The sequence below is a fragment of the Triticum urartu genome, chromosome 3A (assembly GCF_056163025.1).
Source record: "Triticum urartu cultivar PI428250 chromosome 3A, HENAU_Tu73, whole genome shotgun sequence".
In the NCBI taxonomy this organism is placed as follows: domain Eukaryota; kingdom Viridiplantae; phylum Streptophyta; class Magnoliopsida; order Poales; family Poaceae; genus Triticum; species Triticum urartu.
In genome coordinates, this window is record NC_141875.1 from 629,302,315 (window position 1) to 629,373,404 (window position 71,090).

Here is a 71,090-nt window from a genome sequence, read left to right on the forward strand (position 1 = left end):
GACCGAATTTGGTAATCAGCTAACCAGAGAGTTGGTCAGGCAAACTCGGTGGGACCGATTTGCTCTTTCGGTGAGACCGAAAAGTTACAAAGGGGAAACACTGAATTTACATTGCAATCTCAGTGGGACCGATTCGCTCTTCGGTGAGACCGAAAAGTTACGAAAGGGAAACAGAGAGTTTGCAATCCCATCTCGGTGAGACCGAGATCCCTATCGGTAGAACCGAATTGCTAGGGTTTGGCAGTGGCTAATGACAAGTGAAACTCGGTGGCGCCGGATAGGAAAAATCGGTAGGACCGAGTTTGGCTTAGGGTTTAGGTCATATGTGGATATGGGAAAGTAGTTGAGGGTTTTTGGAGCATATCACTAAGCACATGAAGCAAGAGGCTCATTAAGCAACACCTCATCCCTCCTTGATAGTATTGGCTTTTCCTAAGGACTCAATGTGATCTTGGATCACTAAAATATAAAATGAAGAGTCTTGAGCTTTTGAGCTTGAGCCAATCCTTTTTCCTTAGCATTTTGAGGGTTCCACTTTCACATCCATGCCATGCCAATCATTGAGCTTTCCTAAAATAATTATCTTGGAATAGCATTAGCTCAATGAGCTATATGTTGTTATGAATTACCAAAACCACCTAGGGATAGTTGCACTTTCAATGTCAAAACATTGTTTCCTCGACGATTTTCTTAAGGAAAGGTTTTATGTGATACAACCAGAAGGTTTTGTCAATCCTGAAAGATGCTAACAAGTATGCAAAGCTCCAGCAATCCTTCTAAGGACTGGAGTAAGCATCTCGGAGTTGGAATGTACGCTTTGATGAGATGATAAAAGATTTTGGGTTTATACAAAGTTTATGAGAAACTTGTATTTCCAAAGAAGTGAGTGGGAGTACTATAGAATTTTTGATGAGTATATGTTGTTAACATATTGTTGATCAGAAATGATGTAGAATTTCTGGAAAGCATACAGGGTTATTTGAAAAGTGTTTTTCAATGGAAAACTTGGATTAAGCTACTTGAACATTGAGCATCAAGATCTATAAGGATAGATCAAAACGCTTAATAGTACTTTCAAATGAATACATACCGTGACAAGATTTTGAAGGAGTTCAAAATAGATCAGCAAAGAAGGAGTTCTTGGCTGTGTTACAATGTATGAGCATTGAGTAAGACTCAAGACCTGACCACGGCAGAAGAGAGAGAAAGGATGAAGGTCGTCCCCTATGCTTTAGACGTAGGCTCTACAGTATACTATGCTGTGTACCGCACCTGAAGTGTGCCTTGCCATGAGTCAGTCAAGAGGTACAGGAGTGATCCAGGAATGGATCACATGACAGCGGTCGAACTTATCCTTAGTAACTAGTGGACTAAGGAATTTTCTTGATTATGGAGGTGGTAAAAGAGTTCGTCGTAAAGGGTTACGTCGATGCAAATTATGACACTAATCTGGATGACTCTGAGTAGTAAACCGGATTCGTATAGTAGAGCAGTTATTTGGAATAGCTCAAAGTAGCGCGTGGTAGCTGCATCTACAAGATGACATAGATATTTGCATCTGAAAGGTTCAGACCCATTGACTAATAAACCTCTCTCACAAGCAAGATATGAACAAACCCCATGGGTGTTGGATTCATTACAATCACATAGTGATGTGAACTAGATTATTGACTCTAGTGCAAGTGGGAGACTATTGGAAATATGCCTTAGAGGTAATAATAAAATGGTTATTATTGCATTTCCTTGTTCATGATAATTGTCTATTGTTCATGCTATAGTTGTATTAACCGGAAACCGTAATACATGTGTGAATACATAGACCACAACATGTCCCTAGTAAGCCTCTAGTTGACTAGCTCGTTGATCAATAGATGGTCATGGTTTCCTGACCATGGACATTGGATGTCATTGATAACGGGATCACATCATTAGGAGAATGATGTGATGGACAAGACCCAATCTTAAGCATAGCACAAGATCAGGTAGTTCGCTAAAGCTTTTCTAATGTCAAGTATCATTTCCTTAGACCATGAGATTGTGCAACTCCTGGATACCGTAGGAATGCTTTGGGTGCACCAAACATCACAACGTAACTGGGTGGCTATAAAGGTGCACTACAGGTATCTCCGAAAGTGTATGTTGGGTTGGCACGAATCGAGACTGGGATTTGTCACTCCGTATGACGGAGAGGTATCTCTGGGCCCACTCGGTAATGCATCATCATAATGAGCTCATTGTGACTAAGTAGTTGGTCACGGGATCATGCATTATGGAACGAGTAAAGTGACTTGCTGGTAACGAGATTGAACAAGGTATTGGGATACCGACGATAGAATCTCGGGCAAGTAACGTACCGATTGACAAAGGGAATTGTATACGGGATTGCTTGAATCCTCGACATCGTGGTTCATCTGATGAGATCATCGTGGAACATGTGGGAGCCAACGTGGGTATCCAGATCCCGCTGTTGGTTATTGGTCGGAGAGTTGTCTCGGTCATGTCTGCATGATTCCCGAACCCGTAGGGTCTACACACTTAAGGTCCGATGACGCTAGGGTTATAGGGAAAGTTTGTACATGGTTACCGAATGTTGTTCAGAGTCCCGGATGAGATCCTGGACGTCACGAGGAGTTCCGGAATGGTCCAGAGGTAAAGAATAATATATAGGAAGTGAGGTTTTGACCACCGGAAGTGTTTCGGGCGTCACCGGTAATGTACCGGGACCACAAGAGGGTTCCGAGGGTCCACCGGGAGGGGCCACCAGCCCCGGAGGCTTGCATGGGCCAAGAGTGGGAAAGGACCAGCCCCTGAGTGGGCTGGTGCGCCTCCCACCAGGGCCCAAGGCGCAGCTAGGAGGAGAAGGGGGAAACCCTAGGTGCGTATGGGCCTAAGGCCCACCCTAGGGCGCCCCCCCCTCTCCCCCTCTTGGCCGCCCCCCTCCATCCCATCTAGGGCTGCCGCCCCCCTAGGGGTGGGAACCCTAGAGGGGGCGCACCCTCCTCCCCTCCTCCTATAAATAGTGGGGGTTTTGGGGCTGCCCAACACACGAGTCTCTCTCCCTCTTGGCGCAGCCCTACCCCTTTCTCTCCTCGTCTCTTGCAGTGCTTGGCGAAGCCCTGCTGGCGTGCCACGCTCCTCCACCATCACCACACCGTCGTGTTGCTGCTGGACGGAGTCTTCCCCGACCTCTCCCCCTCTCCTTGCTGGATCAAGGCGCCGGAGACGTCACCGGGCTGTACGTGTGTTGAACGCGGAGGCGCCGTTGTTCGGCGCTTAGATCGGAATCGCCCGCGATCTGAATCGCTGCGTGTACGACTCCACCAACCGCGTTCTTGTAACGCTTCCGCTTAGCGATCTTCAAGGGTATGAAGATGCACTTCCTCTCTCTCGTTGCTAGTATCTCCTAGATTGATCTTGGTGAAACGTAGGAAATTTTTGAATTATTGCTACGTTCCCCAACAGTTACTGTCTAGTCACTTTCATCATGTTGAGTTGATTCACATTCGCTACTTTGATAATTTGATATGTGGGAGCACCAGTGCTAGGGTGCCGTTCTTACTTGAACAAGCATCCATACCCCTTCTCGCAACCATCAACAACTATGAAATAAGAATTAAAATAAATCTAACCATAGCATGAAACATATGGATCTAAATCAGCCCCTTACGAAAATAACGCATAAAGTAGGCTTTAAGCTTTTGTCACTCCCGCAACCCATCATCTACTTATTACTCCACAATGTCCCTTAGGCCCAATTATGGTGAAGTGCCATGTAGTTGACGTTCACATGACACCACTAAAGGAGGAACAACATACATATCATCAAAATATCGAACGAATACCAAATTCACATGATTACTTTTTTGCGAAATTCACATGATTACTTATGACAAGACTTCTCCCATGTCCTCATGAACAAAAGTAACTACTCACAAATTCTATTCATGTCCAAGATCAGAGTGGTATTGAATATCATGAAGGATCTTAACATATAATCTTCCACCAAATAAACCCACTAGCATCAACTACGAGATGTAATCAACACTACTAGCAACCCACGGGTACCAATCTGAGGTTTTGAGACAAAGCTTGAATACAAGAGATGGACTAGGGTTTGAGAGGAGATGGTGCTGGTGAAGATGTTGATGAAGATTGGTCCTCCCACGATGAGAGGATCGTTGGTGATGTTGATGGCTTCGAGTTCCCCCTCCCGGAGGGAAGTATCCCCGATGGAATCGCTCCGCCGGAGGGCAAAAGTGATCTTGCTCAAGTTCCGCCTCGAGACGGCAACACTTTGTCCTAAAAGTCCTCTCCTTAATGTTTTTAGGGCAAATGACTTCATATAGCAGAAGGAGGGGGCCAAAGGCTAGCTATGGGCCCCACAAGGCATTAGGGCATGCCCAGGGGGGTGGTCGCGCCCTGTTGCCTTGTGGGGAGCAGGTGGCCCCCCTCTGGTATTTCTTTGCTCCATTATTTTTCATATATTCAATAAAAAATATCCATGAAGTTTCAGGTCAATCGGAGCTCCGTAAAATAGCTATCTCTGCTGTAGCTTTTTTAGGTCCAGAATTTCAGCTGCTGGTAATTTCCCTCTCCATGTAAATCTTGCAAACTAAGAGAGAAAGGGCATTAGAATTGCATCATAAAGTGAAATAATGACCAAAAACATTATAATAACAGTAGGAAAACATGATGTAAAATGGATGTATCAACTGGCATGTGAATCATCTGTTCGGTTCACTTGGCTTCCTTTTGTTCCTATGGTTTCGGGTGGGGGTGCGCAGTTCCAACGATTCAGGTCATTTGTCATGGATGCGGTCGGGATTTCTATCGATCCGGTTGTTGAGTTTCCCTAGCCGGCCAACGAACTACATGGGCAACAATCGTCGTTGTCTGTCATTGGTAAATATACAAGGAAAGTAGGAACAAACATAATACAAATCTAATTACTTGTAGGCAATTCATCGGAAAAATCCTTCAAATGGTTCACATCTAATTTATAAGGAAAATCATTAACCCTCTCACCTAAGAGCATGGTTAATAATACAACCAGCAAGATAAAGAACTAATCGTGACGCCTTAAGCTAAGAAAAGTCTTGTAATCCATTCACCTGCTCGAGCAAATGACTTATGTGCTGACGAATAAAGCTAGGGGAATGATCATATTCAAGGCAAATACCAACACAGTACAAATATAATATTTGTAGACAGTTCAGCAAGAAAATCCTTCAAATATTTCACTTACCTTTCGGGCTGCAGTTGGCCTCTGCGCCAATGACGCAACAGGTCATCTAGTAGACTAGACATAAGTTGTAGGCTAAGACAAAGATCATGAGACAGACTTGTCCGCCCCCCCGTGGCAGGGTACCCAGACTGGCCATGGGGCAGTGGTCGGAGTGCTGTATGGCGATCTCAGAGGGCTTATCATCGACTGTATCATGTGATTTGATACATGCGGAGAGCGTCCATAGTCGTTTATTCGACAAAGGGTGGATTTTATTTGCTCAGAGAAGCAACAAAATGAGCACACACTCAGGCTCTGCATAACTAAGATGCATATAGGCAACACTAATACACACACAAAACATCAACAAAGAGCAAAGTTATATAAGACCAAAGCTAAGCATAGCGCGAGGGAAAAAAGAAGAAAAAACCCAAAGTGTTAGATCCGTGATCGGCAAACTATAACAATGAACATATCTGCACCAACCATCTCATGACACCACATGTACAACAAGAGGTTCTTCAGCAGCAATGCCTTCAGAAAGGGGGCGACACTCAAGCGTCGCTGTCACCGGATCCAACCAACAAAGCCACAATCTAGGTTTTCATCCTGAAGAATCAGTCCGAGCAGATCCGAGCAATGGCTTCAACATTGTAACAACCTAAAAACATCGCCATTGCAGGTATAACCAACTCGCGTCTGACCTAGGCTTTCTCTCCGGAGCTCAAGACCAGGTGCTCGAGTAGCACCACCATCGAAGTCAGTCATGTGTTGTCGCCATCACTTTTTCATGATCCCAACAGCTAAATGCGATGGTTGTTGCAGTACAGTCTGCAGTCACCACCATCCGGCCAATCAGATCTGTATCACCACCACCAAGCCGTCGACTGTAGCACCGCCGGTCGGCCGCCACATGCTCAAAAGTCTAGCACCTTGGCTTCGCGGTCCACTTATAGCATAGAGCCACGACGAGTCATGCCCATGGACGGCCTCGATACCGAGCCAGGCATGGAGAAGCCAGCAGTCATGCACAACGTTAGATCTGGCCTCAAGTGCGTCGTACCACTCAATCAAGCGCCGCGACAGCGATATTGTGCATCCACGCCGCCCACTCCATGCCACCTGGTCTACGCCTTATGCCCGCACCGTCATGCGCCTAACCGCATTGCAAAACCATGGACAAATGTGCTGCCATGCCAAGACGCCGCGCCGACGCTGGCGCTGCACGGGTTTTGCCCGATGACGCGCCCTAGTGGCGGCGAGGGAGGAGAAGAGGTGGCAATGGCGGTTTTCTCGGTTGAAATAGGGTTCCGCCCCTGCCGCACCATGGGAGGGACGCAGGGCGTTTTTAGTTTCTTTTTTATCCCTCCCCGCCCGCAGTCATGCCTCATAATGTAGATATGTTGATGAACTTTGTTAATAAATTTTGGTGCCGTGCTTGTGTTTGTGTGATTGCTTGAATCGTGCTCCTCCAATTATTCTCACAAGCCGCACATCACTCGTATTTGACAGACTGATATACAAACGCTGCAAGACCATCTCTGCCTCTCCGCTCTGTTCACCGTCATGCTTCCGCCGAAAAGAAATTTTGCTCCGACGTGTTGCTTCCGCTCGACCTGCGGCGAGAATCATACGTGCCATGTGCCCCACGTCCTTGGTGGTGGTAGTAGTACCATTTTGTACTGTACTTGAGAACGTGGACGGTTTCTTCGACCAAGCAACACACTGCTCCACCACTGCTCCAGAGCGTGCGTGCTCGTTTCCGGAAACAGAAAAGCGCGGCGTCCTTGCGATTCTCCCTGCCGATGCCCCGCGAACAGCGGGACAGGAGCGAGCGCGACGGCGCCAGTGAACCCGAACTTTCCCTGAGGCGGAGGTAGGCCAGCCAGCGCCCAACCGAACTGTCCCATCGGCTCCTTCCATCGTGCTCCATGGCCAAGCGAATGCAGCTCTTCTCGCATGCTATGAATACGCAGTTCTCTGAATCTCTGATATCCTATAAGAAGAGGAGGAAATTCAGGGACATCATGAACTGCCATCTTTGTACATGGGGAGGACAGCGTGATATCTTGCTACTTCTTGGGGTTTTGGAAGAAGTAGGAGAGGCTGCCAGTCTGCCATGGCCGATCCTACCTTACCTGCTTCGGGCTGTGGTTGGTTTGGTCGCTCGCGCGCACCTCAAAGCGTCCTTTGGTTGGTAGGTTCCTTTGTTGCTCCCCACCAGTGATCACGAATTTGTCGAGGCCGGGGCATGTGCCGCGGCTATGCAATTAGAACCTCAGTCATCTGCAGTGTGGTGTTCTTACAACAGATTAACTAGTCGAATACCTTGTTGAAAAAAAACTAGTCACATACAAAATACTCCCTTCGTCCCAAAATTCTTGTCTTAGATTTGTCTAAATACAGATGTATCAAGTCATGTTTTAATATTAGATACATCCGTATCTAGACGGATTTAAGACAAGAATTTTGGGACGAAGGGAATATACAATATTTTTCTTTTGCGAAGAATAAACTATGCTACTATGCTGTTGTCTTCTTCAATTTTCGCATGCGTTCTCTTGGATCGAGTTTTAATAAATGATACTTTAGTATTTTTTGCGACATTGACCATACTTTTTTAGTCATGCTATGGTAGCAATGTCATGGACCTTCCCGCAAAAAAAAAGACAATGTCATAGACCTAATAAGAACTTATGCAAAGTTACAAGAACTCATCACCAAAAAAAAGTGACAAGACAAATGAAAGGACATAATTCCACATCAGAAACATACAAATATTCACGTGGCCACAACCTAACTTAGAACCGAAGGAGGAGCGCGGTAGCAACGCCATCGAAGAGGACACGGCCATTATTGCCGTCGCATTGTGAAATGGGGGGGGAGGGGGGGTAAGGATAAGAGCTGTAAACAGATCCGAAGGGTAAGCGTGGACGTCAGAGAGTCGAGTGACGTAAGTCTAATATAATTAGATTAGAATTTACAATGTTTTAACTAGATGGTGGAAGAATGAGACATTTGTTTGTGTGATTTATGCCCGTCATGCCATTATAAACCGGCGTATGACATGTTGATAGAATTATGTCAAGATAAACACGTGAACTACTTAATATCGAGCTCTTTTCAATCCCTTCCTCCTTCTTAGGGTTTCGCGGAATGTGAGGCGAGGAAGAAGTCAGCCACACCCACCTTGATGGTAAGATTAGGGTTTACAGCGAAACTGTTAGCACAACGGTTAACCAGAGCCTCCATCGTTGCAGAAGCAACGATGACAAGGAAGATGGGATACGAAACCTCGCTGACGAGATCAGGCTCGGCAAAAGATGGAAAGGAATGGAAAGAATCAACAACGTCATAAACCCTTGCCGAACCGGAAGGAAGAACCGAGCGCGACATCTAGATTTAGGTTAAAGAAAAGAAGATAAATCCAGAGACTTGATCTAGGGATGGAGATCCAATGGTTCGCAATCGATGGCCAAATTTGGAGTCACGTTTTGTAGCACTCACCTCTTGGAAAACCATGCTCCCGCGCAACGGACGGCCGAGATTTTGCCCTAGGGCCGAACGCACGATCGGGACGGATCGGCCAAAGCCGGGGCGCAAATACTCGCGGAAGCACCCACGGGATTCCCCGGAAATAAAACCCACTCCTCCTCCATCTCCACCTCCACCTTCCAGGCTGCCTGCCCCTCCTCTTTCTCTCCCCCCCTGCGCTCCCACCACCGCCTCCTCCCCGTCGCCGCGCCCCGCCGCCGCGCTCGCCCGCCCGCCGGGAGCCCCGGACGCCATTGCCCACGCCCCCATGGACGGCGCCGGCGCAGGAGGGGCGTACGTCGCGCGCACGGCGGAGGAGGTCTTCCGCGACCTCCGCGGCCGCCGCGCCGGCATGATCAAGGCCCTCACCGAAGGTGCGCGCGCTCGCCCGCCCCCGCCCCCCTCCCGAATCGGCCCTCCCGGTTCTCGCTTCTTTTCCCCTGGATTCGCGTCGCTGAGCTGTTTGTTTCCCCTTGCTGTCGTTGCAGATGTGGACAAGTTCTTCAAGCTCTGCGACCCTGGTGAGCGCCTCCGATCTCCTCGGGTTTCTCGCCCGCGCCGGGGATTCTCGAATGAGGGGGCCTTTTCGTGTTCGGCTGTTTGAGTTCGGTTGCTTTAGTGTTAGATTGGAAGCTGAAATTGGAGAATTTTCGGTTCCGTTTCCTCCCTCACGTGCTGCTTCGAGTTGGAATTATCGGTGTTTTTCGGGTGCCTTCCATCAATGCTGTGCTGGGTTCCTGGTGCTAGGTTTTGTTCAAAGATTGGGACTCTGGGTCGTAGTTCTTCTACAGAGAAAAGTATTCCGGGGGTTGATTGGAACTGGGGAATCAGGGCTAGGTCTTCCTTTCCTGTGGAATTGTAGCACTCGGTTGTTGCCATCAGACTGAGATTGGTAGCTTCACCGGTCAATTTTACTGAAAATGCATAATATATTAGGCAAGTTGCTGCTGACTAGTTGACTTCCGGTGTGTTTTTGGTGTCTTTGCAGCTCTGCGTATGCGTTTGTTTGTTAGGTTCATCGCTGTTGCCTTAGCCAATTTAGTGGAGTCGTGGGCATTAGTGACATGACGACGGGGCTGAGTAGTAGTGAAACTGACTTTAGCAGTGTTCTTTCGTTGCATTGATAGCACAGGGCATCGATATCAGTGCATCTGGTTGTAATAAGTGATTGCTTACCCTATTCATGTACTCCTAATTACTGTGAAGTTTTCGTTGCTTATCATCATTGAACATTATATTACGATTTGGTCCACATCGCTATATGCATGACAATTCCACTCTAGTGAGCACTGTAGTTCTGGGCATGATTACTCAGACTGATGCTGTACAGGGTATTATTGCTACTGCTGCTAATCCCATGTTATTGAACAGAAAAGGAGAACTTGTGCCTTTATGGATATCCCAATGAGACATGGGAAGTGACCTTGCCAGCTGAGGAAGTGCCCCCAGAGATCCCTGAACCAGCATTAGGAATCAACTTCGCTAGGGATGGAATGAATGAGAAGGATTGGTTGGCGCTAGTTGCAGTTCACAGTGATTCCTGGTTGCTGTCCGTTGCATTCTACTTTGGAGCCCGCTTTGGCTTCGACAAAGAAAATAGGTAATTATTCTATTGTTGAACTATGCGGGGTTCTTTTCCCCTCTCATGTGCACTCCTTTTTTTCATCTTGATTTCATTTCATTGTGAACACTAAATTGGTATGGTTCATGTGTTAGGAACTTAGGATTCCTGTTAATGGCTGTTAACTGTTGCTCACACACAATCGTTTATTGTCGGGATTGTCAAATGGAATGTGTTCTGTGCATATTTCTTACTGTGGACCATGTAAAAAAATGATATTACACTGGCAAGTTAAACTAGTGAGAAATATCAAAACCTAAATTGGTTATAGCATATGTTTATAAACTTTATAGCTTTGTCATATTTGAAATTTATATTTTAGCTTGAAAGTTATGAATTTCCAGGTCCTGTTGTGAGTTGTGACATGAACAGGAAGGGTTGGGGATTCTGGAAATGTGTTTTACTTGATTATGTTCTCAGGGTTTCTGTTGGCAGTTTTAATTTCACATCTTTTTGTCAGTGGTGATTGGACACTAGAACCATGTTTTAGCATGATTTTAATAGGTTATTTTACCATCATGATTCATAGAGATTACATAATGTAGTTTACCTTCCAGTATCTTGTTCTGTCTTTTCATGTATAATATGAGTCATTCTGTATCTGAAATGCTAAATGCATGTATTGGTGAGAGCTGCGGCATGACATGATTTGCAGTTTTGCACATCATTGTCCTGTCTACTTTACTGTCACAAATATGACACGTTTGAAGTTTAGGGCATTGCGTATTACTTTATTAGTGCATCAAGTGTCTACCTTTTGTGGATGTCAGTTGTGCTGCATAGAGAGAAACGATGATGATGTTGATTCACATACTATTACCTGCTGCAAATACTTTTGAATTGCTACTTGGAATATAGGCTTTATGTGATGCTTCATGGTTACTCCATTAATTCTCATCTTTCCTTGCTATATCATACTAGACTTAAATATGTTTTTTGACAGTTGATTCATTATTCATGTTTGTGTGGTTCAAAAGATGGTTTTACTTGAGAAAATGGATCTTTTACTATTTGGAGTAGGCGCTGCCTTACTGCAGTTAGTTATGTTTGTTTTGTAGCAGCGTAATGTACTTGTTGGCACAGCATGGTGTATATCCACTGCTCCTCACATTTCACAGATATTGGAAAATGTTGCCAGGCACTTTAGAAAATGTGCACAATGGTTGAAGAGGGTTTGTATCCTACAAAATAAACATAGTTTACCATATGAACCACTAGTTATCTTGTTTTAGACAATGTGATTGCAACCATGATTTCTACAGTTGAAGTAAGAACTACAATAAGTCGTTTGCAATTTTGTGGCGATCTTTCATCAAGAAAGCAATGACATTGAAGTCTTAAGATGTTTCTGTTCTCTTGGCGTAAGCACGTGCACACCTCTAGCCACTCTCACAGTCACACACAAACTGTTTGCTCTATTCCATGTACAGTCTACTGATCAGTAGAATGAATCTTGGCTGTGAAACAGAATGTTTTGTTGTTTGCTGTGTTAGGCTGAGTCCATTTTTGCAGAGTTTCTTTGTTTAAGGTGTTAAATGCCATTGGCTGTTTGTCTGTTTGAACAACTCATGCTTAAAAGACATTGTAGTTGAGATATAGAGCTATGTCCACCATGGATTTCTTTTTTGGTCTGAAAGACATTGCAGTAGAGATATAGAGCTATGTCCACCTCCTTAAAAGTTATAGCTTCACTATCAGTAAACACTTTTGTTTTTTCCCTCTCCTGTTTCTGTATCCTTTCTCCTTTTGCACCGAGTTGTTTCTGATATACTGTAAAAATTTACCGACTCAATATTAGAAGCATGAAGACCTCCTTCTGGACATTAGAGTCGTCATATCATACTAGTGTTCTGTAGTTCTCAGTGCAGATGATTTGATAGAATGCCCAGGGCTTAAGAATGGGGTATCGGGATGAATCAAATCATACTAGTGTTCTCTGGTCTTCTTTTACAAAGGACTTTTGCTATTTTTCTGTTCTGCACATCTTGCTGTTCTCTTGTACTTTGTTTCTCCTGGGTGTTCCATAAGAACCTAGGATGCCAGCCTGTATCCACTTCTTTCCAAGTAAGAAACAGTGTCTTGACTAATGTGGGGATAATAGTATTGATAGTTGTAGCCAGAGTAAAAACAACCTCACAACCATTAAGAAAAACAGGAGAGGGGTTTCCTGCGTAGTTGTTCAAAATGGCTTGAAGCTTGCGGGGAGGAATAGCCATGTTTACATGAACATTCGGCTTACATGAACATTGGGCGTGCATGAAAACTTGGTTGGCTGTGCTGGAAATACAAACCCACTAGACTGAGAAAAGAATAGACAGATTTACAGTGTGATAAAAGAACATGTGCCATGGATGGAAATTTGGTTGGGTGTGCTGGAAATACAGTTTTACATTTTGATGCTACTTCATTATTTTCCTGTGCAGGAGGCGACTGTTCAACATGATAAACAACTTGCCCACTATATACGAGGTAGTGACAGGAATTGCCAAGAAGCAGTCAAAGGAAAAGACTCCCAACAGCAGTAGCAAGAGCAGCAAGCCCAGTATGAAAGTGGTAAGTGCAACAGCCCCTGTTTTTTTTTTTTTTGCTGCCATGGATGATGGTGTTGTGGAATCGCCGCTGATCCACTCTTGCCTATGCTTGCTGGGTGCAGCTCTCGAGAGCCGAGCCCCGCGCAAAGGCCAAGGTGCCAGTCCCCAAGGACGAGGAGGAGAGCGGCGAGGACGAGGGCGATGACGAGGAGGAGGAGCATGACAACACCCTGTGCGGGACCTGCGGCACCAATGACGGCAAGGACGAGTTCTGGATCTGCTGCGACAACTGCGAGAAGTGGTACCACGGCAAGTGCGTCAAGATCACGCCCGCCCGGGCGGAGCACATCAAGCACTACCGGTGCCCGGAGTGCACCAACGGCGGCTCCAACAGCAACAAGAGGGTCAAGACATGAGCGCGCGGCGCCGGAGAAGGAAAAGCTGCGCCGCGCTTGCTGCGAGGAAAACCAAGCAATCTTCGCCCAGCCTCTAGATATCATTTATTCATGGCTTAGTTTCCTTCCTAGTCTGTAAGCGTGCTTCATCGTGTTTTAAAAAACTATGAGATTTTCGTGTGTTGACATCAACCAGCCTTTCTTTCTAGCATGTAAACTCTGTCGACTGCCAGCTGACCATTGCTTCATTATTCGTGGATCCTTTGTAGTTCGTGACTCTGTTGCCGTCATTCGTGTTGGCATTTGCACTGATCCTGGGTTGCTTGCTTGAAGCTGTCTTGCTCTGTTGATGGAACACATATTTGTCAGGATGTTTGGTTAATACTACAATTCCATCATTCGTAGTAGTATTGACCAAACATCCTTCCAAATATGGGGTACTACTTTGGTGGTTGGGTGGTTTTTTTTGTTTTGTTTGACACTGGAATAGTTGGGTGATTTTTCTCCCTGCTGTCTGTCTTGCTAAAGTTGTGTTGCAAAACAGCAATGACTTACAGGATACACTTTTTTTTTCTGAGAATCACTTGCAGGATACACGGGTCCCTCCCTCCTCACAGGTCTGGGCCTACGCGACGCAGGCGAGAACGGGCCGCACGGCGAAGCCCAGCCCACCAAGTAGCGAAAACCGGCCACTTTCGGAGCCCAAAACTAAACCCATCAAAAAATCTCGTCCGGCCGTAGACGACCAAAAATCCGCCGCGCCGCATCCAACCCCTTCCTTCCTTCCGTTCCTCCGCCGCTCCGGTGGCGCGATGGCCGCGCGGGCCCTCCTCCTCCGGGCAACCGCCCGCTGCTGCTCCCCTCTCCACTCCCCCACCGCCGCCCCGCGCCTCCACCCGCGGCTCCGCAGCCACGCCGCCGCCGCCGCTCCCCAGCTCCGCTTCCCCGCGCTTTCCTTCTCCGCCTCCGCCGCGTCCACCAGCTCGCACGGCCCCAGCGGCGGTGACGCCGGCGAGGGGGAGGATGACAAGGGAGCGTACGAGAACTACCTGGGGATGAGCGACGACGAGCTCATGGCGCAGTGCGACATGGGCACCTTCAAGTCCTCCGGGCCCGGCGGCCAGCACCGCAACAAGCGCGAGTCCGCCGTGCGCCTCCGCCACCACCCCACCGGCATCGTCGCCCAGGTCAGCTTCCATTCTCCAGTTGGGCTGCGAGTGCCCAAAACAGAGTGGTTGATTTAGCCGTGATGTCCAGCCCAGTGCTTGAGTGCTTGACGGATGTTGGTTCTAACGGTGAACTTGTAGCCTCTGGGAGATGGAGTACTTGGCACTTCCCAGAATATCCACACCATTGTCAGTTGAGCTTTAGAAGCGCATTGCCTAATTGAGAGATTTATGCTTCAAGTCAATTAACATAGCGATTATTAGTGTGTCCACAACATCAATCAACAATATATGCACCCATCATGGCGGACAGAATTTTTTATTGCTGTACCAACAAAGATCAATCTATCATTGTTTCAGTTAGTGCGCGACAACCTTCATCGATGTCTTTGAACCCAAACAACATCTTGCACTAACCCTCTTAAATGAACATTCTATGCAATGCTTGCCTTGTTCGTGTTTGATCAGTATGGAATGTTGCTTTCCCCACTGAATTCATACGGCCATCACACTGAACTTCAAAGTTCAAACCAACCAAATGTCTGATTCTTAATATATATTTTCCCTTCATGTCAGCCATCTTATGTGGTAGAACTAGCTCTTTCTCCACTCCTTTGCATGATAGTTTATCTCATTGTGCTTCCCCACAGGCTGTGGAGGATAGGTCACAACATAAGAATCGATCGTCTGCTTTATCTCGGCTTCGGACCCTGATTGCTCTTAAAGGTAAATCTGATGTGCTTCAAGTTATGCATGTTTTAGCTCAGTAAATGTTTAAATAATACTCCGTCTGTAACTTTCTAAAAGACGTTTTTAGAGTCCATGACAGTGTCAAAAAATGTCTTGTATTAAGTTACAGAGGGAGTATCATGCATACCCAATACCACAACTTTGTGACCTAAACAGCTCAGAACTTATTATGTTAGTTGCAAATAACCCCAAGGCAGCAACCTAATGTTTCAATAATTGTTTAATTGATCACCATGCACTTACTCATAATTTACAGCAGCAAAAATGTCGGGTTATGTTTACATCATTCGTTTTCAATTTCCATGGTAGTCATGTAACATCTTGGTCGTTCACATCTTATCAGTTAGGAGGCCGATAAACCTTGATAACTACACTCCTCCAGTTGAACTTCTTCAGATATTGCCACTGAAGTCTACCATTCGATCAAAGGATGTTGGCAGCCAAATTGGGCCAAATAACCCAAAATTTTCTCCAGTATGCTTCTCTTCTTACCTTAAATATGCCAAGTGTGTTTTTATCTCATGCTCAATGTTACCAATTTGAATGCTTCCGTTTCCAATGTTCTCTTCTGTTGGTGAGCAGGGAATGCAAGCTTTATTAGATCTTCTATTTGCTGTTGAAGGTTCTGTATCAGAGGCAGCGAAAATTCTAGGGTAATGCATGACTTTCTAGTCTTCTTGGCAAGTGTAACAAAACAATCTGTTATCAAAAATGGGTGCTAGTTTACAACATGTTCAATCCATTTGGTTTTATGAAACCATCTACTATACAATATGTTGAACTACTTGACATGATGCAGCCTAAGCACTGGTGCCCTGTCAAGGTTAATTCTATCAGATGATTCTCTCCGAGCGGCTGCAAATGAACTGCGAGCCTCCAAGGTATTCCTGCAAATCAGTGTCCAGCTGGTTGTACATGTCTGTTCGTTGAGAAAAGAACAATACAGATCGCATGCCAAAAATCTGCACTCCATAGTCGAGTTCCAGCAATAACTAGTTATGTCACCCAGTGTACCCAAGCTTAGGTGTACTATGACTTCAGTTTCCAGATCACCAGCCATGATATGATCTCCTATTTCATACTAGCATTTTTTTTAAATAAGATTATTTGGAAATTTATGCTAGCTAAATCATGGGTCAATTTGTGTTACTGAAACCGCATTGTCATATTCCCCATCACATCCAAGTTTGAGTCTTTGCTGAACTCTGAAGCCACATTTCAGTCCCAAATTCTGCAATTTTTGAGTAGCATGCTGGCTACTCAAATGAAGATCTTAACCACATATCTGTCTCCACAGGGACTGAAGCCATTAAGATGATGCCCCTTTACAATGTTATCATCTTCTGCTGCGCCACAGGTGCCAAGGTGTCTCATTGCTCATGATTTCATGGCATGCCATTGGAGCTTATGCCCAATTCCTTAGCGCAAGAAATGCAAAACGTACACAGGGTCTGTCTTATACAGGGCCATCATCATGCCTGCTTGTTTGTCTCACACCATTGTAACCTTGTTGTTGTACAGTGCAATTGTACTTTCACATGTCGCCATCGCTTGATGATGCCTTCAACAAATTGGATCTACTTTTAAGCCATATAGTGTCTTTTTATTACCAAACTACTCTTCACATTTGTGTGTCCATTTGCTGCATTGCTGTCAACTATGAACTCAAACAGAAAACCTTGCCATATATTCATTGCCACGGAAAGAATGTTACATACAGGTTATCTATCTCGTGTATGAGCTACATGTTTATTTTTCTAGTTCCCAAGAGGCCAAAACTGTGGAAAGGCAATGGAATGTCGTACTGACAAATTCATACAGGTGCCTCTCAAATCAAGTAAACATTGTTAATATTGGCCCTATTTATCGTTCATCAAACGCTCAGCTAAGAGCATGTCATCAGGAGTAGTCACCTGCACAAAGTTCACATGTCGAGGTTCAGTTAATTCAAACTTAAAAGTTCAGAATATACTCCCTCCGTTCCAAAATAGATGACTCAACTTTGTGCTAACTTTAGTACAAAGTTAGTATAAAGTTGGGTCATCTATTTTGGAACGGAGGGAGTACTAGTTTAAATAGCTAACATGATACCTTGATGTTTGTATAAGAGCCCTCAGTGATATAAACAGGATGTTTCAAGCATTCTACGATGGAAACATCATCAGTGACCTCAAGGCCATCCCTGTGAGTGCAAAGTTTAATCAGCAAGAAGAAAATGAAATGGGAATTAGCATATCAGTGGATTATATCTGCTGTGATCCAGCTAACCTCTTAACAAGCTCGAAACCATCTTTGAGCAAATTAGGCTTCATCACCTACAATCAGAATATATTTCTAAGTCATACTGTATCCCCCCACATAAAAATGAACATGGAGTCATGGGAAATACAAATCATGAAATGTTCTTATTAGAGGCAATACTATGATTACCTGTGGAGTTTGCATCTCCCAGAGGGTTTTCCTATCGAGGGTTTTTACGACGAAAGAATCGCTGTTGGCCTGGAGACAATTGAAGAGAGAGGATTAAAGTTGCACAGCAAGAATGCCATCGGAACATCAATCATGCAGTATGCTATTATTAGGTAATGACCGAGGATCTTTGCAAGCTCATCTTTTATTGATGAATATCTAGATGTATAAACAGTAACCTCCTTTATAGTAGCTTTGACAGGCACACCAAGAACAGCTGCTCCATGCACCGCAGCATCTTCTAAGACCTAGTCAGAAAAATCAAAACCAATATTGTTACTTGAGCGAACTGCAAGATTTTACAAATGTTACCTTTCCCCCTTTACAAAGTTACTATGAAATACCAAAGCACCAGGATTAAATAAGAAATTCTTCAATTTTTCTCAAGGCAGCATAAAGAAGTTCGAAGCCAGATATTTTATCATGCATGTAGTATAATTCACAAAAATATCAGTTGCGACTTCTAAGGGGAGAGTTTTCTGTTAGTTGATGACTGTGCAAGAAGTTCCCTTCATAGGAGAAGAAAGAAACAAATCCAGGAACATCTTACAAGGCACGCTATGATGGATAATTCATGCTGGATCATAGAAGGTAACCTTTTTTACATCTTCAGAGGATACCAAGGGTCTTGCAGAATCATGGACACAAACAAGTTCTGAATCTCCATCAATTTCCTATGGACAAAGTTTTTTGTTCACAAATTATACAAATGTTGAAGATATCTACAATATTGGTGTACAAAAGCAACATAACAAGCAGTATAGGTGGGCTACCACTAACCTGAAGTCCATTAAAAACAGAGTCTTGTCTCTCTTTTCCCGGGGTTGTAAATTTAATAGGTATTTGCAAGTTTTCAACAGAACCTGCGGAAACAGTTGACTGATGAACATCTTACTCCGAGGCTGTGCTGTATCATTCTTTAAATTTGGTCACAGGACTTAATTATAATAAGGCGTAGATGCTAGATTTATAAAAACATAGTGAAAGCAATGAGTATGGGATGAGTCCAGACGAACCTTCAAATAAATTTTTGTAGGATGGATCACACACCACCACGACTTCTTTCACTTCCTTCATTCCACAGAATGTCTTTAAACTGTGGGACAGAAATGTAAGTATTTCGTGTCTGCATGAAATTGCCAAATCAGGGAATTAATAGGTTCTACACCAAGGAAATGAACCTGTGCAGTGCAATTGGTACTCCCAGTAATGGTAGATACTGCTTAGGCATATTGGCCTGTTACAAAAGGTGGAGGGGAATTTAGGTACATTCATCATCCACTGAAATGATTCGCTAGTTCACTGCGAAATACTAAACTTATTTCGAAGCAGCACAATTCCCCACAGCAGATCTAAAATTGATGCCATCAAGCATTACACTGATGCCTGTTCATTTTGTTTAACACTACTCCTAATGTTCAAGAAAGATAGAAATCTCTTGTACGCTACATTTATCTTCACTTGTAGCACGAAAAAGTCGTATAGATACACCATCAGAGTGCATATCAGCAATAGAAGAACAGCTATGGCATTTCCCACCAGAATTGTCACACTAATGTAATGAACATAACCCGGAGCAATACACAGAACACTGTCAAGGACATAATACACTTGAGAACAACAGCCGCTCGTGGAAGCTAAGTTTGGAGCATGATGAGATAAGAGAAAATACCCCCATTCTCTTCCCTTGCCCTCCGGACAAGAGGACCACCGAGACGCTCCTCTCCTTGACAGCCTCCCCGCCCTGGCAAAACAGAGCCCTCGGTCAGTCAGCCAGAAGAGCTCACACCACATACGCGTGTCATCCAAAATCCACCGTACCTGCGCGCCGCCCGGTTCAGCAGCGCAGATGGCTGAATGCGAACGCCTCGTGCTCCGCCGCGGAGCAACCCCGCAGCTCCCACCTGACCACAGTTGACCCCGAAAAAAAGGAAGGCCTCAGTACAGCAGCAGCGGATAAGCTGTTACAGACAATCGGACTGGAACTCTAGCAAGTTCGCAGCCCCAGGGGCGCCGGGCCAAAACGAACGGATTAGAGGCGATTGGCCTGGAGCAACACGAGCGATCCTCACCAATCCGCAGGCGGCGGGACGCGGGAAGCAGCACGGCCGCGGGGCATGGAGGCGGCGTCGGGGCGGAAGGGGGCCGCGCGTGCGGGTGGAGGTGGAGGCAGAGGCGGAGCTCCATGCCGGAGGCGCTGGTGGGTGGCCCAGGGAGGGAGAGGGCGGGTGGTGCTGCTGGCGATGGGCGGCCGGAGCGGAGGCGACAAAAACAGTGGGAGGAGGCATCCGGGAACGGAGGTGAGTGTGGTGCGGATACATTCCGGTCAATCTCCGCCGTCCACGAGTTCTGTTTTCTCCGTCACGTGCTGGGGAGGTCTACCGTTTTACGTCAACGGGTCATAGGTTCCCTTTTCCAATTATTATCCATCGGCTCCTCACTTTGTTGTTGTTGTTGTTTACTGCTTTTTTTTGGCGAAATGTTTTTTTTGCGGGAATTGGCGAAATGTTGTTGTTTACTTGTTGTTTATGGAGCATATCTGAGTTTTCATTCTTCACAAAAGGACGTCAATCAAACCTTCATTATTTCTCACTAGGCTCACGGCCACATGGACAAGGCTAAACACCCAAAATGCAGAGACAAGCCTCCGCCACACTACAAACTATAACTCACCCACCAAAACGACCGACAGGAAAATACATCATCGAGTCATTGACGTCGCCGTTGGCAATATCGTCGAGATGGGAAGCCGAGATGGGCAGCCTCAAAACATGAAAAGTTGCAGTTCCATCCGGTAGATCGGGACCTCCACTCACTCCCACACCAATAGGGTCGACAGAGGAGGAGGGGGGTGACGATCTACCGAAAGAAGTTGGCGTGCAATGGACCTAGATCGATTCATAATGATTACGCTTATATTTTCAGTTTCATGATTTTTTTTCAAATGTATAAACAAATTTGGCATCGAGCAACCGAAGAAAGATTTGATTGACCATATGTGGGCGGTTAAAGGAACAACTAGTACATATGTAAATTACTTTGTTCGATCATAATATTTAAATTAAAACTACTACTATATTGCAACAATTTTTAGCTAAACTAAAGCTAGATATGCAGCTATTTTGAGCGAACCGGAAAAAAATGAGGTTGTGTGTATGCGGCTAGTTTTGGATGACTGGCTCGCACATCAATATTTACGGACTGATCCCTGGTACGCAGACGAATGCGGTGTCCGGTTTAGGGTTCCATGTTAGAGATGTTGTTGGGTTAGGCGCTATGCTATTGGAGTTGCTCACAGGTTAGGTGCAGTTTCATGCCACACCCCGATTGTATCCTACTCAGAATGGGAATGGGTCGGGTCGCTAACCTGACCTAAAAATTCGAGGTCAACGGGTCATGTGGGTGGGTCTCAAACGGGCTGGAACAGGGCCGGCATCAGGTGGCCCGCTGGATCAGCCGGGCCGGCCCATCTATAGTCTTATATCTCACACCAGTTACAATCTTCGTCGCGTCCGTGTTGCTGTAGGACCCGATTTTGCGACGTAGTCCGTGTTGCTGTTACACTAATCAGATTTCATTATAAATCATGCCTAATTTTAACATCTTGTTTATCCACAAGTCAATGGAATATAAAAAGTGTTGACTATTTTTTATATGGATCGACCCGCCTCTCAAATTGGCCTTGGGGCGGGGCCACAGGGGCCAAGTCCGGGTTGGCCCGTTCCCATCATGACATCCTTGCATATTGTGTCGGCTGAGATTTCGAAGTCCGAATGCTGTTTAAGAAAAGGATCCAGCTATAAACGGAACGAAACAGCTCGTTTCGCCCCATCGGCCGTACTAACCCAGATGCAGCAGAGTACCAGAATATGCTGTTGCAGCGGCAGAGAGAGGGGAAAACACTTTCAAGCTAGTCTGTCAGTGACGGCCACAGCCATGTCGCAGACCACACATCACACAAGATTTAACTCAGCAGCAAAACGCTTCCGATTATTACAACAACAAGCAGGTACTAGTATGTACAAGCATCGACATGAAAACACTCTCCATCCGAAAAACTGCAACTTACAACAAGCGGACCTACAAAGGCGCATGACGAACACCACATCTCAAAGCACAGCAAAAAAAGGAAACAGCTCTTCCTACATTCCGAAAACGACTCCGCAGCCGACGAACACCACTCACGAACAGGCTACATACAGTTAGCAAGTCCTCTCCATCACAGCGACGCTACTACCAGCAAGCTTAAATATACGTCCCTCTAGGGAACCTACTCCTATGCAGTTAGCAGTTGGAGGTCGCCCTCGGTCTTCTCATGGCTCGGCGCGAGCATATCTCCTCCCACGTTATTGTTTCGACGACCTGACAAGTCTCAAGCATCAAATGATTGGGCAACAACAGATTTCTGGTGTAAATGCAAGTCAAGGAGGGCAAGAACTTACGAGTTACAGCTTCTTGGTGTCCCCGGATTTCGGCAGCTGTAGTTGATACAGCGGTTAGGGGTTGCACGAGATGATAGACTCACTGGTTCACACCTAGGCCGGGCTCCAACACATGTTAGTTCAGCTACCAACAACTCATCAGCATCATGTCCCATCTTCGTCGAAAAAGCTAGAGTAACAGCTAGAGATGGTATCATCCCGTCGAAAAAGCTAGAGTAACAGCTAGAGATGGTATCATCCCGTCGATGGTAAACGGAAATAGTGAAGTCACTGCGGTCTCGTGACGCATAATCGAGCCTTCCCAGGGTTAAGAAGTGATTCCGACATTATCCAACCCTGACATACAACGAAAAGGAATGTGGTTAGTCATGTACCGAGGGTTTCAATCAACCGGCTTGTCACAATTATGTCTAGTAGTTGGGAGTGCTAGATAGTAGATAGCACACTTATCACAAAGAGAAGGAGCGTTACCTGTTCTTTTGCTTTCTTCCTGAATGTTCCGTAAGACGACGACACAATTTTGCAAGACTCTGCGATGTGTGCCAGGAAATCCATGTTCCGTGGGTGCGGGTTCCCATAGTGATCTGATCGATTGGAGCTCATCCTCTTCCGTTCATGTGATACATTGATGAAATGCAGCAACACATGGGCCTGTAAAGCAGTATCATTATCAGGACGTAGGACAATTAGGGACCACAAACACACCTAAAAGCCAAAATAATTGCAATGCAAACAGCTGCTTACATGGAAAGCAGCTTTGAGAATGTCATCTGGCTTTGCTTGGTCCTTGAGTAACGCGTATACTTTATCCTTCGTTGGGTTATATGTTACCATGTATCGCTCATCCTACAATTAAGATAGGAAGTATTAGCCATACCAAAAGAAGTAATGCAGGAAATATACTGGTAGTGGCCACTGGCCAGGGAGCTGGAGGATGTACCTCAAACAAAGGCCTTGTGGCAACAAATGAAACAGGTTCTTGAAATGCTTCTCCAAATCGTGATCCTGAAAGAAAGTATCAGACTGTAAAAAAAACATTCCATGTACAACGAAAGGACCAGAGTCAGAAGAAACCATAGTGCAAACCTATTGAAACTGGCTCATGCCGCCAAGGATGAATAAATATTGTCTCCTGCGAGTTTCCTTCCTTCAACGAAGGAACATACCCTGTACCATGAAAGGTTGGAGAATCAGGTACTACATAAAATTGCAATTAAGACAGAAGATGCATCTAAAAGAGACCACAATTAGAACTTCCAGAGACTCTAAAAGTCCCATATGGCAGTTTCGAGCTCAATACTGTGAGTGCAAGGATAGAAGAGAATATGTCCAACCTATTGTGCTGACACACACCAAAAGTTCATGTTTTCACCATGGTTATGGATTCATGAAAAGGATCTTGGTACCGGTCAAATCTTTTCTAAAGCCTTTTGAATTGTTACTTTGCTATGCCTAATACTGTATTTGGCTTCGCTTTAGTAAGCCTTCCACAAATATAAGTGCCGCTTTACTAGTCACATTAATATAACTGATAAAGATCAGTGGTTTGTCCATATAAACAATTCTAGAAGTATGTTTGCTTTTTCTGGAACAATTCAAAGCATAATATCTAAAACAATCAAAGCAGAAATCTGTGATTTACCTGTCTTAATAAAGGAATCCACTGCAACAGTAAACCTTGCCCTGTTTAGGGTATTCAGCACAACAGACCTCACCTGGTAAGAAACTCAGTATCAACATATGACTTGCAGAGGGAACAACAAGACCCAAGAAATAAAGTATTGAAGTGAACCTCATGATATGAACTCAGGAGATATCCACATGATAGCAGGGCAAATGAAGTCACCAACGATGGGTTCCGCTTTGTGATAAAGATGCTCAAACCAGTGCCCAGCTTCATGTGAAATCATCAACAAAATAATGTCAGAATTGCTGCTAAATTAAGTGAGCAGATGATATCATGTACTCATACAACCAAAAGCTCAGGTCACACCATCAAATTATGCGAGTAAATCAGCCAACTCAGTTGCATGCCTGATTAATGTGCCACTTGCCCAAAAAGTTCAAGGAAACATGTTAATAATTACCAGATCTGCAATGTTCCCGACGGATTCGCCTTTAGCGGTCACATCTCCAATATTTTCTCCTCTTGCATATGCCTTATAGATTGGGGTGCGAGTTGACGTCGACGTAACAGCAGCAACATTCTAAAAATGTTGCATGAAAAAACAGAAGTTCTTCATCAATACTTTCAAAACAGTGTCGAGTATATGTACTTCAAATCCAATTACTGCAACTTTGAACAACTAGCGAGGACAGACCTTTACAACATTTGCAACGCAAGCCATAGGTAAGAAAAACTGAGGGAAGGCTGCAGTAGCTAACTCTATCCCAGCACCTATCTCCAGCAAGAGATCACTAGAAAAGCGGAGCTACAGAAAATTTCAGTTTCAGTTAGTCGTGCACATGGGACCAAGAAATTGGAAATAAAGTACGGTAGATAACTAGATGGTAAAAAAATGTAAACATGCTTTAAAATGTTTTACCTGCTTTAGGTCATTGTCAAACTTCTTTCCTTGTCGCGCAAAAAGCATTTTTCCAACACGTCCAGCACCGTCCTGGAGCAGGACCACAATCACAACTATATGATTAGAATAAATAATACATGTTTGATTTCTAATGACAAGAAGCAAAGAAGAGCATATCAGCCAAACAGAAGATATTGCTATCAGATGACAAGAAGCAAAGAAGAGCATATCGGCCAACAGAAGATATTGCTATCAGATGACCAATAACTCTAGAAGGATAAAACTTCAGGTTCATGAAGTTTATCGCAAAAAACTATTCTACTCCCTCTGATCAAAATTAATTGACGCATACTTACTAAAGTTGTAGTAAGTGTGCGTCAATTAATATGGATCGGAGGGAGTAATAAATTTCTGATTTGTCTTATAATGAATCAGCAGAAAGGTATGATGACCTGAACAAATAGATTCTTGAACAGACATGATTTGTTTACCTTGAGGATCCAGTTGATAGCAATGGCACCTGGTGTAACCTTGCTTTGAGAGACTCCAACGGAGCTCAGCAAGGTTCTTGTTGTGAACACACCCATTGCTCCACCAAAAAAATGCTGAACAGCGAACAAATCTTTGCATGATACATATGAATCAAGACAGTGAATACTGAACACAAGTTCTAAACTGTACCTTGAGAGCTCTCCAGGTCATGTATGGGACGTATGAAGGAGTAACACTGTCTGGAAACCCTTCAGGCACAACATAAGATCTTACGAACGCCATTATTTCCTGCAGCCATAGTGTGTAATGGTGTTATTTAGTATTCTAAACGCTCTTATATTAGTTTACAAAGGGAGTACTTTATTAGAGATAGAACATAAATGTGGAGTGATTTCAACTCTCCACGCAGCACTTTAATCTTCACATAATAGTGTAGAATCCTCTATTCAATAGTTGAAAACAACTGCTGCACAACTTAACTCCAAAATGAATTCCATTAATCCCGTTTTTTTCTCTAAAAAGGACGAGAATAAAGTGAAGAAGACAACTTCCACAGGTTAAAAAGAACTTTCAGTCAGCAAGCAACTTAATCTGGCATGTGTAGTCCACTGCAATATTAAATTTCCTACAAACTACCTTAATCCCAACTAAAAATTGACGGTGAAAACAATACTACTTTGGACTAAATTTTACTTTGTACTACAGGAACAAAGTCATAGTCCTGGAAGTACGACACAATTTACTCTCCCGGTTTCACCTAAATAAAACAAAACTGCCTCGAAAGTATCGAGTCAGTACACTCCGAAGAATTACAGAAAACATATCTACATTGTGCAGCTGCACAAATAATCTACAATTCGCAGATGGCTACGCCTCGCGTACACCAAATCGCCGAAAATCCACAGCCAATTCCCCCAAATCAAACCGGAAACCTAACGCATATCCACCAGACCACCAAAACACAACCAACAGCAGCAAACACGACGGGACGCCGCAATTCCACCAAAACAGCTCACCTCGGCGGGCGGGAGCGGCGACTGGAGCGGCACGGCCCGGACGGAGGCCCCGAGGGGGACGGCGGACCCGCCCCTGCCCCGGCCCTTGCCCTTGCCCTTCCCGGGGGCCGCATCCACCACGTACTTCCACCGCCGCCCCTCCACCTCCTCGAGGCACAGGAAGCCCTCGAGCGCGGGCGCGGGCGCCTCCAGGGCCGCGGGCGCGACGGCCTCGGCGATCGTGGAGGTCCGCACGGCCTCGCGCACCAGCCGCGCGTCGGGCGGCGGCGGCGGCGCCTGCACCGCGACGGCCTGCGCCGCGGCGGTCCGCTTGATCCCCACCGCCGGCGCCATGGGCCGCTGCGCGGAGGGCGAGCGCGGGGCGCTGCTTAGTCAGATGGTTGTCGCGACGGGCACACAGGACAGGACAGGACAGGAGGGCTGGGCGAGGCGAGGCGAGGCAGAGTAGTTGGAGAGAGAAAAGGGAGGGCGGAGGGTTATATTGGCGGAGCCGCGGAAATGCCAAGATGGAGGTGAGAGACCGGACAGCGGAGAGAGAAAAGGTTTTATAGACCGGAGGAAGTCTCTCCTGGCTCCGCTACGGGCACTAGCGCCGTGCACCCACTTTACTTGTTGCCCTTCACGGCGGGGCAGCCGGGTCCCGGCGGCCGGAACATGGTGGTCCGGCGTGGCGCCGGATGCGCGAACTGCTACGGGCATACGGTTGACAACCAGTTGTCTTATACATAATGACTGTTCGCGGGGTAGGGTTGTCTGCGACATCCACACGTCAATAGTTATTGGAAGTCTATGCCGGAAAGATGGTTGGGATATGCCGATGTGGTTATCCAGTTGCGTCATTAAAAACATGAACTGCAGCATGGTATATATCAACGGTTGAAAACACAATTTCTTGCACGCAATGAATATTTATGGATGGTAGGTTGTTACTGTGATCCAAACGTCAGTGATTGTTGCAAATTTATGGGAAAGAGGTGATCGGCGCATGCTAGCTTGCTGGTCTAGCCTGACACCGAAAATGTGAACGCTACAGACACGCGAGAAGTTGAAACACCGCTATCTTTACACATAATGATTGCTCCGCGGGATGGTGTTTTATCTATGATCCATATGTTGGTATTGGAAGTTCATGAGGGAGAGATTATCGGCTTATGTCCACATGATGGGTAGTGTGGCAACAAAAATGCGAGCCGCTACGGACATTGAGAGTTAACACGATAATGCACGCAATGCTTGTTTGTGAGATCCCTGCGCCGGTGGTTGCCAAACGTTTACGAGAGAGAGAGATGAGCAGTGCACACCAACAGGGTCGTCTAGTGTGACGCCAAAGATGAAAGTTGAAACACCATAATCTTACACACAACGACTATATTTATGTGTAGGGATGTTTTCGGATTCACACGCAAGTGGTTAATGAAACGCCGCTATCTTACACGCAATGACTGTTTGTGGGGTAGGGTTGCTTGTAAGATCCATATGTCTGTGGTTTATCGAAAGTTTAAGAGAGAGAGAGAGAGAGAGAGAGAGGGGGGGGGGGGGTTGACTAGTGCATGCCAACATGATGGTCTAGTGTGACATTAAAGATGAAAGTTGAAACGCCACTATCTTACACACAATAACGGGAATTATGAGGTAGGAGTGTTTTTGGGATTCACGCGTGAGTGACTATTAAAAATTTATGAGGAAGAGATAGGAGGTGCATGCATGTCAATGTGATGGCTCGGTGTGGCATCAGAGACACGAGCTGCCATGGACACAAATAGGAGAAAAACAATGGTGTAATCTAGGATAGTTCATGCGGATCAATGTATTTTGTCACGGACCTATATATCCAAGATAAGAAAGAAAGCCTAGCGATTAAGCATCGGCTTTCTATTCCATCTAGCGACATGTACTCATTTTCTTGTATGAGCCATTTGATTTGTGGTTGCACCCTTTCCAAGTCGAACTTAGGCTTTCCACCGTTTCAGACTCCGGAACCCTAGCAGGGCGACAACATGCGCCAGCTGAAGGCGAGTTTGATGCTCGATCGTGCGCGGCAAGTATTGGTAGGAGTTCCTGCCATGCATCGGCAAAGTGTACAGTTTCGTGCTTTTGAAGTTTGTCAAAAAATTATTATAATATTGATTATTATTATGGTTTTGCTTCAATCGAGGATTGGTAAACGAAAATACCGTGCATACGGTGCCATGATCCGTTCAATGTCTGACATCAATATGAATCACTGTGCGTGCGACCTTTTTCAGTACGACTTACGTACGATGCTTTTTTTTAGGGTGACTTACGTACGATGCTTACTTGGATGGCTGCGAGCCCAGGTAACCGATCAATGAATGGCTCCAATTGTTTGTCATATGAAAATCATACAGGAGATGTCGTACGTGTGATAGTGCTCATGACTAAAAACGAGACAATTTAAGTACAGGGGTTGTCGTACATGTACCATCGTTCGTTGGTAAATCATATACTCCCTTCGTCTGGAGATTTTAGTTTTAGATACAATCATTTTTATTCATTTATTCGACAAATATTTTCGGGTATGAGAATTTTTTATTGTAGAATTAGTGATTTTTTCACTCATAAGAATTAGTGGATTTTTTTCTCGGGGTGGATAATCCTGGTTGGGAGTGTACTGCGCCGGGCGGGGGACGGCGGAGACTGGAGGCGTGTGGCCGGTCCATGGGCTCAGATATTTCGGGGGGCGCGTGGCTTCTCTCCCCGCGCCGCGCCGCGCCGGTGGGCCAGCGGAATCAGAGCCCCGTGCGGTGGCGTTAAGTACGAGGTGGGGGACGCGCCGTCGAAGTGGCAGCGAGCGGCTGTAGCATGCACGTACGCCTCTGCTCTCCACTCCACTCCGTTCCGTTCGTACACCTACAGGCCACAGGGCTGTGCCCGCCCGCGCCGCGTCCCAGCGCAATGCGGCGCGGCGGTGGAGTTTTCCTCCATGAGATCACCGGGAAAACGTCACCACACAAGCGCGACGTGTCACGCACAGCGACCGGCCGGAGGGTAAAACACGTGCGAGGCGCGCGCGTCGCCCACGGTGACTCCCGTTTTCACGTGCCCGGGACATGTGTAAATCGCGGCCGCCGACCGCGCCCACGAACCTCGACACAGCCTCCTCGGGATCGCGCGGTGCCAGGCGCTTTCTGAACCCGCTCCGGCGTCACCCTCGTCCGTTCCGCCGCTACCGGACGGAGAGCTGGCGCCCGCCCGCCGCGCGCGTGAGCTGAAGAGCGGTGGACGGCCGAGCGGCCGCGCAGGTGGCGCGCCCCGGGCGGCGCTGGTGGGCCGGCGGGCGCCGTGTGGCCGCGCGACGGACTGACGGCCGCGGGGGCCGCCAGTTGTGCCGTCGGCCCGCGTCCAAGTGTCGGGCTGCATGTTTTTTTTCTTTTCACAGCGCGGCGGCCGCGGCCTGCGCGGTTTGGCACCGCCCGGCGGTTGGCCGCTCGTACGAATACGTAGAAAGAGACTCGGTTGCCGTCTCATGGAGTACAGTGTTGAATGTTTCCCTTTTCCTTTTCCTTTTTTTTTGCTCTGAAAATATTTGAACGCTGCCGCTCGATCACGAGGAGGCATGAGAGATGGAAAACAAGTGAAGGTTACGTGCAAGAATTATTATTTTTGCTTCTCCGGCCGAATAATTTGACTTGCACGCAGGGCCGGTGAAGTTTGGTGGTCGCCGGCCACGGTTAGGTCGTTCGGTTTCACCGATCGAACGACGCTGGATGGGGTGTTGGAACAAGCAAGTCGTGTAGCGGCTGCTCAGGCGCAGGAATGCCACTCATTCAAGCGGCATGGTCAAAGCGTTTTTCAGGTTTCGCGCGCCATGTTGCCCAGCACATTTCGCGTGACCTCGGAGCGCTGATCCGTGGCGCCACTGCCCACGCACGGCTTCGGTGTCCTCCTGACGGGGCTGACCACGACGGAGAGAAAAACTTGTGTCTGTTGGTTGGCGATGCGCGGGACTATCTAGCCGGCCGGGTCACTCAGATCGTCAGGCGGGACAGATATTTTTCTTCTTCTAGCATCAAAGACTAATCGAAACCAAAGATGTACGTAGTACTTCCTCCGTTCGTAAATATTTGTCTTTCTAAAGATTTTAAAAAGTGACTACATACGAAGCAAAATAAATAAATTTGCGGTCTAAAATATGTCTATATACATCCGCATGTGGTAGTCTATTTAAAATCTCTAAAAAGACAAATATTTAGGAACGGAGGCAGAGAGTACTTCGTTATCTTCCTTGGGTCACGTCGTGCTAATCACAAGGAACTTGTTGCATCATTGCATACACCAGACGAGCTCGACGACGCCTTTCGCCGAGGCTTGTTATCGGACCGTTTCATGACAGATCGTCTTTGTTTTCTTTTCCCACCGCGCGCGCATGCATCCTCGGGTTGAACGATGCAAGCAATGCGGAGAGAGGCATGGAAATATCGCGCCCGGCCGTGCCTTGAGCTCTTTGTCCCGGCATCCGTCTCGTGTACGCCGTCCGTTAGTTGCCGACCCCCCGTTGAATCGCAGCGCCCACAAAACATGAAGCAAGGCGGTCAATCCGTTCAACTATGATCTTTTAATATGCAGGGTAAAGTACGTAGCAGATTAATCACTGGATTCTACTACTAATATGTAACGATCTGTCACTGGTGCTGATTTACCGGCGTGAGCAGTCAATTCTGTCAGCTCGGCGGCGCACAACAACGCCAAAATGCGCCGCTCATCGCATCCCTCTCTGACACACCTGCACGCATAAAAACAATTCTGCCCGCGGACTGCGGCCCAAGCAGCGACAAAGACGGGGCGTGCGTGCCCCCGCACCGCACCTGAAAGATTCAAGTGAGCATGTCTGTTTTGTCGACGCATATGCACGCCGCGCACTCGTCGATCCCGACACCTCTAGAGCTGGCCTCACGACTCGTCGATTCGGAACTCGAAACGCATCGTCTAGCTCCCCTGCCTGTCCGATCGACGTTATTTTACGCACCACGCGTGCGCCAGATGCTGGCCTCGTGTCGAGGTCGAGCAGACGCGGCAGAGACCGGCGAAAAGGCCCGGGTTAGTTTAGTCTAGTTTATTACACGTAGAAGAATTATTTTAGCGTGCCAGGCCGAGCAAGAGTCGATGGATCGTTGAGGTTCCGGGAGTAGCTGGCCAACACCCGAGCGCCTCCACCTGCATGCATGAACCACGTGTCCTGCAGCCGCGAGAGGGCCGTCTCGAGACTTCTCCCGCCCCCTCACGATTATTGCCTGCGCGCCGATCATATGATGCTCTTGTCTTTCACCTCACGCTGAGGGCGACCCGTACGCGTGCGCCTCTAGCTTTCGTCGCCATGACAGATGCATGGCGTGGCGAGTTACGCACTGGAGATACAAGGCAAATTATGCATGTACGTGCTCGGCGACGTCTGCATACATACAAGAGACGAGACGGACGTACGCAGACGCAGGGGATCATACTTTGCTTTGGCCCAGACACGTCCGTGTGGATTGGCGAGCGCATGAACGCACGTAACCATGGTAGAGAAACTTTGCAGTCCTCATAGTAGCTTTGGCACGACGGATCGGTGAGCATCAATGATATATGGCCTGCCTCGCATATAAAGGACATAATAAAGGAAAAAATATAAGGACCCTCTTATCTGGGACGGTTAGCTGCGAGAGGTGTCATTTGTGAACGTTTTGATGACATTTTTGGTTGTCTGTAGGGTGGCAGTATTTTTCAGAACGACATTATATTTTCTGAGAGGGTGATAGTTTTGAGCTTTCATCCTAAAAATGTTATGTCGTTAGAAAGAAATTGTCACCCCCTAACAACTAAAACTGCCAACAAAAACGTTCAAGCTGCCACCTTTTCCTAACGAACGGTCATCAAATAAGATTTCCGAACTACAAAGTGATTTCGCTTTTTAATGGATTTTCTGATAACGGTGATAAGTGCTGGCTGCACAGTCAGTCGTTTGCACTGTACAGTCCGTTGAGCTGTGGTTGCGTACATAATGAGACATATTGAATGCATGCCAAACTTTCTTCATATATAGTACCACCTTTATATTTTAGTGATCTAAACGCTTTTATATTTCTTTACGGAGGAAGTAGTTACTTGTAATCTTGTATGAAGTGCGGAAGCATCATTTGAGTGTGAAAAGGCCACAAAGCGCGCGGGAAAATCGGAACGATCGAGGAGACTCGTCAGTGCGCGAGTCTTCTTCTCTCTCCTTTTCTCGGACAGAAAAAAGTGCAGACCACAGGGTGAGAGGAGACTCGAAGGCGTTATCTGTCTAGCTAAGTGGGAAGAATCGCATCTGGGCGGTGGAAAATGGAAAGAGACTACAAAGCTAGGTGCTGCTTTGCTGTCACGAACTCTCCAGCGTAGAAGCTTTGAGAGGCTCGTAGCGATTCAATCAGAAACAGGAGAAACGAATGCTTTTTTCAGTGAGGAAGCAACCTCAACTTACAAGAAGAAAAATGTTCGCGAAATAAAATAAAAAAGTCCACACATTCAATTTTTTATTTTGCAAAAATAAAAACAATGTTAGCGAACTCAGAAAATGTTCAAAAGTTCCAAAAAATTCATGAAATTAAAAACATGAATTTAAAATGGAAAAGGCGAAAAATGGAAAAAAAAGATATAAATAACAAGCGAAAAAACACTAAAAGAAAACACAGGAGAAGGGAAAAGCAGGAAAGGGGGGGGTCTTGCTAGTTGGGTTGGCCCAATCGTACACAGGGGCATGCATTACCTCGCTATCCATCGACCCATGCGGCAAATAGGATTCAGCTTGCCCAACATACATTCTTACCCATATGTGCTGTATGGTCGAGTAACGGCGATCCCACCAAGCTTGGGAGCACCTAAACAGTGGGTACCCATGCAGGGGATCCCAGGGAGGCTCCGAACAGACGCGCATGGTGCGCCCAACCGCCATCATGTGTGAAGCGTTGGGTGTAGCGGCGGGAACATCATTTTTTCCCTTATTTTTGCATGTATTTTTTTTATTTTTTTGTTTTTCTCGCGTGAATCATACAGTGCGAAAAAACATGACCAGACTTCTCAAAAGTGAAAAGCATAATTGTGCTTCATGAAAAAAGCACAACTGCGCTTTGGTATGAAGCTTATATGTGCTTCCCATAGCTCTGCTTTCCGAAAAGCGAAAAGCATAGCCTTCCGCGAGAAGCACAATAGTGTGCATGAGATCTAATTTTAAAAATCCCGACAAGAAAAACGCAACATGGAAAACAGTTTGTGACTTGTTCGGAAGATAAACATTTTCAAAAAATTAATGAACGAAAAAGCACAAAACTCTCATATTGCAGCAAGTATCACACCTGCATTGCGCCACTTGTCACTTTGATAGGAGGTGGGAGTGAACTTTGCAACAGGTACCCTCTACCTAGTGATTTCGAACAAGCTTTATGAACAAGTTTTAAATGTCATGCACATTTTTTGAACGATATAAAATATATTTTTAATCACTCAATTTTTTAACATTGTATAAATATTTTAAATGCTGAAAATATTTTTGAAAAGAATGATTTCTATTTTTTCAAATCACATACCATTGTTTGAATGGTGTGAATATTTTTCACGTCGTATAATCTTTTAGAAAAGTAATCACGAACATGTTTCTAAGATGCGTGAGCATTTTTAGAAAAGTCATGTACATTTCTCTGGCTGCTATCATCATTTCTTTGGTTACACGAATATTGTTCTATGTTGCATACGCGTGAAGCGTTTTCATATTGAAGGAAATATCATTCCATTTGAAAGCAAATAACAACAATAAAACAAAAGTATAAATTAAAACATGCGTTGGAGCTCATCCCCGTGCCGGCTCGGCCCATTTATCACTGACCTCGCCTATATCTGGCCTTCAGCGAGTCCAGCTTCGAGCGAGATGGGCCGGCCACCCTCGTGGGAGGTCACAGCCTCCTTTAATGTTCTTTTTAGTTTTTTAGTTTTCTATTTTCTTAATTAGGTTTTTTATCTTTTGTTTATACTTTCAAATATTATACGTATATATATTACAAAAAACACTCTAAAAATGCCGAACACATATTTCAAAATGTTTAACAAGTATTTAAAAAATATTAATCAAGTATTCGGACAATGTTGAACTTGTATAGAAAAATTGTTGATAATGTATTACAAAAATGATTATTATTTTCTGACCATGTATAAAAAATATGAATCAATCATTTGAAAAAATGTTGATCAAGTATTTTAAAAATTATAATCAAACATTTTGGAAAAGCCAAATGTGTATAAAAAATGTTGACCATGTATTTAAAAAATGCTGAAGAAATTTGATCATGTATATAAAGATGTTAATCAAGAATTTCAAAAAAGAACAAGTGTTTCACTAATGTTAATCAAGCGTTTGAAAAATGTTAAATGTGTATGAAAAAAATGTTGACCATGTACTAAAAAATGTTAGTCTAATTGTTAAAAACAGTTAATCAAGCAGTTTTAAAAATTCTTGATCAAGCATTCAAAAAACAATATTAATGTTGTATATAAAAAATATTAATCAATTATTTAAAAATGTTTAAATGTGTATAGAGAAAATGTTGATCATGTATTAAAAATGTTAAATTAGTATTGGAAAAATGTTAAACATGTGTTAAAAATGTTGTTCGCATGAAAAACACAGAATGAATACCAAAAGAAACAAAAAAAACCAAAAAAATGAAAGACGAAAAAGAAACAAAATAAGCCAAAGAAAAACAAAAAAACAATGAAACTGAAGAAACAAATTCGAAAATAATGAATAAACCTGAGAAAGAAAAAGTTAAACAAACAAAATAAAATTAAATACCGCAAAGAAAACTAAATAAAACAAAAAAAAACGGTGGCAAGAATTGGCTCTTTTACCTTAAATAAAGGAAGTCGAGCCCTAGAGTTCATCACGAACCAAACCTGGTGGCTTGGCTAGCATCGCTAGCTCCTATCTTTTTTTTCTTTGAGATAAACAACGCTCTTCATTCTAAATCATAATGTCCCAACCCCAGTTTTGTTCCCTTTTTCTTGATTTTTTCTTTTATTAAGTAGGCTTGTTCAGTTGCTACCCAAGACACAGAAACCTTTGATAACCCATAAGTATAGGGGATCGCAACAGTTTTTGATAAGTAAGAGTGTCGAACCCAACGAGGAGCTAAAGGCAGAACAAACATTTCCTCAAGTTCTATCGACCCCCGATACAACTCTACGCACGCTTGATGTTCGCTTTACCTAGAACAACTATGAAACTAGAATTACTTTGTAGGTGTTGTTGGATAGGTTTGCAAGATAATAAAGAGCACATAAATAAAAAGTAGGAGCTGTTTAGATAAAGACACAACTAAGTTAGTTTTAGTAAATAGCTTTTTGTTACAAGAAAGTTTTTTGTCCCTAGACAATCGATAACTAGACCGGTAATCATTATTGCAATTTTATTTGAGGGAGAGGTATAAGCTAACATACTTTCTCTACTTGGATCATATGCACTTATAATTGGAACTCTATCAAGCATCTGCAACTACTAAAGATCATTAAGGTAAAACCCAACCATAGCATTAAAGTATCAAGTCCTCTTTATCCCATACGCAAACAACCTACTTACTCGGGTCTGTGCTTCTGTCACTCACGCCACCCATCATAAGCAAATCATGAACATATTGCAAACTCTACATCGGGAATCCCTCACGCTTGCGTGACACGGAGAGCACCATAGGACAACACCAATAATAAAACATGCAACTCAAACCAATCACGATCATCAAATAACCCATAGGACAAAACAGATCTACTCAAACATTATAAGATAGCCATACATGATTGGGAAATAATATATAGCGTTGAGCACCATGTTTAAGTAGAGATTACAGCGGCTAAAAGAGAGGTTACACCGCTGCATAGAGGGGGGAAGAGTTGGTGATGATGGCGGTGAAGTTGTTGGTGAAGATTGCGGTGATGATGATGGTCCCCGGTGGCACTCCGGTGCCACCGGAAGCGAGGGGGAGAGAGCCCCCCTTCTTCTTTTTCTTCCTTGACCTCCTCCCTAGATGGGAGAAGGGTTTCCCCTCTGGTCCTTGGTCTCCATGGCGTGGGAGGGGCGAGAGCCCCTCCGAGATTGGATCCGTCTCTCTGTCTCTCTCTGTTTATGCGTTCTCAGATTCTTCCCTTTCACCGTTTCTTATATTTTCGGAGATCCGTAACTCCGATTCGGCTGAAATTTTAACACGATATCTATCCGGATATTAGCTTTCTTGCGGCGAAAGAATGGCATCAACCGCCTTACGGGGTGGCCACGAGGGTCAGGGGCGCGGCCCCTGCCTCGTGGCCCCCTCGGGCATCGTCTCGCGTGGATTTTTCTTCCCAAAAATCATATATATTCCAAAAAAATCTCCGCTAGTTTTTATCCCGTTTGGACTCCGTTTGATATGGATATTCTGCGAAACAAAAAACATGCAACAAACAGGAACTGGCACTGGGCACTGGATCAATATGTTAGTCTCAAAAATAGTATAAAAAGTTGCCAAAAATATATGAAAGTTGTAGAATATTGGCATGGAACAATCAAAAATTATAGATACGACGGAGACGTATCAACTTTCAACGAGAGATCCTTCCAACTTGCTTAATGCGAGATATAGTCATTTTTTGAGAAATCTCGCCACTTTATTATATAACAGCAATGTTCATAGGTACACGACGTTGGTCATGGGGGACTCCCAACCAAACATGCCGCCCTACCCCTAAGTTACAAGAGAACTTGGTGAGATTATGAGCCTCGAAATTGTCATTTCTACGCTCAAAAACAAAAACAACCAATGTGAAAAAACTTCTACGATGCATTATTTCATGTACTATAGCCGAATGCAGACCTCCTGTTCCTTCGTTTATATCTTGAACCACTCCTTTGCAATCCGAGGCAATCAACATGCTTGTGACCTGAAGATCCCCTGCAAGAGCTAGAGCCTCCTTGCACGCCAAAGTCTCAAGAATTGTGGGATCGGTTATGCCATGGAAAACAGCCGCCGACGAACCCAAATATAATCCTGTGTGGTCTCGACACACCACTGAGACTGCCCCGCCGCGTCGGTGACGCCCAACGGCTCCGTCAACGTTGATCTTTGCAACACCAACCGGTGTCGCAAGCCAGCTTCTTGCCCCTCCCCACGGAGCCACTGCTTGTGCAGGCCGATCGTTAGGCCAATCGTTAGGCTTCTCCAGTTACTGCAGCTCGTTAAGAAATGAGGTTACAAACGATGAAGTGTGCATTGGTGATTGAAAGATACCCTCGTGAATCGCCTTCCGTCTTGCATACCATACCGCCCACAAAGTCACCACCATCATTGTGAACGACTTCCGATCAAGATCATCATTCAGCCGAAACAACCAGTTCTTAGCGCTGGTCTCATCAATCTCCGCCATTTTTGCCACCAGGCAAGGGTCGAAAAGTGCCCAAGTGCAGCATGCCGATGTACATGACACCAGAGCGTGATGCCATGAATCGGGAGACCCGCACAGCGGACAAGCGTCTCGTGTTGCCATGTTCCTTTTGCTCAAAACGTCCGTAGTTGGGAGAGAATGACGGGCTAGGCGCCAAAGGAACACTCTGACCTTTGATGGCACCGTCAGCGACCAAAGTGAGGACCAGTCCCGCTCCTCCCTGTCATTGCTTGAGGACCTGCTTTTTCCTTCAAGCCAGTTTTCCCAGGTGATTTTAGTTTTGATCATAAACTTGTAAGACGAGCTAACAGTAAAAAGTCCCTTCTTCTCCGGGTACCATGCCCAAAAATCCTCTATATTGCTCGTGCATATCGGGATCCGCAAAATCGCTTCTGCATCAGTTGGCAAGAACAATGCTCTGACCAGGTTTGCATTCCATGCACATGTTGCTGGAAGGAGTAGCTCCGAAACAAGCTGAGGCGGGTCTTGGACCAAAGACATAATCAGTCGCAGTGATCCCTCCTTGGGTATCCAATTATGATCCCAAATTCTCGTAGTCTGACCATTGCCGATCCTCCTGATTATGCCATGTTTCAGGATGTCTCGCCCCTCTAGGATAGCTCGCCAAATCTGCGATGGACGTGAACCCAATTCTGCCATGAGAAACTCCGTGTTTGGGAAGTAGGAAGCCTTGAGAATCCCTGCGCTCAATGATGATGGATCATGCAGCACTCTCCACGCCTGTCTGGCTAACAACGCTAGATTAAACAGTTCAAGATCTCCGAATCCCAAACCTCCCAAATACTTTGGCCTCGTCATTACCTCCCATGACAGCCAAGCCGGTTTCCGTTGTCCCTCCTTGTAACCCCACCAGAACTTGCGAATGATAGCGTTTATATGTTCACATAAACCTCTGGGAAGCTTGAAACATGACGTAGAATAAACCGGGATATCTTGCGCAACCGATTTGATTAGTACCTCCTTGCCCCCAGCAGACAAGCACTTGCCCATCCAACCTTTCACCTTGTCCCACACCCGTTCGCTCAAGTGTTTGAAAGTGCCCTTTTTTGAATGTCCAACATCTGTGGGCATACCAAGATATCTGTCACTCAAGGACTCATTAGGAACCTGGAGACACCCCTTCACTGCATCTCTAACGATCCGTGGGCATCCTTTGCTGAAGAAAATACATGACTTGTCCATGTTAATCCGTTGACCCGAGGCCATGCGATAAGTATCCAAAAGGTGTGACACTTCTTCTGCTCCATCAACACTCGCCTTGAAAAACAGCAGGCTATCATCCGTGAATAAAAGGTGGTTCACCGACGGAGCCGATGTTGCCACCTTGATGCCGCTGAGCTGGGATGATCCATTATGAGATTTTAACAGGCGCGAAGGCCCTCTGCTGCCAACAAGAAAATGTATGGAGAGATGGGGTCTCCCTGACGAATACCTATGGATGGTGAAAACTCTTCTGATTTGCTCCCATTAAACATAACTGAAAAAGAAACTGTTCTGACCATGTTCATGACAATGGAAACCCATGGCGCTGCAAAACCCAATTTCCTCATGATAGCTTCCAGATAGTTCCACTCCACTCGATCATATGCCTTCATCATGTCGAGCTTTAACGCACAATAATTATTGTTCTTCGACTTGTTCCTCTTCATAAAGTGCAAACACTCATAGGCTGAGATTATGTTATCAGTTATAAGCCGGCTAGGCACAAAAGCTGACTGCTCTTCAGAAATAACCTCAGGGAGTATTATCTTCAACCGATTAGCTAGAACCTTTGAAGCTATCTTGTAAAATACATTGCATAAGCTAATCGGTCGGAATTGAGATAGAAGAGTTGGTTTTGATACCTTAGGGAATAATACCAAAACAGTGTCATTAACACACTCCGGGATTTCTTCTCCTTGGACTATACTCAGAACATCATGTGTGACCGCGCCGCCACAAATGTCCCAGTGCCTCTGGAAGAAGTGCGCCGGGAACCCGTCCGGCACTGGGGCCTTGGTCGGGAACATCTGAAAAAGTGCCTTCTTAACTTCTTCTTCCTTGTAAGGCGCCATTAGAGTCTCGTTCATCGCTGCCGTCACCTTTGAGGGGACATGTTGAAGCACGTCATCTAAACCCTCCACCCCCTCCGAGGTGTATAAGGCTTTATAGAAGTCTAATGCCATCTGTTGCATCTCCGATAAATCCTCCGTGAGCTGACCATCTTGCTTGTGTAACGATTTTATCAAATTCTTACGACGTCTGTTTAAAGCTCGAAGGTGGAAAAGTGTGTATTTCTATCCCCCTCCGACAGCCACGCTACCCTTGATCTTTGGTGCCACATTATTTCTTCCTGAAGATATAGTTCGATCAATCGATCATTTGTTTTGATCTCAACATGACTCGGTGCAGTCCTCGCTGGATCACTTCTGAGTCGCTCTAGGTCTCTCTCTAGCCTCCTTATTTCTGACTTTACACTCCCAAAAGTTGACTTGCTCCACTCGCCCAAATTATTAGACAAGGATTGCAAGTTTGCTCGGACTTCTGCCACTATAAGATTAGGGCCGTTCGCCTCCCATGCACGCTGGACGGTCGGGATGAGCTCGGGATGTGTGTCCCACATGCACTCATACCTAAACTGTTTTTCTTGCTTCCCTCGCTCCGGTGGAGCCAGCATTAGATTTATAGGAGAGTGGTCAGAGGTCACGGCTGTGAGATGATCAACCGCTGCTAGGGGGAACCGAGCGCACCACTCGGGCGTGCCCAATGCCCTGTCGAGCCTGACTCTTGTATATGATCCACCAGACACCTTCTTTTCGAACGTCCACTTGCAGCCCTGGTAGCCAAGGTCAATTAGACCACACACATCGACTGCATCACGAAAACCTTGAATCTGGGTTTGACTTCTCTGGCTGATTCCCTCGTGCTCATCATAGCGGAGAACCTCGTTGAAGTCTCCAATGCACACCCACGGCATATTGTGGAGGGCTGCCAGGTTTTTCATTGTGTCCCACGTTCTATAACGGAGATGTGTTTGTGCCTCTGCGTAGAAACACGAGAGCCTCCAAGGGTCCCCTCCCATGTCTGAGATCTTCACATCAATATGATACTACGAATAGCCCAAAATCTCGATCTTTATTTCATTATTCCAATACAAAGCTAAACCACCACTCCTACCAGTGGAACCAATAGCAAAAGATGAATCAAAACCTAAAGTACTTGATAAACTTTCAGTTCTATCCTGGCCAATCTGAGTTTCCACGATACAAAGTACTCTAGGGGCAAACTTTAACACGATTTCTCGTAGCTCTTGAACTGCCGGGGCGTTGCCTAGTCCCCTACAGTTCTAGCTAAGACAACTCATTGGGCTCAGCGGTCCTCCGCCGGGGAGGCCGCCGCTTTGGCATCAAGAATTTTCAGACCCGCTGAGTTCTTCCTCCCGCTCGAGATCGGCACCTTCTCTGACTGCTGCGAGAGTCTCAAACGTTTTGGGTCTTGTTTCGGTGGTGGGCTAAGAGGCAGACCTGCAGCCCCACCGCTGTTCCTCTCCACCGGCACAATATGAAGGCTCGAGCCAACCGCCTCTATAGCTAGTGCACCCACTACCTCTTCAGGCGTCCTCTTGCGACTTGCGTCATTGTCCTCCATATCAGTATCCTCACCCTCCTTCTCGCCTCATCCTGCACTTTCGGACCTGAGCTGCCTCCTCCCTCTTTGCCCCTAGTTCTTTGCCCATTGTTGCGACGTCTAGTGCCCCATGCCGTAGTGGCAGGTGCCCTGAGGTTTTTGAAAACCAGAGCAGAGGGAGGGTGAACACCATCACCATGTTCCTTGAATTTGTGGCCCATCATACCACACACCTGGCACCAATCTGGGAGTCGCTCATATTTCACCGCAAAGATCTCTCTCTGGCCACCCCGGACTATAGAAGTCACTTTCTTCAACTGCTGACGGACATCAATACGAATTCTCACTCTATAGAAATTGCCCTCAAAGTCAAAGGATGAAGGCTCGGACTCCACAAACTCGCCAATCTTTGCTACTAGGGCTTTAACCTTTCCATGGTAAGCGATCGGTAGGTCAAGGATTCTTGCCCAGATCTCGAACTTGAACAACTCAATCGATGAGGGCTTGGAGTATCCATCATAAGGAACAATGATCACCGGGTGACCCTCAAAGTGCCACGGCCCCCCTTGTGTTACTCTTTCCCAATCACCTAGGCACTCAAACTGCATAATGAACAAGTTCTCTTCTAGGGTTTTTATCTTGACCCTCCTTGCAAGATCCCATGCTGATCACATGTTGCGAAAGAACCAGTAGGTGCTGAAGTTTTTGTCGATATGAACATGGACCAGGGTCATCCACCTGAGATCCTCTTCTGGTGGCGCGTCATCCTCCTCGAACACGACGTCATCTAGGTCATCCTCTTTCAATGCAAGTTCCTCCATGAGGTCCTCGAGCTTCCCCTTCCCCTTGCTCTCGGACGCACCCGGAGCACCGTGCTTCGCCATCTACAGAAGAGGCAGATCCAATCTCGCAGCTTCGGCGCTGCCAAAACCCTAACACCTCCGACCCATCCAGCCTCCCACCAAGGCCGGGAAGCAGTACCAGACCACCCCTTAGTCAGCCCAAGTGGGAGAGGTCAGACGATCGGCGGTGGAGGACGAAGTTTACTCTACGTCGCTTGAGGCTGCGAGAGGAAAACGAACCCTAGCGAGAGGGAAAGAGTGGGAGAAACACCGACTATCCGGCTACATGCGAGATATAGTCGTGGTGCCTCGCTACAAGGTACAAACCCCTCCTGGGGGAAGTCCCTAGTTGCCAAGCAAACGTTCATAGGCGCTCCCTTGGGCTGGCCCACGAGGAATGTACACATGACTCAGGTTTTGACTATAGCGATATGTTGACCCTAAAGAAAGAATATAGCGATTTGTTTTCCCTGTAGGGACCGATTTTCTTCTCGCAACACTATAGCGACTGATTTTCTCGATAGAAACACTGTAGCGATCAGTTTTCTTATTGAAGCTGCCAATATTTATTAGTTTATAAATAAACTTTGAAGTGGGAAATATTTTTTGAAATACCTTTTTTTAACACATGAACTTTTGTTAGAATTGTCGAATAGTTTAGAAAATGCAAACATTTGTTGAATTTGCGAGGAAAAAGTGAAAATGGAAACGTTTTTTAAAAGTCTGAATAGTTTTGGAAAAAGAAAGTTTTTTAAAATCCCTAAACATACTTTTGAAAATGCATTTTTTTTTATTTTTGAGAATAAAATGAGAACAAGTTGAAATTCTGAACAAGTTTTGAAAAATATGAACATTTTCTGAAAAATGTCAAACATTTTAATAAAATGCGATTATTTTTAAAAAATTCCAATATTTGTAAAAAATTAACTTTTTTGGAAAAATAAAGAAAACTTGAAGAAAAAACATAGAAACAAAAAGGACAAAAAACAAAAAAAAGAGGAAAAGAAAAACCTTAAATAAATCCAGTAAAGAAAAAAATTTCAAGAACTTTCTAGAAGGTCCTCAAAACCGGTTGGCCTGCCTATCATGCCCTTTGCTAAGCCCGCACAATTGGATGCAGTGAGCACGAATTTCTGGCACATTTTTTCCGTGACATTGGATCTTTGTGGTGAGGAAGTGACAAGACGATCATCAGAGTGCTTGAAGGAGAGGACTCTCCAGAGGAGATAAACGTACGTTCATTGTTTTGATTCCCAAGAGTCCATCCAATTTCATACAATTTCGGCCTATAAGCCTTTGCAACGTGATCAATAAGACTGCCTCAAAGGTTGTAGCTAATAGACTGGAACTTATTCTCCTTGAGGTAATCTCAGAAGAGCAGTCAACTTTTGTACCTGGACGTCTTATTACAAATAATTTTATCACGGGTGAGGGAGTCCTGAATTAGGGGGTCTCCGGACAGTCGGACTATATCCTTTGGCCGGACTGTTGGACTATGAAGATATAAGATTGAAGACTTCGTCCCGTGTCCGGATGGGACTCTCCTTGGCGTGGAAGGCAAGCTAGGCAATACGGATATGTAAATCTCCTCCCTTGTAACCGACTCTGTGTAACCCTAGCCCCCTCCGATGTCTATATAAACCGGAGGGTTTAGTCTGTAGGACAACATACAATCATACCATAGGTAGCTTCTAGGGTTTAGCCTCTACGATCTCGTGGTAGATCCACTCTTGTAATACTCATATCATCAAGAACAATCAAGCAGGACGTAGGGTATTACCTCCATCAAGAGGGCCCGAACCTGGGTAAACATCGTGTCCCCTGCCTCATGTTACCATCCGCCTTAGACGCACAGTTCGGGACCCCCTACCCGAGATCCGCCGGTTTTGACACCGATATTGGTGCTTTCATTGAGAGTTCCACTCTTCCGTCACCGTAAGGCCCGATGGCTCCTTTGATCATCGGTAACGATGCGGTCCAAGGTGAGGTTTTCCTCCCCGGACAGATCTTTGTATTCGGCGGCTTCGCACTGCGGGCCAATTTGCTTGGCCATCTGGAGCAAACCGAGAGCTACGCCCCTGGCCATCAGGTCAGGTTCGGAAACTTAAACTACACTGCCGACATCCGTGGAGACTTGATCTTCAACGGATTCGAGCCCATGTCAGGTGCGCTGCACAGTCACGACGAGCTTGACGTAACTCTGCCGTCAGATAATATTCGAGAAATCGCATCTGCAACTACTCCGGCCGTCAACCCCGAGCAAATCGCGCCGCCCGAGAGCGGAGGGATAGACCCCGCCATGGAGGCTGCACTCTTAGTGGCGATAGAGCCGGATACTGACTTCACCCCTCACGAGAGCCGTGTCGCCGAACCACTAGATTCACCTCCGGCCACGGAATCCGAGCCGCTTACATCCGTGCCCGTCGAATCCTACTGGGCGCCGATCATGGAGTTCACCTCCGCGGATATCTTTCAGCACTCGCCCTTCGGCGATGTGCTAAATTCATTAAGGTCTCTCTCCTTGTCAGGAGAACCTTGGCCGAACTATGTCTTGCTAGAATGGGATGCGGACGACGAAGAAATTCGCTACCCACCCACCACCCACTTAGTAGCCACTGTCGACGATTTAACCGACATGCTCGACTTCGACTCCGAAGACATCGACGGCATGGACGACGATGCAGGAGACGAGCAGGAACCACCGCCCACAGGGCGCTGGACCGCTACCTCATCATACAACATATACATGGTGGACACCCCTAAAGAAGGCAATGGCGACGAGACAGCGGAGGATGACCCCTCCAAGAAGCAACCCAAGCACCGACGTCAGCGGCGCCGCTCTAAGTCCCGCCACAGCAAAAGTAGTGATACCAGTACAGGAGATAATAACACTCCGGATAGTGTCGAAGACAACCACAATCCCCTCCAGCATGATGTAGAGCCGGAGGATGAACAAGCTAGACCTCCAGAGCGGGCAGTAGATGGAGAACTGGAGGAGGACAATTACATGCCTCTCTCTGAATACGAGGCGAGCCTCGGCGATGAAGAATTTATCGTGCCTGAGGACCCCGTCGAGTAGGAGCGCTTCAAGCGCCGGCTTATGGCCACAGCAAATAGCCTGAAGAAAAAGCAACAACAGCTTCAAGCTGATCAAGACTTGCTAGCAGACAGATGGACCGAAGTCCTTGTGACCGAGGAATACGAACTCGAGCGCTCCTCCAAGAGTTACCCAAAACACAGGTTGCTACCTCACCTCGAGGAGGAAGCATTGAAACCTCATTCACCATTGTACGATGCGGCTGACCGGCCACCGCGTGGCCGAGCCAGAGAGGCGTTCTAGCTTGAAGTTCATCCTGCACCCCGCCGCCACTCAATCAAAAATATCAAGGCCCGGGGCAACACACGGGACCTGCGAGACGTATTGGACAGTAAGGCAAAACTTTCAAGGTCAATATACGGGTCACGCACATGTGCGCCAACACGGGACGATGATCGTCGCGCCGGATACACCAAAAGAAAATCCGGCCGGGACGAATACAACAGACAAGACTCATATGAACTGCGTCGTGATATAGCCCGGCATAGAGGCGCCGCACACCCCCTATGCTTCACTGATGAAGTTATGGATCACGAATTCCTGGAGGGTTTCAAACCCGTAAATATCGAATCATATGATGGTACAACAGATCCCACTGTATGGATTGAGGATTTCCTCCTTCACATCCACATGGCTCGTGGTGATGATCTACATGCCATCAAGTATCTCCCACTAAAACTCAAAGGACCAGCTTGGCATTGGATGAATAGCTTGCCAGCAGACTCCATCGGCAGTTGGGAGGATCTGGAAGACGCATTCCTTGACAACTTCCAGGGCACTTATGTGCGACCACCGGATGCTGATGACTTGAGTCATATAACTCAGTAGCCAGGGGAATCGGTCAGACAATTCTGGACTCGGTTCCTGACTAAGAAAAACCAAATTGTCGACTGTCTGGACGCAGAGGCCCTAGCGGCATTCAAGCACAACATCTGTGACGAGTGGCTTGCCCGCCACCTTGGCCAGGAGAAGCCGAAGTCTATGACAGCCCTCACGACACTCATGATCCGCTTTTGCATAGGCGAGGATAGCTGGCTGGCTCGCAGCAATAACACATCGAGGAATCCGGGCACTTCGAATACCAAAGATGCCAACGACAAACCACGACGCAACAAACACAAGCGCCGCAAATATGGTGACAAAACCAATAATAAGGCAGTTAATGCCGGGTTCAGGGTCCCAAAGCCCGGTCAGCGGAAATGGCCGCCCAAAAATACAAATCTGAGTCCATCCAGTCTGGACCACATACTCGCCCGCCAATGCCAAATTCATGGCACCCCAGAAATGCCAGCCACCCATACCAACAGAGAATGCTGGGTCTTCAAACAAGCCGGCAAGGCAGGCGCCAAATACGAAGAGGGGTCTCAAAGCGATGATAGCGACGAAGAGCCCAGATTTCCGAACAAAGGAGGGCAAAAGAAACTCCCCCCCCCGTACCCAATCGGTGAATGTGGTAAATACCACCCAAACGGCCCACTTTGACCAGATATACACCCTTAAGGATGGCGGCTCAACGGAACTCGCCGTCCCACAATATAAGCTAGGGCCGGTCACCTTCAACCGCACGGATCGTCCGGTCAATGCAAACCGGGGCAATCCAGCCGCACTAATCCTCGACCCAATAGTAAACGGGTTCCACCTCACTCAAGTCCTTATGGACGGAGGTAGCAGTTTAAATCTGCTTTACCAGGATACCATGTGTAAGATGGGCATCGATCAATCAGCGATCAAGCCCACTAAGGCCACTTTCAGAGGTATCATACCAGGTATGGAGGTCAGCTGTACAGGCTCCATTTCCCTCGAGGTAATCTTCGGATCACCAGAAAATTACCATACCGAAGAGTTAATCTTCGAAATCGCCCCTTTCCGCAGTGACTATCAAGCACTGCTTGGGCGAACCGCGTTCGCTCGATTCAACGCGGTGCCACATTATGCCTACCATAAGCTGAAAATGCCCGGTCCACGCGGCGTCATCACGGTTCATGGCAAGGCCGAATTTTCTCTCGACTCCAACAAATGCATCACTGCCTTAGCAGCAGGAACACCGAGCAGCACCTTGCAGCCAAACCTCGAGTCGACACCTAGGCTCCCGGACACCGTCAAGGGGCTCCGAACTACTTTGCGGAAGGATACTCTGGCTCGTCCAGGGTTCAATTAAAGACTCCGGCAAAGTCCACTACAGGCCGAACTCAGCGGCTCAACTGCCCTTCGGTACACAAACATTTCTTATATTTCCTTCGTAGGTGCACCTTTGCACCGACCAAGACGGACTCCACAGAGGCAGCTCAAACGCGCCTGGAGATCCTTAGACATTTCCCGCAGCGACCGTCCGGCTACAATACGGACCCACACTCAACCTCTTCCCCTGGTCACAGCAGGTTCTGCTATCACAACTCCTTTTTTTATCACATTACTTGTACCATACGCATAGACGTATTATTTATACAACATGTGGATTCATATGATGTTTACCTGCTAGTTATTTCTTATCGAAATCATTTCGTCAAATGGCATCCGTACACAGCGGTATGCCCTAAATATGCCAGGGGCTTCGTCTTCCCCGTAACGCGGCAATAAAAGTCCGAACACCTTCATGGAAGTTCGGCACCCCGAACTTATAGCATTATATGCATCAGCTTCGAATCATGTCTTGGGTCAATAGTTGGGTTTGCCCGGCTTCTATGTTTTGGTACCTTACGTTCCGCTATATCGGTTAAGGTAGCATTGGGAGAACTACTGGGATTGTGTCCCGGTTCTTCCGGACGAGCACCTCAGTAGAGAAATCCGAAAACTGACTGTCATGATACGGCGAGAGCTGGTCAGCTGTTCGAGCGGTCACAAAATCTTTAAGGATTTCTCCCACACAATGCCATAACCAATGCAACGTGCGATGGATCGGCTTTTTTTCGATCAGGCGCTTATAGAGCCCCTAGTACGGTCTTCCAAACACAAGGGGCTGCGCCAACCATACTAAAGCTCCTCTAGCTAAGTGAGAGTGATAAAGCCCTATAGTCTGATTGCCTGGTTCGTTGTGCTGAGCACCTCCCTTGGAGGACCCCAAAACTGGGATAAAGAGTGCTCAGGTTATCTCGAACACCCCCGTACTCCTTACGTGGGGGCAGAAGTCGACGACTGGCCAACTCTCAGCCTTAATATACAAACGGCCGCACAGGAGGGTAAACTTTTATATAACAGTCGACATATCAATGACCTTGTTTAAACATTACAACGGACAATATGATCCGCATTCAGGAAAATATAATGTCCTTGGTACATAGCTCCACCACAAGGTAGGATCCTTTCAAGACACTCTTATAATATGATTCAGGCTTGCGGTGCTCCTTCCCCTCCGGCGGTCCTTCAGTCACCAGCTTTTCGGCATCCATCTTCCCCCAGTGTGAAGGAAATATGCCCTAGAGGCAATAACAAAGTTATTATTTATTTCCTTATATCATGATAAATGTTTATTATTCATACTAGAATTGTATTAACCGGAAACATAATACTTGTGTGAATACATAGACAAACAAAGTGTCACTAGTATGCCTCTACTTGACTAGCTCGTTAATCGAAGATGGTTATGTTTCCTAACCATAAACAAAAGAGTTGTTATTTGATTAACGGGATCACATCATTAGGAGAATGAAGTGATTGACATGATCCATTCCATTAGCTTAGCACCCGATCGTTTAGTATGTTGCTATTGCTTTCTTCATGACTTATACATGTTCCTATGACTATGAGATTATGCAACTCCCATTTGCCGGAGGAACACTTTGTGTGCTACCAAACGTCACAACGTAACTGGGTGATTATAAAGGAGCTCTACAGGTGTCTCCAAAGGTACATGTTGGGTTGGCGTATTTCGAGATTAGGATTTGTCACTCCGATTATTGGAGAGGTATCTCTGGGCCCTCTCGGTAATGCACATCACTTAAGCCTTGCAAGCATTGCAACTAATGAGTTAGTTGCGGGATGATGTATTACAGAACTAGTAAAGAGACTTGCCGGTAACGAGATTGAACTAGGTATTGGATATTCGAATCTCGGGCAAATAACATACCGATGACAAAGGGAACAACGTATGTTGTTATGCGGTCTGACCGATAAAGATCTTCGTAGAATATGTAGGAGCCAATATGGGCATCCAGGTCCCGCTATTGGTTATTGACCGGAGACGTGTCTCGGTCATGTCTACATTGTTCTCGAACCCGTAGGGTCCGCACGCTTAAGGTTTCGATGACAGTTATATTATGAGTTTATGAGTTTTGATGTACCGAAGGAGTTCGGAGTCCCGGATGAGATCGGGGACATGACGAGGAGTCTCGAAATGGTCGAGACGTAAAGATTGATATATTGGACGACTATATTCGTACATCGGAAAGGTTCCGAGTGATTCGGGTATTTTTCGGAGTACTGGGTAGTTACGGGAGAAGCAATGGGCCTTGATGGGCTTTAGTGGGAAGAGGAGAAAGGGCCAAGGGGCTGCTGCGCCCCCCTCCCCTCTAGTCCGAATTGGACTAGGGAAAAGGGGGACAACCACCTCTCCTTCTCCTCCACTTCCTTCTCCCTTCCTCCCCTCTTGGTGGACTCCTACTAGGACTTGGAATCCTAGTAGGACTCCACATCCTGGCCGCACCAATTGCCTTGGCCGGCCTCCTCCTCCTCCATCATTTATATACTGAGGCAAGGGGCACCCCATAGACGCAAGTTGATCCACGTGATCTTATTCTTAGCCGTGTGCGGCGCCCCCAGCCACCATAGTCCTCGATAATATTGTAGCGGAGTTTAGGCGAAGCCCTGCTGCAGTAGTACATCAAGATCGTCACCACGCTGTCGTGCTGACGGAACTCTTCCCCGACACTTTGCTGGATCGGAGTCCGGGGATCGTCATCGAGCTGAACGTGTGCTAGAACTCGGAGGTGCCGTAGTTTCGGTGCTTGATCGGTCGGGCCGTGGAGACGTACGACTACATCAACCAAACGCTTCCGTTGTCGATCTACAAAGGTACGTAGATCACACTCTCCCCTCATTGCTATGCATCACCATGATCTTGCGTGTGCGTAGGAAATTTTTTGAAATTACTACGTTCCCCAACAGTGGCATCCGAGCCTAGGTTTTTATGGTTTGATGTTATATGCACGAGTAGAACACAAGTGAGTTGTGGGCGATATAAGTCATACTGCTTACCAGCATGTCATACTTTGGTTCGACGGTATTGTTGGATGAAGCGGCTTTGCACAAAGGTGGCTAGCAGGTGACAGTTTCTCCAACTTTAGTTGAACCAAGTGTGGCTACGCCCGGTCCTTGCGAAGGTTAAAACAGCACCAACTTGACAAACTATCGTTGTGGTTTTGATGCGTAGGTAAGATTGGTTCTTGCTTAAGCCCGTAGCAGCCACGTAAAACTTACAACAACAAAGTAGAGGACGTCTAACTTGTTTTTGTAGGGCATGTTGTGATGTGATATGGTCAAAACGTGATGAGATATAAGTTGTTGTATGAGATGATCATGTTTTGTTAAAGTTATCGGCAACTGGCAAAAGCCTTATGGTTGTCTCTTTATTGCATAAGATGCAAGCGCCAAATAATTGCTTTACTTTATCGCTATGCGATAGCAATAGTTGCAAGAGCAATAGTTGGCGAGACGACCGTGTGACAACACATTGATATAGATCAAGATGATGGAGATCATGGTGTCATGCCGGTGACGATAGAGATCATGACAGTACTTTGGAGATGGAGATCAAAGGCGCAAGATGATGATGGCCATATCATGTCACATATTTTGATTGCATATGATGTTTATCTTTTATGCATCTTATCTTGCTTTGATTGACGATAGCATTATAAGATGATCTCTCACTAATTATCAAGAAGTGTTCTCCCTGAGTATTCACCGTTGCGAAAGTTCTTCGTGCTGAGACACCACGTGATGATCGGGTGTGATAGGCTCTACGTTCAAATACAACGGGTGCAAAACAGTTGCACACACGGAATACTCAGGTTATACTTGACGAGCCAAGCATATACAGATATGGCCTCGGAACACGGAGACCGAAAGGTCGAGCGTGAATCATATAGTAGATATGATCAACATAATGATGTTCACCAATGAAACTACTCCATCTCACGTGATGATCGGACATGGTTTAGTTGATTTGGATCACGTAATCACTTAGAGGATTAGAGGGATGTCTATCTAAGTGGGAGTTCTTAAGTAATATGATTAATTGAACTTAAATTTATCATGAACTTAGTCCTGGTAGTATTTTGCAAATTATGTTCTAGATCAATAGCTCGCGTTGTTGCTTCCATGTGTTTATTTTGATATGTTCCTAGAGAAAAATTGTGTTGAAAGATGTTAGTAGCAATGATGCGGATTGGATCCGTGATCTGAGGTTTATCCTCATTGCTGCACAGAAGAATTATGTCCTTGATGCACCGCTAGGTGACGGACCTATTGCAGGAGCAGATGTAGACGTTATGAACGTTTGGCTAGCTCAATATGATGACTACTTGATAGTTTAGTGCACCATGCTTAATGGCTTAGAATCGGGACTTCAAAGACGTTTTGAACGTCATGAAGCATATGAGATGTTCCAGGAGTTGAAGTTAATATTTCAAGCAAATACCCGAGTTGAGAGATATGAAGTCTCCAACAAGTTCTATAGCTAAAAGATGGAGGAGAATCGCTCAACTAGTGAGCATGTGCCCAGATTGTCTGAGTACTACAATCGCTTGAATCAAATGGGAGTTAATCTTCCAGATAAGATAGTGATTGACAGAATTCTCTAGTCACCATCACCAAGTTAGTAAAACTTTGTGATGAACTATGATATGCAAGGGATAACGAAAACGATTCCCAAGCTCTTCGTAATGCGGAAATTGACGAAGGTAGAAATCGAGAAAAACATCAAGTGTTGATGGTAGACAAGACCACTAGTTTCAAGAAAAGGGCAGAGGGAAGAAGGGGAACTTCAAGAAGAACAGCAAGCAAGTTGCTGCTCAAGTGAAGAAGCCCAAGTCTGGTCCTAAGCCTGAGACTAAGTGTTTCTACTGCAAAGGGACTGGTCACTGGAAGCGGAACTACCCCAAGTGATTGGCAGATAAGAAGGATGGCAAAGTGAACATAAGTATATTTGATATACATGTTATTGATGTGTACTTTACTAGTGTTTATAGCAACCCCTCAGTATTTGATACTAGTTCAGTCGCTGAGATTAGTAACTCGAAACGGGAGTTGCAGAATGAACAGAGACTAGTTAAGGGTGAAGTGACGATGTGTGTTGGAAGTGGTTCCAAGATTGATATGATCATCATCACACACTCCCTATACTTTCGGGATTAGTGTTGAACCTAAATAAGTGTTATTTGGTGTTTGCGTTGAGCATGAATATGATTTGATCATGTTTATTGTAATACGGTTATTCATTTAAGTAAAAAAGAATAAATTGTTGTTCTGTTTACATGAATAAAACCTTATATGGTTACACACCCAATGAAAATAGTTCATTGGATCTCGATCTTAATGATACACATATTCATAATATTGAAACCAAAAGATGCGAAGTTAATAATGATAGTGCAACTTATTTGTGGCACTGCCGTTTAGGTCATATTGGTGTAAAGCGCATGAAGAAACTCCATGCTGATGGGATTTTGGAATCACTTGATTATGAATCACTTGATGCTTGCGAACCATGCCTTATGGGCAAGATGACTAAAACGCCGTTCTTCGGAACAATGAAGCAAGCAACAGATTTGTTGGAAATCATACATACTGATGTATGTGGTCCGATGAATATTAAGGCTTACAACAGGTATCATTATTTTCTGATCTTCACAAGATGATTTGAGCAAATATGGGGATATCTACTTGATGAAACATAAGTCTGAAACATTTGAACAGTTCAAAGATTTTCAGAGTGAAGTGGAAAATAGAAGTTTCTACGATATGATCGCAGAGGTAAAATATTTGAGTTACGAGTTTGGTCTTCAGTTAAAACAATGTGAAATAGTTTCACTACTCACGCCACCTGGAACACCACAGCATAATGGTGTGTCCGAACGTCATAACCGTACTTTATTGGATATAGTGCAATCTATGATGTATCTTACCGATCTACCACTATCGTTTTGGGGTTATGCATTAGAGACAGCTGCATTCACATTAAATAGGGCACCATCAAAATCCGTTGAGACGACGCCTTATGAACTATGGTTTGGCAAGAAACCAAAGTTGTCGTTTCTTAAAGTTTGGGGTTGGTGATGCTTATGTGAAAAAGTTTCATCCTGATAAGCTCAAACCCAAATCGAAAAAATGCGTCTTTATAGGATACCCTAAAGAAAATGCTGGGTACACCTTCTATCATAGATCCGAAGGCAAGATATTCGTTGCTGAGAATGGATCCTTTCCAGAGAAGGAGTTTCTCTTGAAAGAAGTGAGTGGGAGGAAAGTAGAAAACTTGATAAGGTAATTGTACCTTCTCCTTTATTGGAAAGTAGTTCATCACAGAAATTTGTTCCTGTGACTCCTACACCAATTAGTGAGGAAGCTAATGATGATGATCATGTAACTTCAGATCAAGTTACTACCAAATCTCGTAGGTAAACCAGAGTGAGATCCGCACCAGAGTGGTACAGTAATCCTGTTCTGGAAGTCATGTTACTAGACCATGACGAACTTGCGAACTATGAGGAAGCGATGATTAGCCCAGATTCCGCGAAATGGTTTGAGGCCATGAAATCTGAGATATGATCCATGTATGAGAACAAAGTATGGACTTTGATGGATTTGCCCGATGATCGGCAAGCCATAGAAAATAAATGGATCTTCAAGAGGAAGACGGATGCTGATAGTAGTGTTACTATCTACAAAGCTAGAATTGTCGCAAAAGGTTTTCGACAAAGTTCAAGGTGTTGACTACGATGAGAGTTTCTCACTCGTATCTATGCTTAAGTCTGTCCGAATCATGTTAGCAATTGCCGCATTTTATGAAATTTGGCAAATGGATAAACAAAATTGCATTCCTTAATAGATTTATTAAAGAAGAGTTGTGTATGATACAACCAGAAGGTTTTGTTAATCCTAAAGGTGCTAACAAAATATGCAAGCTCCAGCGATCCATCTATGGACTGGTGCAAGCATCTCGGAGTTGGAATATACGCTTTGATAAGTTGATCAAAGCATATAAGTTTTATACAGACTTGCGGTGAAGCCTGTATTTACAAGAAAGTGAGTGGGAGCCCTACATCATTTCTGATAAGTATATATGTATGACATATTGTTGATCGGAAATAATGTAGAATTATTCTGCAAAGCATAAAGGAGTGTTTGAAAGGAGTTTTTCAAAGAAAGACCTCGGTAAAGCTGCTTACATATTGAGTATCAAGATCTATAGAGATAGATCAAGACGCTTGATAAGTTTTTCAATGAGTACATACCTTGACAAGATTTTGAAGTAGTTCAAAATGGAACAGTCAAAGAAAAAGTTTCTTGCCTGTGTTACAAGGTGTGAAGTTGAGTAAGACTCAAAGCCCGACCACGGCAGAAGATAGAAAGAGAATGAAAGTCATTCCCTATGCCTCAGCCATAGGTTCTATAAAGTATGCCATGTTGTGTACCAGATCTATTGTATACCCTACACTGTGTTAAGCAAGGGAGTACAATAGTGATCTAAGAATAGATCACTGGACAGCGGTCAAAATTATCCTTAGTGGAATAAGGAAATATTTCTCAATTATGGAGGTGACAAAGAGGTTCATCGTAAAAGGTTACGTCGATGCAAGTTTTGACACAGATCTGGATGACTCTAAGTCTCGATCTAGATACATATTGAAAGTGGGAGCAATAAGCTAGAGTAGCTCCGTGCAGAGCATTGTTGACATAGAAATTCGCAAAATACTTACGGATCTGAATGTGACAGACCCGTTATTATCTCACAAGCAAAACATGATCACACATTAGTACTCTTTGGGTGTTAATCACATAGCGATGTGAACTAGATTACTGACTCTAGTAAACCCTTTGGGTGTTGATAACATATCGATGTGAACTATGGGTGTTAATCACATGGTGATGTGAACTATTGCTGTTAAATCACATGGCGATGTGAACTAGATTATTGACTCTAGTGCAAGTGGGAGACTGAAGGAAATATGCCCTAGAGGCAATAATAAAGTTATTATTTATTTCCTTATATCATGATAAATGTTTATTATTCATGCTATAATTGTATTAACCGGAAACATAATACTTGTGTGAATACATAGACAAACAAAGTGTCACTAGTATGCCTCTACTTGACTAGCTCATTAATCGAAGATGGTTATGTTTCCTAACCATAAACAAAAGAGTTGTTATTTGATTAACGGGATCACATCATTAGGAGAATGATGTGATTGACATGACCCATTCCATTAGCTTAGCACCCGATCGTTTAGTATGTTGCTATTGCTTTCTTCATGACTTATACATGTTCCTATGACTATGAGATTATGCAACTCCCGTTTGCCGGAGGAACACTTTGTGTGCTACCAAACATCACAACGTAACTGGGTGATTATAAAGGAGCTCTACAGGTGTCTCCAAAGGTACATGTTGGGTTGGCGTATTTCGAGATTAGGATTTGTCACTCCGATTGTCGGAGAGGTATCTCTGGGCCCTGTCGGTAATGCACATCACTTAAGCCTTGCAAGCATTGCAACTAATGAGTTAGTTGCGGGATGATGTATTACAGAACGAGTAAAGACTTGCCGGTAACGAGATTGAACTAGGTATTGGATACCGACGATCGAATCTCGGGCAAGTAACATACTGATGACAAAGGGAACAACGTATGTTGTTATGCGGTCTGACCGATAAAGATCTTCGTAGAATATGTAGGAGCCAATATGGGCATCCAGGTCCCGCTATTGGTTATTGACCGGAGACGTGTCTCGGTCATGTCTACATTGTTCTCGAACCCGTAGGGTCCGCACGCTTAAGGTTTCGATGACAGTTATATTATGAGTTTATGAGTTTTGATGTACCGAAGGAGTTCGGAGTCCCGGATGAGATCGGGGACATGACGAGGAGTCTCGAAATGGTCGAGACGTAAAGATTGATATATTGGACGACTATATTCGGACATCGGAAAGATTCCGAGTGATTCGGGTATTTTTCGGAGTACCGGGTAGTTACGGGAGAAGCAATGGGCCTTGATGGGCTTTAGTGGGAAGAGGAGAAAGGGCCAAGGGGCTGCTGCGCCCCCCCTCCCCTCTAGTCCGAATTGGACTAGGGAAAAGGGGGCCGGCCACCTCTCCTTCTCCTCCACTTCCTTCTCCCTTCCTCCCCTCTTGGTGGACTCCTACTAGGACTTGGAATCCTAGTAGGACTCCACATCCTGGCCGCACCAATTGCCTTGGCCGGCCTCCTCCTCCTCCATCCTTTATATACTGAGGCAAGGGGCACCCCATAGACGCAAGTTGATCCAAGTGATCTTATTCTTAGCCGTGTGCGGCGCCCCCAGTCACCATAGTCCTCGATAATATTGTAGCGGAGTTTAGGCGAAGCCCTGCTGCAGTAGTACATCAAGATCGTCACCATGCCGTCGTGCTGACGGAACTCTTCCCCGACACTTTGCTGGATCGGAGTCCGGGGATCGTCATCGAGCTGAACGTGTGCTAGAACTCGGAGGTGTCGTAGTTTCGGTGCTTGATCGGTCGGGCCATGGAGACGTACGACTACATCAACCAAACGCTTCCGTTGTCGATCTACAAAGGTACGTAGATCACACTCTCCCCTCGTTGCTATGCATCACCATGATCTTGCGTGTGCGTAGGAATTTTTTTGAAATTACTACGTTCCCCAACACAGTGCACCTTTGCAAGGGCGAAGGCCATTCGCGCTCCTTCTATACAGACCGACCGCTTGATGACGTCAAGTCGAGGGCAAGCGCTTATAAGACGCCTTACGAGCACGAAGTAGTTGCTTGGAATTGATTCGGCAGGCCATAGCCGGATAACCACATCTTTCATGGCTAGTTCCGCCGCCTTATGCAGTTCGATCAACTGTTTCAGTTGATCGGCAAAAGGCACCGGATAATTCGGCGCCAAATACTGAGACCAAAAAAGCTTATCGACGGTGTTCCTTCCTTCGGCTCGGTAGAAGTGAGCGGCATCTGATATACTGTGCGGCAGCTCGGCAAATACACCTGAGAAGTCCAGATTCACAATCAGAAACATAGTTTTTCCTTCAAATATTTTCTTTACATGGGAAAAGCTTACCTACCACGATCTTCCTCGCCTCTTGGATCCCCTGCAGCGCGCTTTGGGTTTCCCCCTGGGCGTCGCTCGTGGCTTGGCGCGCCTTGGTGAGTTCGGACTCTTTCTCCGTTAAACTCTGCTCCAAGGCCTCACATTTACTTACGGCCTCTTGCAGCCCCTGCTCAGCTTTAATAACTCTGGCTTCGTGTTTCTCATGAAGAGCCCGCTCCGTGGCCGCCTTTTTCTTGGCCTCGGCAACGGCCCTTTTGAGGGCCTCGACTTCGGTCATAACTCCTAGCACAAATTATGCGGCTAATTTCATACTGAACATTTATCTCGCAATAAATGCACATAATACTGGTGCATACCTTCTTTATCCTTCAACTGCATTTGCAATCGGCCAATTTCTTCTCTGGCCCGCTCCAGACTTCGATTCAATCCGGCGATCTCCGCAGTGTGAGAGGCAGCAGCCGCTATAGGTATCTGCTTGAAATAGGAGAGAAATCAATGTCATTTAGTGAGTCTTCCTGAGATCATGAATTCGATCCCCTGCCCGGTTCTTTCTTTCACCGAACAGTGTATCAGGGGCTACTATCTATACTATGGCATTCTTCGATAACTCATATAACATACCTCAAAGCCTTTTATAAGACTGATACAGGCTTCGTTCAGTCCACTCTCGGACGGCTGAATTTTCTCAATCACCGCGCCCATCAGGGCACGGTGTTCATCAATGCTACCTCTTGAGCATGCGCTAGTTTTCCCCGAAGAGGAAGGGATGATGCAGCAAAGTAGCGTAAGTATTTCCCTCAGTTTTTGAGAACCAAGGTATCAATCCAGTAGGAGGCCACGCTCAAGTCCTCGCACCTACACAAAATGATAGCTACTCGCAACCAACGCGATTAGGGGTTGTCAATCCCTTCATGGTCACTTACGAGAGTGAGATCTGAAAGATATAATTTTTTTGGTATTTTTGGTATAAAGATGCAAAGTAAAAAGTAAAGGCAAAGTAAAAAAGCAAAGCAAGATTAAAGTGATGGAGATTGATATGATGAGAATAGACCCGGGGCCATAGGTTTCACTAGTGGCTTCTCTCAAGAGCATAAGTATTCTACGGTGGGTGAACAAATTACTGTTGAGCAATTGACAGAATTGAACATAGTTATGAGAATATCTAGGCATGATCATGTATATAGGCATCACGTCTGTGACAAGTAGACCGGAACGATTCTGCATCTACTACTATTACTCCACTCATCGACCGCTATCCAGCATGCATCTAGAGTATTAAGTTAAAAACAGAGTAACGCCTTAAGCAAGATGACATGATGTAGAGAGATAAATTCATGCAATATAAAATAAACCCCATCTTGTTATCCTCGATGGCAACGATGCAATACGTGCCTTGCTGCCCCTTCTGTCACTGGGAAAGGACACCGCAAGATCGAACCCAAAGCTAAGCACTTCTCCCATGGCAAGAACTATCAATCTAGTTGGCCAAACCAAACGGATAATTCGAAGAGACTTGCAAAGATAAACAATCATACATAAAAGAATTCAGAGAAGATTCAAATATCATTCATAGATAGACTTGATCATAAACCCATAATTCATCGGTCTCAACAGACACACCGCAAAAAGAAGATTACATCGAATAGATCTCCACAAGAGAGGGGGAGAACTTTGTATTGAGATCCAAAAAAAGAGAGAAGAAGCCATCTAGCTACTAACTATGGACCCGAAGGTCTGAGGTAAACAACCCACACTTCATCGGAGAGGCTACGATGATGTAGAAGCCGTCCGTGATGACGGCCCTCTCCGGCGGAGCTCCGGAACAGGCCCCAAGATGGGATCTCGTGGATACAGAAAGTTGCGGCGGTGGAATTAGGTTTTTGGCTCCTGTTCTGTTCGTTTGGGGGTACGTATGTATATATAGGAGGAAGAAGTACGTCGGTGGAGCATCGAGGGGCCCTAGGGGGGGTGCGCCCCCACCCTCGTGACCGCCTCTCTGATGCCTTGGCGTAGGGTCCAAGTCTCCTGGATCACGTTCAGTGAGAAAATCATGTTCCCGAAGGTTTCATTCCGTTTGGACTCTGTTTGATATTCCGTTTCTTCGAAACACTGAAATAGGCAAAAAAAACAGCAATTCTGGGCTGGGCCTCCGGTTAATAGGTTAGTCCCCAAAACAATATAAAAGTGGAAAATAAAGCCCAATATAGTCCAAAATAGTAGATAATATAGCATGGAGCAATCAAAAATTATAGATACGTTGGAGACGTATCAGGCATCCCCAAGCTTAATTCCTGCTCGTCCTCGAGTAGGTAAATGATAAAAAAAGAATTTTTGATGCGGAGTGCTACTTGGCATAATTTCAATGCAAATCTTCTTAATTGTGATATGAATATTCAGATTCAAAAGATTCAAGACAAAAGTTTATATTGACATAAAAATAATAATACTTTAAGCATACTAACAAAGCAATTGTGTCTTCTCAAAATAACATGGCCAAAGAAAGTTATCCCTACAAAATCATATAGTCTGGCTATGCGCTATCTTCACCACACAAAGTATTTAAATCATGCACAACCCCGATGACAAGCCAAGCAATTGTTTCATACTCTAACTTTTTCAAAACTTTTTCAATCTTCATGCAATACATGAGCGTGAGCCATGGATATAGCACTATAGGTGGAATAGAATGGTGGTTGTGGAGAAGACAAAAAGGAGAAGATAGTCTCACATCAACTAGGTGTATCAATGGGCTATGGATATGCCCATCAATAGATATCAATGTGAGTGAGTAGGGATTGCCATGCAACGGATGCACTAGAGCTATAAGTATATGAAAGCTCAAAAAGAAACTAAGTGGGTGTGCATCCAACTTGCTTGCTCATGAAGACCTAGGGCAATTTGAGGAAGCCCATCATTGGAATATACAAGCCAAGTTCTATAATGTAAAATTCCCACTAGTATATGAAAGTGATAACATGAGAGACTCTCTACTATGAAGATCATGGTGCTACTTTGAAGCACAAGTGTGGTAAAATGATAGTAACATTGTCCCTTCTCTCTTTTTCTCTCATTTTTATTGGTCCTTTTTCTATTTTTTATGGCCTCTTTTTATTTGGGCTTCTTTGGCCTCTTTTTTTATTTTATTTTTTTCGTCCAGAGTCTCATCCCGACTTATGGGGGAATCATAGTCTCCATCATTCTTTCCTCACTGGGACAATGCTCTAATAATGATGATCATCACACTTATATTTTTCTTACAACTCAACAATTACAAATCAATACTTAGAATAAAATATGACTCTATATGAATGCCTCCGGCGGTGTACCGGAATATGCAATATGACAATGATGGAGTGTGTCATAATAAACGGAACGGTGGAAAGTTGCATGGCAATATATCTCGGAATGGCTATGGAAATGCCATAATAGGTAGGTATGGTGGCTGTTTTGAGGAAGGTATATGGTGGGTGTATGATACCGGCGAAAAGTGCGCGGTATTAGAGAGGCTAGCAAAGGTGGAAGGGTGAGAGTGCGTATAATCCATGGACCCAACATTAGTCATAAAGAACTCATATACTTATTGCAAAAATCTAGAAGTTATCAAAGCAAAGTATTACGCGCATGCTCCTAGGGGGATAGATTGGTAGGAAAAGACCATCGCTCGTCCCCGACCGCCACTCATAAGGAAGACAATCAATAAATAAAGCATGCTCCGACTTCATCACATAACGGTTCACCATATGTGCATGCTACGGGAATCACAAACTTTAACACAAGTATTCTTTAAATTCACAACTACTCAACTAGCATGACTTTAATATTATCACCTCCATATCTCAAAACAATTATCATGTTTCAATCTTTTCTTAGTATTCAACACACTCAAAAGAAAGTTTCACAAATCTTGAATACCAAGCATATTATTATTAAGCAAATTACCATGCTATTAAGAGACTCTCAAAATAATTTAAGTGAAGCATGAGAGAACAATAGTTTCTTTAAAAAAATCCACCACCGTGCTCTAAAAGATCTAAGTGAAGCACATAGAGCAAAATTATAACGCTCAAAAGATATAAGTGAAGCACATAGAGCAAAACTACATAGCTCAAAAGATATAAGTGAAGCACATAGAGTATTCTATCAAATTTTAATTCATGTATGGCTCTCTCAAAAGGTGTGTACAGAAAGAATGATTGTGGCATACTAAGACACAAAGACACAAATAATACAAGACGCTCCAAGCAAAACACATATCATGTTGGTGAATAAAAATATAGCTCCAAGTAAATTACCGATGGAAGTGGACGAAAGAGGGGATGCCTTCCGGGGCATCCCCAAGCTTTGACTTTTTGGTGTCCTTGGATTATATTGGGGGTGCCATGGGCATCCCCAAGCTTAGGCTCTTGCCACTCCTTGTTCCATAATCCATCACAAGAATTCACCCAAAACTTGAAAACTTCACAACACAAAACTTAAAGTAGAAAAACTCGTGAGCTCCGTTAGCGAAAGAAAACAAAAGACCACTTCAAGGTACTGTAATGAACTCATTCTTTATTTATATTGGTGTTAAACCTACTGTATTCCAACTTCTCTATGGATTATAAACTATTTTACTAACCATAGATTCATTAAAATAAGCAAACAACACACGAAAAACAGAATCTGTCAAAAACAGAACAGTCTGTAGTAATCTGTAGCTAGCGCAAGATCTGGAACCCCAAAAATTCTAAAATAAATTTCTGGACATGAGGAATTTATCTATTAATCATATGCAAAAATAATTAACTAAATATCACTCTTAAAATAAAAATGACAGCAGTTCTCGTGAGCGCTAAAGTTTCTGTTTTTTACAGCAAGTTCAACAAGACTTTGCCCAAGTCTTCCCAACGGTCTACTTGGCACAAACACTAATTAAACAAAAACACACAACCAAAACAGAGGCTAAATAGTTTATTTATTACTAAGCAGGAGCAAAAAGCAAGGAATAAAAATAAAATTGGGTTGCCTCCCAACAAGCGCTATCGTTTAACGCCCCTAGCTAGGCATAAAAGCGAGGATAGATCTGGTATTGCCATTCTTGGTTTTAGAGAGAAAGAGAGAAAACTTGTTACCTACGGAATTAATATTTCTATTTTGACAAAGTACATGTCCATTAATGGTAGAATAAAGATTAAGAATGTTGCGGAAATTGGCATCTAGGCTAGCTTTTATCTCTTTAATAGATTCGTTTTGGTAAGAAAGCAAGAGAGATGTGATTTCAGCTTTCTCGTTAATGGGGTGCCCAAATATAGTTTTCATCCTATCATAGGTATCTATGGGGTCCCCTTCAAGGAAACCCCCTTCGAAAATAGAATCTAAAACTTGTTTGAACGAAGCGGGTAGCCCAACATAAAAGCTTTTTAAGTAAACCTCAATTTGATATTGGGGTACATAGCTAGCCTGGATCCTTAACAGCCTATCCCAAGCATCTTTCAAAGATTCATCAAGTAAATAATGAAAAAATCCAGAATCATCTTCATCAAAATTACTAAGGTTCTCATTGATAACTCCGGCAAGTTGTTCTATAGCATTCCGATTTATGAGTTTAGATAAGATAGCAGGATTGTCTAAAGCACTAGAACTTGGGAGAGAACCCCCAACTCTTTTTGGTTCTGACATGGCGAGGGAAAAGAGGCAAATAGAGAGGGAGGATAGAGATAGAGAGGGCAAATAAAACGGCAAGGGTGAAGTGGGGGAGAGGAAAACGAGAGGCAAATGGCAAATAATGTAATGCGAGAGATAGGGATTGTGATGGGTACTTGGTATGTTGACTTTTTGCGTAGACTCCCCGGCAACGGCGCCAGAAATCCTTCTTGCTACCTCTTGAGCATGCATTGGTTTTCCCCGAAGAGGAAGGGATGATGCAGCAAAGTAGCATAAGTATTTCCCTCAGTTTTTGAGAACCAAGGTATCAATCCAGTAGGAGGCCACGCTCAAGTCCCTCGTACCTGCACAAAACAAATAAATCCTCACAACCAACGCAAATAGGGGTTGTCAATCCCTATAAGGCCACTTACGAGAGTGAGATCTGATAGATATGATAAGATAATATTTTTGGTATTTTTATGATAAAGATGCAAAGTAAAATAAAGGCAAAGTAAATAGCAAAGGAAATAACTAAGTAGTAGGAGATTAATATGATAGAGATAGACCCGGGGGCCATAGGTTTCACTTGTGGCTTCTCTCGAGAGCATAAGTATTCTATGGTGGGTGAACAAATTACTGTTGAGCAATTGGCAGAATTGAGCATAGTTATGAGAATATCTAGGTATGATCATGTATATAGGCATCACGTCCGAGACAAGTAGACCGACTCCTGCCTGCATCTACTACTATTACTCCACTCATTGACCGCTGTCCAGCATGCATCTAGAGTATTAATTTAAAAACAGAGTAACGCCTTAAGCAAGATGACATGATGTAGAGGGATAGACTCATGCAATATGAAGAAAACCCCACCTTGTTATCCTCGATGGCAACAATACAATACGTGCCTTGCTGCCCTTACTGTCACCGGGAAAGGACACCGCAAGATTGAACCCAAAGCTAAGCACTTCTCCCATTGCACAAAACGATAGCTACACGCAACCAACGCGATTAGGGTTGTCAATCCCTTCACGGTCACTTACGAGAGTGAGATCTGATAGATATAATATTTTTGGTATAAAGATGCAAAGTAAAAAAGTAAAGGCAAAGTAAAAAGGCAAAGCAAGATTAAAGTGATGGAGATTGATATGATGAGAATAGACCCCGGGGCCATAGGTTTCACTAGTGGCTTCTCTCAAGAGCATAAGTATTCTACGGTGGGTGAACAAATTACTGTTGAGCAATTGACAGAATTGAGCATAGTTATGAGAATATCTAGGCATGATCATGTATATAGGCATCACGTCCGTGACAAGTAGACCGAAACGATTCTGCATCTACTACTATTACTCCACTCATCGACCGCTATCCAGCATGCATCTAGGGTATTAAGTTAAAAACAGAGTAACGCCTTAAGCAAGATGACATGATGTAGAGAGATAAATTCATGCAATATGAAATAAACCCCATCTTGTTATCCTCGATGGCAACGATGCAATATGTGCCTTGCTGCCCCTTCTGTCACTGGGAAAGGACACCGCAAGATCGAACCCAAAGCTAATCACTTCTCCCATGGCAAGAACTACCAATCTAGTTGGCCAAACCAAACGGATAATTCGAAGAGACTTGCAAAGATAACCAATCATACATAAAAGAATTCAGAGAAGATTCAAATATTATTCATAGATAGACTTGATCATAAACCCACAATTCATCGATCTCAACAAACACACCGCAAAAAGAAGATTACATCGAATAGATCTCCACAAGAGAGGGGGGGAACTTTGTATTGAGATCCAAAAAGAGAGAAGAAGCCATCTAGCTACTAACTGTGGACCCGAAGGTCTGAGGTAAACTACTCACACTTCATCGGAGAGGGTATGATGATGTAGAAGCCCTCCGTGATGACGGCCCTCTGCGGTGAAGCTCCAGAACAGGCCCCAAGATGGGATCTCGTGGATACAGAAAGTTGCGGCGATGGAATTAGGTTTTTGGCTCCTGTTCTGTTCGTTTGGGGGTACGTATGTATATATAGGAGGAAGAAGTACGTCGGTGGAGCATCGAGGGGCCCACGAGGCAGGGGGGCGCGCCCCCCACCCTCGTGACTGCCTCTCTGATGCCTTGGCGTAGGGTCCAAGTCTCCTGGATCATGTTCGGTGAGAAAATCACGTTCCCGAAGGTTTCATTCCGTTTGGACTCCGTTTGATATTCCGTTTCTTCGAAACACTGAAATAGGCAAAAAACATCAATTCTGGGCTGGGCCTCCGGTTAATAGGTTAGTCCCAAAAATAATATAAAAGTGGAAAATAAAGCTCAATATAGTCCAAAACAGTAGATAATATAGCATGGAGCAATCAAAAATTATAGATACGTTGGAGACGTATCAATCAACGATGGAGGCATCTCATAGCGCCACCAACAAAGCATCTGACACTTCTGGATGGACAGAGGTTGCCGGCGAAATCTTTTTCCCCACGTCTCCGGCCCCTGCGGTGCGACCTCCAGGCGCCGCCTTCACGGTTTTTTCCTTTTCTCCTTGGCCGGGGTCCTTTCGGGACGAGGCCTCGGTGTTTGGCACCTGTTTGGAGGAAGGGTCCTTCGGGGTGTAGGGGAACGTAGTAATTTCAAAAAAAATTCTACGCACACGCAAGATCATGGCGATGCATAGCAACGAGAGGGGAGAGTGTGATCTACGTACCCTCGTAGACCAACAGCGGAAGCGTTATGACAACGCGGTTGATGTAGTCGTATGTCTTCACGGCCCGATCGATCAAGCACCGAAACTACGGCACCTCCGAGTTTTAGCACACGTTCAGCTCGATGACGATCCCCGGACTTCGATCCAGCAAAGTGCCGGGGAAGAGTTCCGTCAGCACGACGGCGTGGTGACGATCTTGATGTTCTACCATCGCAGGGCTTCTCCTAAGCACCGCTACAATATTATCAAGGAGTATGGTGGAAGGGGGCACCGCACACGGCTAAGAAAACGATCACGTGGATCAACTTGTGTGTCTAGGGGTGCCCCTTGCCCCTGTATATAAAGGAGCAAGGGGAGGAGGTCAGCCGGCCCTATGGCGCGCCAAGGAGGAGGAGTCTCCTCCTAGTAGGAGTAGGACTCCCATCTTTTCTACTCCTACTAGGAGGGGGAAAGGAAGGGGGAGAGGGAGAAGGAAAGGGGGGCGCCGCCCCCCCCCCTCTCCTAGTCCAATTCAGACCAGAGGGGGAGGGGGCATGCGGCCCACCCTGGCCGCCCCTCTCTCTCCACTAAGGCCCATAAGGCCCATTACTTCTCCGGGGGGGGGGTTCCGGTAACCCTCCGGCACTCCGGTTTTCTCCGAAATCACCCGGAACACTTCCGGTGTCCGAATATAGTCGTCCAATATATCAATCTTTATGTCTCGACTATTTCGAGACTCCTCATCATGTCCATGATCACATCCGGGACTCCGAACTAACTTCGGTACATCAAAACTCATAAACTCATAATATAACTGTCATCGAAACCTTAAGCGTGCGGACCCTACGGGTTCGAGAACAATGTAGACATGACCGAGACATGTCTCCGGTCAATAACTAATAGCGGAACCTGGATGCTCATATTGGCTCCCACATATTCTACGAAGATCTTTATCGGTCAGACCGCATAACAACATACGTTGTTCCCTTTGTCATCGGTATGTTACTTGCCCGAGATTCAATCGTCGGTATCTTAATACCTAGTTCAATCTCGTTACCGGCAAGTCTCTATTTACTCGTTCCGTAATACATCATCTCACAACTAACTCATTAGTTGCAATGCTTGCAAGGCTTATGTGATGTGCATTACCGAGAGGGCCCAGAGATACCTCTCCGACAATCGGAGTGACAAATCCTAATCTCGAAATACGCCAACTCAACATTTACCTTTGGAGACACCTGTAGAGCTCCTTTATAATCACCCAGTTACGTTGTGACGTTTGGTAGCAAACAAAGTGTTCCTCCGACAAACGGGAGTTGCATAATCTCATAGTTATAGGAACATGTATAAGTCATGAAGAAAGCAATAGCAACACACTAAACGATCGGGTGCTAAGCTAATGGAATGGGTCATGTCAATAACATTATTCTCCTAATAATGTGATCTCGTTAATCAAATGACAACACATGTCTATGGTTAGGAAACATAACCATCTTTGATTAACGAGCTAGTCAAGTAGAGGCATACTAGTGACGTTTAGTTTGTCTATGTATTCACACAAGTATTATGTTTTCGGATAATACAATTCTAGCGTGAATAATAAACATTTATCATGATATAAGTAAATAAAATAATAACATTATTATTGCCTCTAGGGCATATTTCCTTCAGTCTCCCACTTGCACTAGAGTCAATAATCTAGATTACACAGTAATGATTCTAACACCCATGGAGCTTTGTTGTTGATCATGTTTTGCTCGTGGAAGAGGCTTCGTCAACGATTCTGCAACATTCAGATCCGTATGTATCTTGCAAATCTCTATGTCTCCCACCTGGACTAGATCCCGGATGGAATTGAAGCGTCTCTTGATGTGCTTGGTTCTCTTGTGAAATCTGGATTCCTTTGCCAAGGCAATTGCACCAGTATTGTCACAAAAGATTTTCATTGGACCTAATGCACTAGGTATGACACCTAGATCGGATATGAACTCCTTCATCTAGACTCCTTCGTTTGCTGCTTCCGAAGCAGCTATGTACTCCGCTTCACATGTAGATCCCGCCACGACGCTTTGTTTAGAACTGCACCAACTGACAGCTCCACCGTTTAATGTAAACACGTATCCGGTTTGCGATTTAGAATCGTCCGGATCAGTGTCAAAGCTTGCATCAACGTAACCATTTACGATGAGCTCTTTGTCACCTCCATATATGAGAAACATATCCTTAGTCCTTTTCAGGTATTTCAGGATGTTCTTGACCGCTGTCCAGTGATCCACTCCTGGATTACTTTGGTACCTCCCTGCTAGACTTATAGCAAGACACACATCAGGTCTGGTACACAGCATTGCATACATGATAGAGCCTATGGCTGAAGCATAGGGAACATCTTTCATTTTCTCTCTATCTTCTGCATTGGTCGGGCATTGAGTCTTACTCAATTTCACACCTTGTAACACAGGCAAGAATCCTTTCTTTGCTTGATCCATTTTGAACTTTTTCAAAACTTTGTCAAGGTATGTGCTTTGTGAAAGTCCAATTAAGCGTCTTGATCTATCTCTGTAGATCTTAATGCCCAATATGTAAGCAACTTCACCGAGGTCTTTCATTGAAAAACTTTTATTCAAGTATCCCTTTATGCTATCCAGAAATTCTATATCATTTCCAATTAGTAATATGTCATCTACATATAATATCAGAAATGCTACAGAGCTCCCACTCACTTTCTTGTAAATACAGGCTTCTCCAAAAGTCTGTACAAAACCAAATGCTTTGATCACACTATCAAAGCGTTTATTCCAACTCCGAGAGGCTTGCACCAGTCCATAAATGGATCGCTGGAGCTTGCACACTTTGTTAGCTCCTTTTGGATTAACAAAACCTTCCGGCTGCATCATATACAACTCTTCTTCCAGAAATCCATTCAGGAATGCAGTTTTGACATCCATCTGCCAAATTTCATAATCATAAAATGCGGCAATTGCTAACATGATTCGGACAGACTTAAGCATCGCTACGGGTGAGAAGGTCTCATCGTCGTCAATCCCTTGAACTTGTCGAAAACCTTTTGCGACAAGTCGAGCTTTGTAGACAGTAATATTACCGTCAGCGTCTGTCTTCTTCTTGAAGATCCATTTATTCTCAATTGCTTGCCGATCTTTGGGCAAGTCAACCAAAGTCCATACTTTGTTCTCATACATGGATCCCATCTCAGATTTCATGGCTTCAAGCCATTTTGCGGAATCTGGGATCACCATCGCTTCTCCATAGTTCGTAGGTTCATCATGATCTAATAGCATGACTTCCAGAACAGGATTATCGTACCACTCTGGTGCGGATCTTATTCTGGTTGATCTACGAGGTTCAGTAGTATCTTGTTCTGAAGCTTCATGATCATCATCATTAGCTTCCTCACTAATTGGTGTAGGTGTCACAGAAATTGGTTTCTGTGATGTACTACTTTCCAATAAGGGAGCAGGTATAGTTACCTCATTAAGTTCTACTTTCCTCCCACTCATTTCTTTCGAGAGAAACTCCTTCTCTAGAAAGTTTCCGAATTTAGCAACGAAAGTCTTGCCTTCGGATCTGTGATAGAAGGTGTATCCAATAGTTTCCTTTGGATATCCTATGAAGACACATTTCTCCGATTTGGGTTCGAGCTTATCAGGTTGAAGCTTCTTCACATAAGCATCGCAGCCCCAAACTTTCAGAAACAACAACTTTGGTTTCTTGCCAAACCACAGTTCATAAGGCGTCGTCTCAACGGATTTTGATGGTGCCCTATTTAACGTGAATGCGGCCGTCTCTAGAGCATAACCCCAAAACGATAGCGGTAAATCAATAAGAGACATCATAGATCGCACCATATCAAGTAAAGTACGATTACGACGTTCGGACACACCATTACGCTGTGGTGTTCCGGGTGGCGTGAGTTGCGAAACTATTCCGTATTGTTTCAAATGTACACCAAACTCGTAACTCAAATATTCTCCTCCACGATCAGATCGTAGGAATTTTATTTTCTTGTTACGATGATTTTCAACTTCACTCTGAAATTCTTTGAACTTTTCAAATGTTTCAGACTTATGTTTCATTAAGTAGATATACCCATATCTGCTTAAGTCATCTGTGAAGGTGAGAAAATAACGATATCCGCCACGAGCCTCAACATTCATCTGAGGATCCCCGTCTCTTTAAATAGACGATTTACTTGCATGGTTAGGGTGGCAAATGTAAAAATGCCCCGACTTCTCACATTCGCTCGACACGTGGAGATAGCCATTATTAAAGCACAGAAGCTGAGGAGTGCAACATTCATGGGAAGCCGGACACTACTTGTTACAACAGGTACTCAGGATTTGGAGAAGAACCCTCCTTGCAATGCCAAAGACAATCTGCGCGTCGGACCCATCGTCATTGAAGCCTGGTTCAGGGGCTACTGAGGGAGTCCTGGATTAGGGGGTCCTCGGACAGCCGGACTATATACTTTGGCCGGACTGTTGGACTATGAAGATACGAGATTGAAGACTTCGTCCCGTGTCCGGGTGGGACTCTCCTTTGCGTGGAAGGCAAGCTTGGCAATTTGGATATGTAGATCTCCTTCCTTGTAACCGACTCTGTGTAACCCTAGACCCCTCCGGTGTCTATATAAACCGGAGGGTTTAGTCTGTAGAACAACAATCATAATCATAGGCTAGCTTCTAGGGTTTAGCCTCTACAATCTCATGGTAGATCAACTCTTGTAATACTCATATCATCAAGATCAATCAAGCAGGAAGTAGGGTATTACCTCCATCGAGAGGGCCCGAACCTGGGTAAACATTGTGCCCCCCGCCTCCTATTACCATTATCCTTAGACACACAGTTCGGGACCCCCTACCCGAGATCCGCCGGTTTTGACACCGACAGGTGGGCCGCCTGGTCACTGACCGATCAAGTTTTTTTTACTCAGGCGGACGCCTCAAACTGACCTCAAACGCTTGGGCTGACCGGCACCCCTCATATCCACCCAAATATGGGGCGGATATGGGGGCGCCCGGGCACGCCCGCGATGTCGGACCTGACCCACGCATGTTGGTCCCTCCGACCCACATATATGCGTCCCCATCCGCTCGCTGGAGCAAACCGTAGCCACTTCACTCCACTCCCCTCTACCACCCGAGCTCACCTCCGGCGTGTTTCAACCTTCTCCGGCATGGCAGGCAGTAGATCGGACTTCGACCACTCCCGATACATCAATAGGTGTGTCATCCCGTGCGGGCTGGAGGAGGCAATGGCAGTTCGCATTGCACTCCGCTGGTCCTGGCACCGCAACGCCATAGCATCGGCTCACCGGGCAATCGGGTCCTCTCGTGTTGGATC

The 71,090-nt window shown here is 45.1% G+C and overlaps 5 protein-coding genes across 6 annotated transcripts; 2 read left to right on the forward strand and 3 right to left on the reverse strand.

The window, feature by feature from the left end:
- Nucleotides 1-8,880: 8,880 nt before the first annotated feature.
- On the forward strand, nt 8,881-13,637 carry LOC125545566 (PHD finger protein ALFIN-LIKE 6). Its single transcript, XM_048709561.2, has 5 exons — nt 8,881-9,132; nt 9,247-9,279; nt 10,130-10,358; nt 12,803-12,932; nt 13,033-13,637. The coding sequence occupies exons 1-5, from the start codon at nt 9,027-9,029 to the stop codon at nt 13,324-13,326; spliced, it is 792 nt and encodes a 263-aa protein (XP_048565518.2). The 5' UTR covers nt 8,881-9,026; the 3' UTR covers nt 13,327-13,637.
- A 392-nt stretch (nt 13,638-14,029) lies between these two features.
- On the forward strand, nt 14,030-16,845 carry LOC125545567 (Class I peptide chain release factor). The gene is made up of 6 exons (XM_048709562.2): nt 14,030-14,492; nt 15,122-15,197; nt 15,565-15,695; nt 15,804-15,874; nt 16,021-16,102; nt 16,519-16,845. The coding sequence occupies exons 1-6, from the start codon at nt 14,118-14,120 to the stop codon at nt 16,537-16,539; spliced, it is 756 nt and encodes a 251-aa protein (XP_048565519.1). The 5' UTR covers nt 14,030-14,117; the 3' UTR covers nt 16,540-16,845.
- A 41-nt stretch (nt 16,846-16,886) lies between these two features.
- Nucleotides 16,887-19,999, reverse strand: LOC125545565 (2-C-methyl-D-erythritol 4-phosphate cytidylyltransferase, chloroplastic). The gene is made up of 12 exons (XM_048709560.2): nt 19,763-19,999; nt 19,512-19,594; nt 19,363-19,434; nt 18,872-18,927; nt 18,707-18,786; nt 18,471-18,553; nt 18,287-18,364; nt 17,870-17,938; nt 17,652-17,720; nt 17,490-17,536; nt 17,313-17,403; nt 16,887-17,134 (listed from the first exon to the last, which is right to left on the reverse strand). Exons 1-12 carry the CDS (start codon nt 19,875-19,877, stop codon nt 17,081-17,083), a joined length of 897 nt encoding a protein of 298 aa, XP_048565517.1. The 5' UTR covers nt 19,878-19,999; the 3' UTR covers nt 16,887-17,080.
- Nucleotides 20,000-21,653: 1,654 nt separating this feature from the next.
- Nucleotides 21,654-26,693, reverse strand: LOC125545568 (protein root UVB sensitive 6). Of its 2 annotated transcripts, none has more exons than XM_048709564.2 (14): nt 26,169-26,693; nt 25,342-25,440; nt 25,152-25,265; nt 24,679-24,750; nt 24,454-24,564; nt 24,220-24,339; nt 23,925-24,026; nt 23,775-23,847; nt 23,219-23,299; nt 23,073-23,137; nt 22,877-22,978; nt 22,604-22,783; nt 22,133-22,468; nt 21,654-22,025 (listed from the first exon to the last, which is right to left on the reverse strand). In XM_048709564.2, the coding sequence occupies exons 1-13, from the start codon at nt 26,499-26,501 to the stop codon at nt 22,400-22,402; spliced, it is 1,521 nt and encodes a 506-aa protein (XP_048565521.1). In that variant the 5' UTR covers nt 26,502-26,693; the 3' UTR covers nt 21,654-22,025; nt 22,133-22,399. The 2 variants fall into 2 exon arrangements, with proteins under 2 accessions (XP_048565521.1, XP_048565520.1); XM_048709563.2 differs by having other exon boundaries at nt 21,654-22,052.
- A 13,177-nt stretch (nt 26,694-39,870) lies between these two features.
- On the reverse strand, nt 39,871-40,608 carry LOC147980921 (uncharacterized). Its single transcript, XM_087515798.1, has one exon. The coding sequence runs from the start codon at nt 40,606-40,608 to the stop codon at nt 39,871-39,873; it is 738 nt and encodes a 245-aa protein (XP_087371924.1).
- Nucleotides 40,609-71,090: the final 30,482 nt, after the last annotated feature.

Excerpts from the sequence above, each read along its gene's own strand:
- LOC125545566 (XM_048709561.2), top strand. The coding sequence starts at position 9,027 with ATGGACGGCGCCGGCGCAGGAGGGGCGTACGTCGCGCGCACGGCGGAG. Across the intron at positions 9,133-9,246 it reads GATCAAGGCCCTCACCGAAG|ATGTGGACAAGTTCTTCAAG; the intron begins GTGCGCGCGCTC and ends CTGTCGTTGCAG. Across the intron at positions 10,359-12,802 it reads GGCTTCGACAAAGAAAATAG|GAGGCGACTGTTCAACATGA; the intron begins GTAATTATTCTA and ends TTTCCTGTGCAG.
- LOC125545567 (XM_048709562.2), top strand. The coding sequence starts at position 14,118 with ATGGCCGCGCGGGCCCTCCTCCTCCGGGCAACCGCCCGCTGCTGCTCC. Across the intron at positions 15,198-15,564 it reads GACCCTGATTGCTCTTAAAG|TTAGGAGGCCGATAAACCTT; the intron begins GTAAATCTGATG and ends ACATCTTATCAG. Across the intron at positions 15,875-16,020 it reads GAGGCAGCGAAAATTCTAGG|CCTAAGCACTGGTGCCCTGT; the intron begins GTAATGCATGAC and ends GACATGATGCAG.
- LOC125545565 (XM_048709560.2), bottom strand. The coding sequence starts at position 19,877 with ATGGAGCTCCGCCTCTGCCTCCACCTCCACCCGCACGCGCGGCCCCCT. Across the intron at positions 17,939-18,286 it reads CCTCTGAAGATGTAAAAAAG|GTCTTAGAAGATGCTGCGGT; the intron begins GTTACCTTCTAT and ends TTTTCTGACTAG. Across the intron at positions 17,537-17,651 it reads GGGAGATGCAAACTCCACAG|GTGATGAAGCCTAATTTGCT; the intron begins GTAATCATAGTA and ends TTCTGATTGTAG.
- LOC125545568 (XM_048709564.2), bottom strand. The coding sequence starts at position 26,501 with ATGGCGCCGGCGGTGGGGATCAAGCGGACCGCCGCGGCGCAGGCCGTC. Across the intron at positions 23,138-23,218 it reads GCATGAGCCAGTTTCAATAG|GATCACGATTTGGAGAAGCA; the intron begins GTTTGCACTATG and ends ACTTTCTTTCAG. Across the intron at positions 22,784-22,876 it reads TTCTCAAAGCTGCTTTCCAT|GCCCATGTGTTGCTGCATTT; the intron begins GTAAGCAGCTGT and ends ACTGCTTTACAG.
- LOC147980921 (XM_087515798.1), bottom strand. The coding sequence starts at position 40,608 with ATGAAAAACCTGGCAGCCCTCCACAATATGCCGTGGGTGTGCATTGGA.